General features: G+C 37.2%; 11 protein-coding genes and 1 pseudogene across 14 annotated transcripts in view; 4 read left to right on the forward strand and 8 right to left on the reverse strand.

Annotated features, from left to right (window-relative positions):
* Positions 1-1022: 1022 nt before the first annotated feature.
* LOC103411079 (receptor-like protein EIX1) lies at positions 1023-5238 on the forward strand. Of its 3 annotated transcripts, none has more exons than XM_070826167.1 (3): positions 1023-1336; positions 1475-3080; positions 4400-5238. In XM_070826167.1, exons 1-2 carry the CDS (start codon positions 1135-1137, stop codon positions 2575-2577), a joined length of 1305 nt encoding a protein of 434 aa, XP_070682268.1. In that variant the 5' UTR covers positions 1023-1134; the 3' UTR covers positions 2578-3080; positions 4400-5238. The 3 variants fall into 3 exon arrangements, with proteins under 3 accessions (XP_070682268.1, XP_070682269.1, XP_070682270.1); XM_070826168.1 differs by having other exon boundaries at positions 1032-1336; positions 1483-3066; XM_070826169.1 differs by having other exon boundaries at positions 1038-1336; positions 1483-3080.
* Positions 3039-5238, forward strand: LOC139198172 (receptor-like protein EIX2; annotated as a pseudogene).
* Positions 5136-9261, reverse strand: LOC103428952 (COBRA-like protein 6). The gene is made up of 6 exons (XM_008367087.4): positions 8643-9261; positions 8475-8554; positions 6739-7192; positions 6127-6280; positions 5637-5908; positions 5136-5534 (listed from the first exon to the last, which is right to left on the reverse strand). The coding sequence occupies exons 1-6, from the start codon at positions 8695-8697 to the stop codon at positions 5251-5253; spliced, it is 1299 nt and encodes a 432-aa protein (XP_008365309.3). The 5' UTR covers positions 8698-9261; the 3' UTR covers positions 5136-5250.
* Positions 9262-10400: 1139 nt separating this feature from the next.
* On the reverse strand, positions 10401-13439 carry LOC103428977 (ubiquitin-like domain-containing CTD phosphatase). The gene is made up of 8 exons (XM_070826441.1): positions 13267-13439; positions 13073-13175; positions 12927-12983; positions 12804-12813; positions 11337-11358; positions 11099-11233; positions 10718-10975; positions 10401-10602 (listed from the first exon to the last, which is right to left on the reverse strand). The coding sequence occupies exons 1-7, from the start codon at positions 13327-13329 to the stop codon at positions 10727-10729; spliced, it is 639 nt and encodes a 212-aa protein (XP_070682542.1). The 5' UTR covers positions 13330-13439; the 3' UTR covers positions 10401-10602; positions 10718-10726.
* A 1464-nt stretch (positions 13440-14903) lies between these two features.
* Positions 14904-19988, reverse strand: LOC103428953 (zinc finger transcription factor YY1). The gene is made up of 6 exons (XM_008367088.4): positions 19629-19988; positions 18760-18818; positions 17770-17969; positions 17270-17359; positions 16474-16617; positions 14904-15696 (listed from the first exon to the last, which is right to left on the reverse strand). Exons 1-6 carry the CDS (start codon positions 19712-19714, stop codon positions 15154-15156), a joined length of 1122 nt encoding a protein of 373 aa, XP_008365310.3. The 5' UTR covers positions 19715-19988; the 3' UTR covers positions 14904-15153.
* A 4489-nt stretch (positions 19989-24477) lies between these two features.
* Positions 24478-26361, reverse strand: LOC103441950 (serine/threonine-protein kinase-like protein At5g23170). Its single transcript, XM_008380666.4, has one exon. It carries the CDS (start codon positions 25855-25857, stop codon positions 24799-24801), a length of 1059 nt encoding a protein of 352 aa, XP_008378888.3. The 5' UTR covers positions 25858-26361; the 3' UTR covers positions 24478-24798.
* Positions 26362-28748: 2387 nt separating this feature from the next.
* LOC103442028 (uncharacterized) lies at positions 28749-29480 on the reverse strand (the record flags this gene model as incomplete). Its single annotated transcript, XM_008380769.4, has 1 exon — positions 28749-29480. A coding segment is annotated over one exon (528 nt), but the record flags the coding sequence as incomplete, so codon positions are not given.
* A 9289-nt stretch (positions 29481-38769) lies between these two features.
* Positions 38770-41468, forward strand: LOC103428954 (transcription factor TCP8). Its single transcript, XM_029107400.2, has 2 exons — positions 38770-40906; positions 41120-41468. Exon 1 carries the CDS (start codon positions 39080-39082, stop codon positions 40889-40891), a length of 1812 nt encoding a protein of 603 aa, XP_028963233.2. The 5' UTR covers positions 38770-39079; the 3' UTR covers positions 40892-40906; positions 41120-41468.
* Positions 41469-47724: 6256 nt separating this feature from the next.
* On the reverse strand, positions 47725-55158 carry LOC103428955 (protein EI24 homolog). The gene is given in 12 exon segments (XM_070826170.1): positions 47725-48206; positions 48576-48691; positions 48780-48856; positions 51926-52008; positions 52109-52194; positions 52385-52448; positions 52584-52718; positions 52992-53044; positions 53411-53561; positions 54635-54700; positions 54905-54935; positions 54938-55158. Coding segments are annotated over 12 exon segments (1008 nt in total). The 5' UTR covers positions 55017-55158; the 3' UTR covers positions 47725-48139.
* A 1080-nt stretch (positions 55159-56238) lies between these two features.
* LOC114826667 (uncharacterized) lies at positions 56239-59501 on the forward strand. The gene is made up of 2 exons (XM_029107405.2): positions 56239-56403; positions 58885-59501. The coding sequence occupies exons 1-2, from the start codon at positions 56315-56317 to the stop codon at positions 59009-59011; spliced, it is 216 nt and encodes a 71-aa protein (XP_028963238.1). The 5' UTR covers positions 56239-56314; the 3' UTR covers positions 59012-59501.
* An 835-nt stretch (positions 59502-60336) lies between these two features.
* On the reverse strand, positions 60337-65445 carry LOC103428956 (probable magnesium transporter NIPA4). The gene is made up of 9 exons (XM_008367092.4): positions 64841-65445; positions 64020-64076; positions 63146-63236; positions 62911-63071; positions 62642-62769; positions 62394-62531; positions 61355-61447; positions 60892-60997; positions 60337-60733 (listed from the first exon to the last, which is right to left on the reverse strand). Exons 1-9 carry the CDS (start codon positions 65013-65015, stop codon positions 60627-60629), a joined length of 1056 nt encoding a protein of 351 aa, XP_008365314.3. The 5' UTR covers positions 65016-65445; the 3' UTR covers positions 60337-60626.
* Positions 65446-67409: 1964 nt separating this feature from the next.
* LOC103421391 (nifU-like protein 2, chloroplastic) overlaps positions 67410-69665 on the reverse strand; it is a 2962-nt gene continuing 706 nt past the window's right edge. The window contains exons 3-5 of one of the 2 annotated variants that reach the window (XM_008359415.4): positions 68560-68870; positions 67799-68010; positions 67410-67709 (exon numbers count right to left, since the gene is read on the reverse strand). In XM_008359415.4, the coding sequence (XP_008357637.3) occupies positions 67822-68010; positions 68560-68870 (500 nt within the window). In that variant the 3' untranslated portion in view covers positions 67410-67709; positions 67799-67821. Of the gene's footprint in view, positions 68011-68559; positions 68871-69665 lie in introns of both variants that reach the window. The other variant, XM_008359414.4, reaches the window with a different exon arrangement.

The raw sequence follows: 69665 nt of genomic DNA on the forward strand, positions 1-69665 counted from the left end.
TCAGGGTGGTTTTGCAAATAATGCAAAACCATCAACCATGTGTTTTAATTATCATGCATGCATGGATAAAGCTTATGAAGAGATGGTGGGATAAGTAGCACCACCAAATTTACAAGATTGGATCCGGCAAATGGTGATGACGTAAAGGAAGGTCATGATAAAGATGGTGATGACGTAATCCCATTTTAAAAGAAGGGATTAAGCTTTGATTGATGTGATAAGGTCTAATGCGTGAATGTAGGTGCATAAAAGATAAAGTTTTCAGAGTTCCATTTATTGTGAATATGCATGAGATAAATGCGTGGTCAACAGCAACTGTTAAAGATTTGGAGTCAGAGTGCAATTGGGATTGTTTTCCACGACTTAGGCATGCAGGTCTCTATAAATACCAAGCGGCAGACAACATTATAGGGACCTCCAATTCAACACACAAACTGCCCTGCGCAAACCCTCGCTCTACGCGAAACCTCTCAACAACCTTAAGATTTTTATTTTCCTTTTTCGCCAACAGATCTTCAGTTTGGATAAACAGCATTGTGAAGGCAACCGACGAACATCTTCAGTTTCAATAAACAGCCATGTTGCCGTAGAATCAGCAGACCGTGAAGCATCTTCAGTTTGGATAAACAACACTGCGACAGGGCTGACTGGTTATCCATCCAAGTCTCGGTCGAGAAGGATTTTCAAATCTTTATTGGCAGAGGTCATCTCATTAGCCTTCTCGGCGAAGTGAGGTGTTACAAGTTACTACATTCGGCACATTGAAAGCCGAATTTGATATTGAACTTCGCAGAACTAGCAGCCTTGTCTTCAGGCTCTAGAACCCGAAGGCCGAGACGTGTTCCTTCCTCGGCCACAGTCGCGAGATTCAGAAGTTAGCAGCGCACCCAAAGCAACATCACCATATTTTACTCCTCGGCCGAGCTCGACCGTCGAGTTGGCACGCCCCGCATACAACCGAATGACGTAGTTAGCTCATTAGTTACTCGGCATGTGTGCCACATAGGCTTAGTAGTTTTTAGGGTCAACAATAACTTATTGCGCAAACAACCTCATCACTCATGGATAGGCCCTTGAAACTTGTTTTACTTGTGAGTTTCCTAAGCATTGCAGCCACTCCCCTTAGTTTGGGCAATGCAAATCTGGGACTTCGGGTTCCTTTCAAAGAAAATGAGAGGCAAGCCCGTTATGATGTTCAAGCAAGATCTTCTTGATTCTTCGAACAGGCTTTCATCCTGGATTGGCGAAGGAGATTGTTGCTTTTGGCCTGGAGTTGTCTGCGGTAACTTAACCGGCCATGTCCACGCGCTCCACCTTGGTGATTACTATTTGGGTGGTAAGCTGAATCCTTCTTTGCTCAATCTAAGCCATCTCACTTACTTGGACCTAAGCAGCAATGATTTTGAAGGAATGCAGATTCCCAACTTCTTCGGTTCTCTTACAAGTTTAAGACATCTTGACCTCTCACAATCAGATTTTCAGGGAATAATTCCTCATCAGCTGGGGAATATTTATAATCTACACTTTCTCGACCTCCATGGTAACTATTTTGAGGTTAAGAGCCTGCAATGGATTTCTGGTCTTTCTCAGCTGCAGCACCTGGACATGAGTGGTGTAGATCTCAGAGAAGCATCCGATTTGTTCCAGGTGACAAACATTTTCCCCTCTTTGCTAGAGTACTTGAATATGTCTGATTGCAGAATTTATCAAATACCATTTGGAATTGCAAATGCTTCTGCTCTTAAAGTTCTTAATCTCGAGGGAAATTCCATCAGTTCTACTATACCAAAATGGTTGTACAGCCTTAGCCATCTCGAGTCATTATTTCTTTCCTACAATCACTTGCATGGCCAAATCTCAAGCTCCATTGCAAACTTAACAGACATCGTCAATCTTGACTTATTTCATAATCAACTTGAAGGGGAACACCCAACCTCAATGGGAAATCTTTGCAAGTTGACGGTTTTTGATCTATCGAGGAACCGTGTCAATGGGAGGATATCCGAAATCTTTGAAAGTTTGTCTAGGTGCAATTCAAGTCAACTAGAGTCTTTGAGCTTATCCAATAATAATCTTTCTGGTCTTTTGACAGATGAGCTAGGAAATTTTGAAAAATTACGTTTCCTTGATCTTTCAAGCAATTCAATATCAGGTTCCATTCCAACGTCCTTAGGAAATCTGTCATCCTTAGAAGAATTACGCATTCATAATAATTCCCTCAAGGGTGTCGTCTCTAAAGTTCATTTTACCAATCTTAAAAAATTGGTGAAACTTTATACAAAGAATAATTTATTGACTCTGGAAACCAGTAGAGATTGGCATCCACCATTTCAACTCCGAGTGTTGTTCTTAGATTCTTGGTATCTAGGGCCAGAGTTACCTCTGTGGTTTCAGAGACAAACACAATTGCAGTATCTAAGCATGGTCAACACAAGAATTTCAGGTACCATCCCAACCTGGTTTTGGAACTTTTCTTCCCAACTAAGATTTGTCGATCTCTCTCACAATCAATTGTATGGGGAAGTTCCAAATATAGTTGGTGCTCCTTTAGACATAATTGACCTAAGTTCAAACTAGTTCAATGGTCCATTACCTCTCGTCTCCTCCACCGTTGATGTACTAGATCTTTCCAATTCAACATTTTCCGGATCCATCTTTCACTTCTTTTGTGATAGCATAGATGGGCCAAAACAACTCAGAATTCTTTATCTTGAGAACAACTTTCTTGATGGACCAATTCCTGATTGTTGGCAAATTTTGAAAAAGTTGATTGTCCTAAATTTAGAGAACAACAATTTGACAGGGAACATTCCAAGCTCCATAGGATACTTACTTTTCCTCGAATGGCTGCACTTGCGCAATAATCACGTGTTTGGAGAGTTGCCTATGTCCCTACAGAATTGTCACCTGTTAGTTGCTGACCTTGGCGAAAATAAGTTTGTTGGAAGCATACCAATGTGGATAGGAGAAAGTCTTTCAAATTTGATCGTTCTCATCCTTCGTTCCAATAAGCTTCAGAGTGACATTCCTAACGAAATATGCAGTCTTGTCAATCTCCAAATCTTGGTAGCTAATGATAAGTGAATTTTATATTATATAATTAACCCTATTCTTGGTATATTTTGGTTCATATTTTGGAAGAATTTTGATATTTTGAATTGTATTTTCAATATAGGACTTTCGACTTCCTCTGGAGCAAAGCGTGACCAAATGGACGCCTTTTGGAGTAATTCCAGTTGCAAGACCTTCGTGAGTCACTTAGCTTGATCTTATCAAAAATAGGGATTTTTCCATCAAGCGGTTATTTTCTGGCGATAAAATAAAGGAGTAATGCACGGTGCTGGAAAATGACGTTTCTAGGCTTAAATTGCGTTTTTAGAGCCCAAGATGACATCGGATGGTTTCGTGGCCTTCTGGAGATGTGTTCGGAACGTCTTTATCTTTAAAACAAGCTATCTTGGGCCGGATTTGGAGTAGATATGAGGCTAAAACGTGGCTGGACAAGTACTTGGCAGATTCTCCTAGTTTAATTAGGGTTTTATTTTCTAAGATATTTCATTATTTTTCTTAGCTTCCTAGTTGGAATAAGAAACCTAGGTCTTAGGGTTTGTAAGGGCTGAGCAAATATATTGCTTTGGCCGTCTATAGTTTTACACTACGCTTATTATTATTCAACTTCAGAGACAAAGAACTTTGCTAGGGTTCTTGGAGATTTACTACTTTAAAGTGTTTTCATTCATTTTCTTCTTAATAATATTTTCTATGATTTCAGTTATGAATATGCATAACTAATTCCTTTTTGCTAGGGCGAAGCTTTGAGCCTTAGCATGAATATGTAATTTTTATTTAATTGCTTATGATTGATTGCATGCACACTTTGAATTATTGATCACTGTTTTAAACTATCTAATTATCTTGATGATTGGCCACCATTAGGATGTTTAGACAAGTAATTGGATGCAATTCGGTCGGAATATCACCGGAGGATTGAGTATTGCTTCTTGTGATTAATAATTGTAATTTCATCTAAGGCGAACATCACGTTCTTAGGGGTTGCATGGTTCTTCAAAAGGTTTTCATAAAACTTAATGAGCCTTGCATGTTCATATTTGATCTGAATATCACAGATGGATTGCATGTTAGATATATGTTCTTGCTTGAATATCACGAGGAGAATATATATTAGGAAAACCTAACCTTCGAAGTGGCATGTGTAAATCCTAAGTAATTGATAGAAATTCATAGGATTGCTAGGTGATGGTGGAACCCTAGTGTCTTTATAAATTGGTATTTAAAACTCTTTTCTTTGATTATATTAGTTTTTGTTTAAAATTTGTTTTTAATATTACCCACTCTCAAACTCTCTTTTCTCAAGTTTTAATTCTAAGTATTTAATTAGGAATTGTTTCTACATAAATTATCCAAATAGTCCTTGAGGAAAACGACCTTGCATGAGCATCTATACTACAACATCCTTGTATTTTTGCAAGTATTTCATGTGATTTTGACCCTATTTGCATAGACGTTAAAAATCCTATCAGCTAACTTGGACCTTTCACACAACATGATATCTGGAGAGATTCCCGAGGAATTGACCAGCCTCATCAGCTTGCAATCATTGAACATATCGAAAAATCTATTGACTGGAAAAATCCCTTCAACGATTGGTGATATGGTAATGTTAGAGTCTCTTGATCTTTCCATGAACAAACTTTCTGGTGAAATTTCTCCAAACATGTCGAGGTTGACATATCTTGGTACCTTGAATTTGTCTTATAACAATTTGACCGGACAGATTCCCCAATGCACACAGCTCGGGGGCTTTGATCAGAACAGCTAATTGGCAATGAACTTTGTGGATTTCCACTCAACGTGAGCTGCAAGGAAAATCGGACAATGCAGCCAGTAGTTGTTCAAAAACACATGGGGAGCTATTTACTCGAAGATGGTTGGTTCTATCTGAGCTTGGGACTAGGCTCTCTGTTCGGTTTTTGGAGTGTTCTTGGTTCGTAGCTTCTCAACATGCCATGGAGCTTTCGCTTTTCTCAGTTCCAGAATAGCATTGTTCGTAGACTTTATGGTGTAATTGTGGAATATTGTTGTTGAGAGAGGTAGTTTGCTACATGTCAAAAGAATAAGGCTGAATGCTTTTGTCCAATCAAATAATATTGAGTTTAAATTAATTTAAGATTACAAATGCAGTCCATGAATAAAAAATCATCGATATTTCTTCCTTCAGACTTTTTGTCATCACGAAGCTGCAAGGATCAACAACGAGGAGAAAACTACGATCAATGGCCTTGATGCTGCTGCCCTATGAGCCCTATTGGGAAGTCTAGGGTACTCGTCCGGAGAGGGCATCACACATTCATCCCCGTTGAATGAAATTCTCCTGGGAAATGTCCATCCCTCTCTGAAAGTGAAAACCCCTTCATCTTTATGCAGTACCATCTCAGTTTGCACGTTCCCATTCTTTCCCGTACTGAGTAACATGTCGTTGTAATATTTGATCCCCCAAAACATTCCTGTATCATCTGCGGAAAGCAATATACATGCAATGCAGCTCAATGTTACTTGCAAATAATTTTCTACGTGAATAAGAAGAAAATATCGGGCTTTTGGTTTGTTTAACTTACTTATATTTCCATACTGACCGAGAGGGTGGTAGTTGAAGCTGAACAACTGCGTTAGACTTTGCAAATTCGGGTGTTGAACGACTAAGGTCCAGTCAGAATAGTTTTTAACAAAATTATAATTGGTGATTGTGATCTTAACCCTCCAGTACTCCTTGTAACTTTCCTTAACATGCCAATGTATTCCTATCGGGCACATATGTCGTGTACAAGTCACCAAAGGTGATGGTTCTTCAGTCTCGCGCTCACCAGGAAGTTGTAACTCATCACCTGGCCTGCAGATTTAGTATCACAAGAATTGGTTCTTAAAAACAGCAACTGCCAACAAATATAAATAAAAACTTAAATGACTCGAGCTAACATGTCCCAAGAAATTTGTGCAAATAACCAATGTTCATTGTAAAACTTGCAGAGATAAGTTGCTTCAATCATCAAAATGTGATGCTAATTTCAGACTTTTTCCGTTAGAAAATCGATAACCAAGAGATCTTACTTCACGCATTTTGCTCCGGGAAGTCCTTGGCAGCCGCAGCTGCACCGGGGGCACTTAGCAATGGTGCTATTGTAGAATGAAGACAAGGAAACACAGCACTTTGGAGAAGGTGATGCTCTGAACTGGGAGTACATACAAGTCACATTCCATGTCTCTACAAGAAAACCACAATAAACATGTTACATAGAAAACTAAACATTGTTTACCAAGCTAAACCCTAAAACCTTTCACTAAAAGCGAAGTGCTTCTAATATTTTTATTTTTATTTTTTTTTAAACTAGTGTATTCGAGTCTTTGACCCGACTAATCACCAAGCCCTTCACCTGACCCCACAACATTTGGGGACGAGAAACTCTAGCATTTGCTAGGTGGGTACCGTGGGAGAGAGTCAACCCCATACCACTTGGGAGCAAACCAAGGACCTAACTACTAGACCAACAACTCTTAGGTAAGTGCTTCTAATCTACTATTGACCAGAAAATGCATGCTTCTCCAAGAAGCGTTCAAAGTGATTCTGTAAAAAGCACTTTTGTCTAGTTTTTGCCTAAGTTTGTAAAACTTAGTTATATAAGATTCCGATGCTTAGTGAAGTTTTTTAGTTCTCACACTCACCGAGAGTTTCTGTCCATCGCCGGCCATCTTGGCTAGTCTTAGTCGGTTGGACTTGGACTGGCGCGCCGCAGGTGTAACCAGGGAGTCCAAGGGTGAAATTGTCGGGCATATTTATATTTGTACTATTGTTGGAAAATGCTCCAACATTCATCCGAAAGGCAGATAGAAACTTGGAAGAGTCTTGGACCATGGAAGAAAGCTCTCCTCCCTTGCAGCAATTGGAGAACTGTTTGTTAAAAGGGGTTCCGGGGAGGAGATCGATGATCACCGGCTCCTTTTCACAGCAATGAGGACGCTCTGGTGCGCCTTTGAACCGAGAGCAGTTTCCTTGATAAATGGCCTCAGCTCCCCACATGTTCCATATCACTTCATCACCTTGCCATCTCCAACCCAGCTTCCAACCGGGGCGATCCACATGCCGAAATTGCTGGAAGTTGTATATCGATACTTTTATCTGAAATCAAATCGTGTAGTAAACATCATGTAAGTTCAACACAACCACAACAAGTCTTATTCCATTAAATGAAGTCGGCTATATGAATTATAGACTGTTATTATATTCTGTTTTGCGTCAAGTGTTCCTTTAGCTCCAAACACTTCATGTCTTTTCTTAAAGTCTATTTTTAAGTCTTATAACCCTTTTGCCCTTAACCAATGTCTCACAATCGCATTATCAAATTCTTTAAAAATCTTTAGGGGAATTAGGTCGAAAATACCAGGGCCCTTAGAGGGGTATTTCGGTAACTTAGGCGACAAACCTAGTACTGGACCCAGAAGTCTGACAAATAAAAAGGAATATTGTGATCCTTTTTCTGTCCCATCACATACAATGTCTAAATTGGCCCAATGTAAGCTGATTGAATCTCTGAAGCAATCCTGATGAGCTCAGCGTGGGGATACTAAGATCTTGTGATCGTGATCGTTTATCGTACATCGTGCAGTTCTTTTTCGTTAGGTACTATTTATATTTAATTTTAAATTTGAAATTTTAAAATGATTTCTGACCGTACGATATTCGATGAACGGTCACGATCACAGGATCCTTAGGATAAAAAAAAAAAAGGATTCCAGCGTGAACCTCACCCACCAAATTTTTTTTTTGACTAAATCTAAGTTCAACCTCAAACAAAACCCAATAGGATCCTCTCCGGATCTTTTGGTGAGAACTCTGAGGATCCGTGAATCGTGTTTGTTCATTATATTTTGTGCGGTTAGTTTTTGTCAAGTACTGTTTATATTTATTTTTAAATAAAAATATTTAAAATCATTTATAACCGCATAATATACGATGAACAGATGCGATTCACGGATTCTGCAAGGATCCAGACTCAAACAAAACAAACATTCTGGAATGCAAAACGACATGTCACGCATCCCACGTGCCTAGCCCATGCATCTAAATTTGGTGCATCTCTCGCAACCATTTACAAATTAGATGAGTGGTCACTTTTTAAACGCATTGTAAGCCACGATAGGCCAAAAGACACTACTAAAAAATTGTGAAAGGACGCATTCCGACCTAGAAATCTATATGAACATCTAATTGAATGGTGCTGGCTTCGTTACTTTTTAAATGTCCGTTAGCATGTTTCGATTCTAATGTCAATTTAGATATTCGGGTCGGAATATATCATGAAAAAAGGATTTTCTTGCGATACAATAAGAATGTAAAGTTGATGCAAAACTAATAAAAAATGAAGGGGAGATGGGTAATTAACTAAGAAAAAGAGACTTACGTCAGATGTGCTTTCGCTTTGCTGCAAAAAATCCCAAGTGACGGTTATGTTGGCATATGGATCTAATGGATCGAACCCAACTGCAATTTTTTTCATCAAAAATCTCAAGAAATTAACTAAATAAAATCTTTTAGAGAGAGAGAGAGAGAGAGAGGTATGTATACTTACATGACAATGAGAAGGAGGTGATGAGAGAGAAGGTGAAAATCAAGAGCTTCTTCATAGCACTTGATGATCTTTGAACACCAATCTCCAGAAAGAGGGGTTTAATCTATCTCTCCAAATTAATTAACCCCGGCCAAACATTAGGAATATAAATATAATTCTTCTAATCAAACTGTTCAAATTGCACTATTGATGACATATATACATAATTCAACGCAGAAAAACATAATGTAATTATTCTATTGTTTGTCACAAACAAAAACTATATGTAGATCAAAGACTCGAAAACACGTATATATGTCTCTGTCTCTTTCTCTCTAAAGTTGAGAGAGACTCGAAAACAAAAACGAAGAACACAATAATTATTTCCAAAAAAAAAAAAGGAAGAAAGTATTATTTATGGAAAGAAAAAAAAAGAGAGGAATGAAGAATTAATTGCAATTAATGTAGTGTGAGAGGGTGGAGGAATTAGTGTTTTCCCAAATCTGGATGCAATTAAAAGGAGGAGGAGGTTAATTAGTACTAATTAAGATTAAGATGCGTCTAAGACTCTGTGAGTTGGTTTCTGAGAGTGTAAACATTCAAAGCTCACGCGTAATGACATCCGGGCCATTTGGCCTTCCGTTTGGGTTTACTCATTTTAATTACTATTTTTTTTTCTAATATAAAACAATTAGGAAAAAGGAATACTAGCTACCTTCTCTATTTGTCTTTCCCTACCTATATTTTGATCATTCTGTAAAATATTTCTATGAAATTGAAAAAGTCATCAGTGGAGGGGCTGATTTAACAAAGATACCCTCAATTTAACACCAAAATAATTAACAGTGAACAATCTCAATGACCACTTCTATTAGTTTTAAATCTCATGAACCAAAATGAAGAATTATACTAATCTCGAAGACCTTTTGGCAAAAAATCGTTTTATCTCAAACAATAATGTTTGAGTTTTGGGTTGAACTACGTAATGATTTACAGTGAAATTTCTAAAAGAAAACAATTGTTGCATCCGTACAACCTCATCCTTATATGCTAAGAAAACAAGTGTTGAACTATGAAATGACTTGCAGTGACATTGTTAGGGTTTTGGGTCCACGAACGTCGTCGTTTTGGGTTTAAAGACATGTAAGAATGGTGGTTGGTGATGTGGCCTAATCTTCACCTTTGAATTAGCTTGGAAATGTTTTGAATGGCTGTGAAAGAAAGGAGGGGATATGACGGGAAAAAATGGGACCCATAGTCGTAATTTTGTTTTCTAATACATGTTTTGTTACGCGTATAGTACACGTGTATTATACACAAAAAAGCAGTGCATGTATACAAAAATAAACAAACATATGTTGGAAATTTTAAGTAGAAATTTCATTGTCCCACATTGCGAACATGCATAGTCCCAATATACATTCATCAGCATGACATTTAGGACACAAAAAATCAACATTCTTCTTCTACAATCACAAATATCCTTTATGAGAAAACCACACAGATATTTGCCAGAAGTCAAGTTTTCCAATGCTAGAATTTTGATTTGATCGTTGAATCATGGTGAAGCAAACGTCTGTAGAACTACAAGCACTGAGTATGAACGAAATTTCTGTTTCAAGGACATTACGGTACGCAAGCCGCGATCTTCAATATTTCTGTTTAATATTATTTCATTGTTCATACACTGTTAATTAGTTGTTTACTTTTATTATTTATTAGCATTTAACATATCTCCAACCACATCTACAGTGCCCTGAGGTATAAGGTTATGCTAACGTCTTTATCGCTGCTTATAACAGATGTATAGGTTTATATAGTAAATTCCAACAGTGCCCAGGAAGCACAAAACTACTTGTGCTAAAGTTCAAGAAGAAATTCACACAGATATGGAAATGATGAGTCTCGGTTGCAGATGAATTCCCGTCACAGGCTTCAGGTTAGCTCAGTTCATCCCGTGATGGAGCGAATATCGGCAATCCTGGAAGTGAAAGAAGGTATTACATGGGACATTATATTGCTTGCAAACATGGATAAAATGGTAATCAACAAAGAAACAAGACAATAAAATTGCAAGAATGATAAAAAAATGACACCTTTAAAGATCATTGATGCCGACGGCGCCCTTTGACATTGTCCTCAGATAATGACTGCCAGTTGTTATGATCAAGGTTGCTCAAGTCATCAAGTTCCGCAATAGCAAGCAAGTAGGTTGTGAGTTTCAAAAGCTCATGATCACTGTCTCGGCTAGAATGGGCCTTCTTGAATGGCTTGATGATCAAACCATTTTGTGGGTTCATCGCAAAGTTTCTTCGTAGATCATCAAACATTATAGTGTTTTTGGAACTGTAGAACTGATTATAACTGATAGTTAGACAGCAAATGAAAACTGCGGTACTCACATACTAAAAATAAGATTTATAAACCGGCCCGCAGAGCTCACATACCACAAATAATTACATGATCGTAATACATACCTCAGGGAATTGAGTCCAAATTAAGCATAATGGCTTGCAATCAAAGATCCCGCGAGAATCAAATTGAACTGTGATCATTGCTAAATAGTCTAGAAGAGCTGTGATTTTGTAGTTGGGATTGCTGAGCACTCCCAGCTATTCACGTGCTGGCATGCGATGGCCGTACTTGCAGATCACCGGTAATCAGTTTCATTCACATTAGTCCCAGTCCCAGCGGTTGCCTTGCCACAATAATTACATTGGTAATTGCTGGCACCAACCTATAATTTCATTTTGCAATAACTATGAGTAAAAACTGCAGTTTTGTAAGCTCGCTCTTGTGATGAAGGGGACAAGTATTTAAACCAGCTGCAACATATCAGACTGAGCTTGGAGGCTTGGCGTGGAAGGACGGAGTTCACAGGGTAATTACTTTATGCTACAAGTTTAATCCTAATTCGCATTTTGCAGTAGTTTTTATCAGTGGAGCCCAGAAATGGTGGTCCACCTCCTTGCGTAACTTCTTTTTCCGTGATCACTAAAATTCCCCTTGTACTACCGGATTTAAAAAAAGTTGATCCACCCACTTATGCCTCCTTGAAATTCCTATGAATTATATTGGAACACCACTTAATAGCTCATACAGCGATCTGGTAGATCGTGGTCCTAAGTTCAAATTTTGTAAATGGTTGAATCATTTACCGCCGATCTTGATAACAGTTTTTAATTATCCTTTCACATTTGAGTTTTTCTCTATTAACTTTTTTTTATAAAGAGGTACAACTATTGGCGAACCACGGTTATCCACCCCTTCTGAGCTCAGAAAAGGCTAGTGGGGAATTGCACCTTACTCGTGCCACAGTCAAGCAGATTCACAAGCTTACAAAGTATTGCCATGCTACTTCGTAGATGCTTCCACATTTCAACCTAAAATAATGCATTATTGATAGTTGAATAGCTGTAATCACCGCCACAAAGTCATTTGTTATAATGTATTGGATAGTCTTTGTCTCTTATGTAAAACTTCGGTTGAATGACAATGAGTTCTTCATTTCAACCCATTTCTTGCTGCAGAAATGAAACATATATAAATTACTACACAGGTGGCAAGAAATTTGAAGCTCTTGACTTGCTATTCTACTTAAGCTTCCATTTATGCCATCACACAAGACTGAGATGGGAAGAAGAAAAAAAGATTGATGCAAATTCATACTCTTTTCGACATATATAGCTTCTCTAAAATTTACACACACCCATATTAGCAAAACTTAGTCTAAATGTGCAGTCCTAACTCAAGGTCTAGCAACATGAAACTTTACGATAACAGATTATCTTTCTTCCACTTTGATGCTAACACATTATTGGTTCTACATATGCAGTTTCTTTTACTCGTGATTCAAACAATTCATCCGACAAGAGATAATAAAGGTCGTACCCAGTGCACAAGGCTCCCGCTTTACGCAGGGTCTGGGAGAGGTGAATGTCGACTAGCCTTACCCCCATTTATGGAGAGGCTGCTCCCAAGTCTCGAACCCGAGACCTACCGCTCATGGGCGAAGGCACTTGCCATCGCACCAAGTGCGACCCGACAAGAGATAATAGAAAGAAAAAAAAAATAGAGGTATAATACTTAATAACATCCAAACAATGCACTTCCAACGTTATACGACAGTCTCCTAGGCAGGTTTAGAAAATGAGCATGATACTTAATAACGCGGAAACAAACGAGGAAATACCTGTATCACAAATGCTTAAACTATATAAAGAACACAGAAGTTTTAATCAATCCATCCGATCTTTCTGTCTTTATATAGAATTGGTATAGCATTTCGTTTTCAAATGAACTAACCTGGTTGCAGACCGATATCATATTCCGCGTAAGCAGCTGTAAGAAAATCGTGAAGAACTACAAAAGACAATGTGTGTAAAGGCAAATGAAAGACACATGGAAGCTCTGAAAAAGTAGAAATATCGTATGAAGAAAGAACAACTCACAAGGCCGCATAAGTTGAAGCAGGTACCGGTGATCAAACAGAGTGTAGTCGATATCCAGCACAAGCAGTTTCTTTCCTTGCCGGCATGGATTTCGAAGTTCAATCTACAACCCAAAGGCACATAAATAAACAAAAATACATAAAAAATAATGCACATTTATCTGCAATCATAAGTGTAAAATAGAAACAGCTAACCTTGTATTGATCAACACGCCTTCTGCTTATTGGCATACTTATCTTTAATCGCAACAGCTTCATCTTGGGCAATCTCAAAGCCTGAGCCTTCTCCTGCTGCTCCTGCCATTGCCCCCAACAATTTGCTCTCTCTCTCCTCAGGTTTTAGTCTAGAGAGAGAGAGAGAGAGAGAGAGAGAGGTATCACTATCAACAGAAGCTACTTTTCTTCGTTTACAAATATACTAGCAGAGAGCACAGCGTCCGAACAAAATAGGTATATAATTATCATTTTATAAAAAAATGAGGGTAAAATAAGAAAAATAGGGATATAATTGTCATTTTGTCAAAAAGTACAAAATTAAAGCCTCTTCAACCGCCCACCTCCTCTCATATTCTCCTCAATCACAACCACTTCAGTTTATTCAAATTATCCAAAAAACATCATGATTTCACTTACGTGTATGAAAAAATGATGGTAGGACAATTTCTATTAATAAGTGCATATTTTTTATCTTATGTAAATATTTCCCATTTTCATTCTCTTCACTTTAATCAAATCTCCTAGGCCGTTGTGTTTTATTCAAATTGCTCTCTCAATTTAATATTCTATTTCTCTTAGTCATATATATAAAATTGTATAACATAAATTGTTGATTTCATATATATATAATTGTATAACATAAATTGTTGATTTAGTCATTAAATTGAGTTAATAATATATTACACTTTTCGGATATGAAGTGATTATTAAAATGAGTCACGAGATTTCAATTTGGTCATATTATATCTAACGGTAATGAAATTGTATCAATTTGCGTCGTTAATTTGATTGTATGATAAATCATTAAATAGCAAACGTGATGAGTTTGAGACCATTATATGGACTAATGTGTAAGCCAAATTTGCACTATATTAACGAAAAAAAGACTCAACAATTTAATGGATAATTTAGACATTCAAAGAGACAATGTGTAGCTAAAACAATTTCAAAACCTTACTGTTCAATGTGAGAAAATTAGAACTTCATGGTCCATTTTTAAATTCATCTTAAACTTGAAGAGTGTAAAATGTAGTGAGCCCTTGAATTATTATATAAATGAAAATTTCATCTCTAAATTACTTTTTCTAAAAAATAAATCTTTAATTATTAAAATTTGTCTATTTCCTCCCTTTTGTAAGTATTATATCTAAACCCTTGTCATTTTAAATCCCTTGACTTGAACTCAACACAATTTAGAGTGTACTACCATCATTTCTCACCTATGAACTCTTAACATTATAAACTTTAAATCTATTAATTAACCCTCTAAAATTAACTCCTTAGACTATTTTTTTGGAAAAGCAAGTTCATAAATTCAAATTTCTGTATAAAATATCAATCCACCCTTCAACATGTTTCTCACTCAAATCACGTGGCTCAAATTCTTAGAAAATTTACTAAATAACTTCAAATTAACAATTTTTAACGAATTTAAGAACATAATGACTACGCATCCTAGTGCGGTTTCGATCCCAACTAATTCCCTTCTTCCTAACATTTAACAATTTAATCCAATAACGTTATCGTTCATAAAGGAAAAGTATTTATAGACTTAATTTTTACCCATATAATAATTCACGGACCGAATTGGCAAATTACTTAAATAAAGGATCAGATTATTCAATTATTCATTCATAGATAACCCGACAACTTAACATATCAAATATGAATCAGAGCAGATCCAATCCGATTGGACTCTCCAAAGGCTTTAGTCAGTGTCCCTTCCAAAGGAACATAACACAGAACCTAAATAAAAATGGCAGTAGGTGGGTTTTACATACAAAGTGCCTCCAACTCCATTTTTTTAAGAAGAAAATTGACAAAAAAAGTAATAAATGAAAATGAGCCTCCACGAATATCTACTATCTAGTCTTCATCCTCCGTTTCCTCATCATCGTCGTCATTGTTTTCACCGTACCTCCAACCATCTTCGACATTGTCACGGTCCTCCTCTGTTTCTTCACTGTCTTCTTCGTCGTAAACATCTTCTTTGATCGGCCAGGGTTTCTTCATTGTGTTCATAGGTGCAGGAGATGGAGTTGAGCCTTTACGCTGAGCAATTTTGGCAGGCGGGTACTTCAAGTTAGGTTTGGGCCTGTTTTGTTTCTGGCTCTTGCCATTCATACGTTTTCCAGCATAGGCATCTTGATCACTGGCTTCATCCATCTCGTTATGAGCATTATTAGCAGGATTCTCTGCATTCTCATCAGACACATGGCCAGGATGCTCTCTCCTGAGATGCAGCTTAAGCTTGTATTCATGGATGTACGCCTTACTACACCCGTCATATGGGCAAGCATAAGGGCGATCCAATGATGCATTGCTATAAGGAGGCTTCGGAGTTCTGATTTGCTTCTCTGCAGGTGGGGTGGCATATTTTGGCACAGAAACTGGCTCGTCGATGGGCATCTGCAAAATCAGTGTTAATATTGCGAATCAAGCCATACTTCCTATGTTAAGAAAATCCAGAAAAATAGATGTATGACACTAATATCAGCGATTATAAGAATGTCCAAACTGAAGGGAGATATTTTGGCCTTATTTTTCAGATATTTTTGTTGGTAAGAACTAAGGAGGACCTTAATGTGCCTGTGAATTCATAAAGGACTTTTATATTTTGCACAAAAGTAACACAAGCTTTAGATTTGTACAGAAAACGGGCCTTTACCTGCACCTTGTTTGTTCTCTGTCATTTACATCAAGATGATTTGCTACCCACTAATTAAAGGTGACTTACCTGTACCTTTTTTTCGATACTCACTGATTTTGTCTTTGGACTGGTGAATCCAGAAGAACAGAATTGGATTTGAATGCTTATGTAAATTGCTAAACAAGACTTTTGAAGCTCTAGTTTCTTACATTAGTGAAATCCACATGTCAACTTATAAAATAGGATAAATCATAAATCTCAACTATTTAAGAAGAATATTTTACTTCAATTTCACTCTGACAATCATTTGCATGTAGAGTATTATTCTCCCATTGAAACTCTATTTTTATTCTTTCAATGCAAATTTAATGAAAAAAAATCATATTGCCTTCATACTAAATGCACTCATACTTCAATCAATAATAGTTCGAGATGCAGCTATGAAACATTCACACAATATTTTGTAACAAAAACAAATGAAGACAATTGCATCAAAATATTTCATAAATAATAAAAGTGAGGCAGGATTAGCAAACCTTTTCATGGTGAGCTACAATGTGGTTTTTAAGCTTGTACTCATGTGCATATCTCTTTCCACAGTCTGGGTATGGACAGATATGATAGTTCTCTTGCGAATGTGTTTTCATGTGCGATCTAAGGTTGAAATCCAGGGAGAAGGCCTGCAAAAGTCATATTCGAAATTAATTACAACAAAACAAAATCAGTTATGCATATTAAACACCCACAAATAAAAGGAATTTATGAAGCCGAAAATAGACATCAAATTTATGAAAAGCACAAAATGGTTCAAGTAAACAGCTACTGTGATACTACCCTGATAGTGACAGTTTTTTTTTCTTGATTGGAAGTGTAAAATTAAATACTTGCATGACGATAATCATTATCTTAAGAAGCCTTTGTTAAGGATGCCCAGAACTGCAATTAATTACCAGATTCTATTTTCCACATGTAGGGTGTAGTCTAGCTTATATTAGACATGCAACTCTGGTTCATTCTAAAACAGAATGTGAGCTACAAAAATCGAACTAACAAAAAATAAACAAAGATTTCACCACATATCAATGATACATTGAGAATATGTTATAAACTCCTCGCTAGAACTGTAATGTGCAGCAGCTAATTACCTTGTCAATGTGCACAGGAAACTAACTTAAGATAACATAGCAGGGAAGATAATATAATGCGTCCTTCAGACAGATAATCTAATCGTATAGTTTGTCGGAGGGAAAGTACAACTAAACCATCAAAACTTCAACATTAGATGCCAAGATAACTTGAAACAAAACAGTTTAGTAATGGATAAGATAATACCTTACCACAGCCTTCATGAGGGCATACATAATCCCTTTCTCCAGTATGAATAAGAAAGTGTCTTTTCAACTTTGAACTATCCAAAAATTTCTGCAGCATTCAAAATATTATTTTTCAAATTCAATAAGATGTAAGAAACTCTAATGGAATATCAGTATCAATCCATTGATTTTCGTTTTCCCTTTACCCTTTTTTCCCAGAGTTCCATAGCGTACGTACCAATATATCCTTGCTTTAAAGTACCCACACTAGTGCAACAAGAAACTATAGGAATTGCACATTTGGGACCGAACAAGAATTTACAAGTGCTGGGAAAAAATATTAGACCAACTACATAAACAAATACCTTCTTCTTGTATTTTGCTTTTGGGTACCAAATTAAGAAACTGACAACTCTTCTCCATTTGTTTGACATGACAGTAACCCATAGCTTTACTCCATCCATGTAAAACAGACACTACAACACTACAAGGAAAAGACCATACAGACGGAAACAATACCTTTCCACAACCCTCATAGTGACAAACATATTGTTTCTCCCCATGGACGTGAGAATGCTTCCTCAAGGCACCAGCATCAATAAAGGTCTTCCCACAGCCATCATAGCTGCAAAGAAAAAGCACTTCGGTTGTTGGTTCTGGCTCTGGCTCTGGAGCCACCGTTTTCTTTGATTTCTCATTCAAAGCCTTTAATGTATCCGCTATTGAAAACAGAAAAATGAGAAATTAGTCCAAACTCATATCATAGGAACAAAGACAAACAACAGAACATGCTCACCCATCATGTCAATCCAAGATGGCCTTCTTAAGCCTATTTGTGATTCATTAAGCCTCAGGCCAAAAGTAAAACTAATGCTTTTTAATAAACCCAATGCATCACTTAAATGACATATCAAGAACTTAATAACTATTTTATCAGATGTTATAGACACATGACAGCACAAACTCAAGAAAGTACAACCTAGAAAACACTTTAGAAGTCAAACCATAGGCTTACAAAAGCAGAAAGATCTCAGTTAAGACACTAATCCCTATTGATTTTTAATAAATATCAACTTGGGAAAGTATAGTGAGTGAAGTGCTTAACGTATGTATTCACACTAACTGAATAAGAGCGTTCGTGCATACAATGATGCACATAAATGGCCTTGATGTACATTTTAATGTCATATTTCATCACAATAATAATATTATATACAAATCAAAGAAAATAAAGGAAAATTTAGTAGATAAGACTTCTATGACGAATTAGATCAGTCATAGCTCGAATAGCATGTAGACTTCATACATCATACCTAAGGCAATACTAATTCCATATCTCTTTTTTCCTTTTTATGATAAGAAATTTCTTTTTCTGTTTCTTTATATTCATACACACTTAATAATTTATATTATCCTTCTCATTTCTACAAAACTCGTACTACAAAGTAAAGTGGTTTAGAAGTATTTTCAGGAATCACCGTACAGGACATGGTGGGGAAGAAGAAGTACCTGTGACCCATTTCATTAGAGAGCACTTTCCACCTGTTGCTACAACATCTTGTGGAACCCTAACAACAATTTTGTAGCAACCATTAACCAAGGTAGGTTAAGTACTTCAAATTATCCAAGTAAATGCTTCATCCATAAGGTTCTACAAGCCCCCGCCACAGAAGCCGGCAGCTCGCTTCTAGACATATTGTTCGTGAATCTTAATCACGATTTATAAGAGAAAAACTAGAGATTCAGAAAACTATTGTTTTTTCTTCACTTTTGTGGTCCTAAACATTAAAACGATATAAATGAACATAAAATTAGGCCGTTTAACTCAACTTTCCAGTAACCAAATCTTCAACTGACATTTTATGTTTCTTTCGAATTGAATTTGCTAAACAAAACTTTTCTTTCAATTTATGATTTATCAGAGCCACTTAGTCCTAAAATCTAGTGGTATTCCTTTTCACTTGTAAGTGAGAAGTCTTAGGTTCAGCTCTCGCCAAAGGCGAATTTGTACCACATTATTACTAGCCCATTGTGAAGCTAAGCATACCCCTCCTCCCCCTAAGTATAGATAATATCGTTTGTTCAAAAAAAAAATATTATGATTTATCAGATAACCCAATGCACCCTTCTCACTTCTTACCAACAATCAACACCTACAATTGAGTCCATAAAAGTACCTTACTTTATTTCAAATATAATCTGGAACCACAAAACCCAAGAATCGAAGGGACTTTTCAGAGACGATGAAAACTGAATTTTCACTAATATTCAAAACCCAGTAAGTTGAAAAGCTTGTACTTGCTCGTCTTCATCTAAATTTAATCGGAGACCAAATCAAATCATCAAATTAAAAATCAAAGAAAAAGGAAAATAGATACCATTCTTTGAACCATTTGACAGCGGGAGTCTTGGATCGGAAGATTGGGCGCCTCTCGAAGTAATTGTGATGGAATTGGGAGTCCATCTCTTTCTTCTTCTTCTATTCGACGTCTTTATTAGAAATTCACGGTTGGGAATTGGGGGTTAGGGTTAGGGCATGAATTAGGGTTTTCGTAATAAGGAGAGACCGCGAAGGAGAAAAAGCTTTAAGCTTTAGCAGCTCCGGTTCTGTCGGTTCATCACTTGATTTCTGTTTGGCGGGTCGGCTGAAAGGCCAGAGCCGAACCCAAATGGGTAAAATTCAAAATTTCCTTTTCAATTTGGTAATCAAAAGAGAAATGTTTTTAAATTAAATAAATATGAATAAATACGTACATGTATTATTCGAATACTATTTTATATTAGTTTCACACCTGGCTTACATTTATTATTGCTGAAATATCATGACATGACATACTTTCGCTACTCTTGTGCATTGGTTTTCATACCTACGTAGTAGTATTTTCTAGAAACTATACGGATTTTACGGAGAGGGGTTATTATGTTTATAAAGATAAATACGTTTTCAAACGCTTTGTTTTTGCCTACTCACCCTTCTGTTTTGCGCCCCTCCAGATTCTAGGTAGTTGCTCATCTTTGGTGGCTCACGAGGACTACACCGCAGTTCTGACGTTTCCATAAATAAATGTAGGGATCTTCTTCCTGTTTGTATAATTAGTACTTAGTTAGTTCGACTGCACTTTCGTTTTACCTATGCTTTGATATGCGTGTATCTTATACTTGATCACTTTCACACACTTACATATTATCTCTAGTTAAATAAGTTTAGTTTTGGTTTTTATTTATTTGCATTTTCTTATTATTATCACTTTTGTTGCGCACTTAGTTACGTCACATTCACGTGACGGCCAACACATCTCTCGTTCGGTAGGGGTGTGTCATCACCTACATGTAATCCTAACATATCTCTAAATAAAATAAAATAAAATAAAACTTCACTCCCACATTCTCTATCACTCTCTTTGTCACATCCCGGCCCGGGCCCCCACCATATCCCGAGCTCGACTCCGCCGTAGCACGATATTATCCGCTTTGGGCCATGACCACGCTTTCACAGTTTTGTTTCTAGGAACTCACACGAAAACTTCCCAGTGGGTCACCCATCATGGGATTGCTCTCATGCGAACTCGCTTAACTTCGAAGTTTCGAGGGAACCTAAAACCAGTGAGCTCCCAAAACGCCTTATGATAGGTAGAGATGAGAATATACATATAAAGCTTACATGATCCACTCTCCTGGGCGATGTGAGATATTACAATCCACCCTCCTTAAGGGCCCAACATCATCGTCGACACACTTCCGCCCAGGAATTGGCTCTGATACCAAATTGTCACATCACGGCCTTGGCCCCCACCACATTATGGGTTAGGATGTGTCACTCTTCCTCTCTCCTTCTATTTCATAAACAAAAATAATAAAAAATTCGCACATACTTTGTGTGTGCCCATATACTAGTCTTGATTAAAAAATGGGTTGTGCTATTCACACATCGTCTTTTACTTCTAACACACTCCTTTTAATTTTCGGTTGTCGAATCGAATGAATTGAAGAAGTAATAGACAAAAATTAACAAGGGTGTGTGGGAGGTAAAAGTACGTATGTGAATAGAACTACCCTTAAAACCCACCTACACTGAGAGTCAAATCCTGTGAAATCCCCAATTAATTTCTCTTTATTTTGGCGATTTCGATTTGCGGTGTTTACTTTAATTTTTAATTGGTAATGTTAGGAAGATCATCTATTTAAATAATATTTTTTAAATTAGTTGACGTGGTTATTAATGATTAAATTATTAATAAAGTATTAATTAACATTACCTTATTTGCATGTCTATTGGTGATGGAACTTACATTATGCGGAGGATAATAAACTTTTTTAAGTTAGCCAGTTGTAAAATAGAAGTTACTTTTTTTGGTCAGAGAAAATAGAAGCTACTTGATAAGGTCGGAACTAAAATTGGGATTTGAAGGGGGTTCAAAAGTATGGTTAGTTTCTCCACTCATAAAAGATAAAAGTTTAGACTTAAAAGAAGAATATTTTGTACGTTCTAGATCCAATTGATACGTCATTAAAATAGTATTATGTATTAGAATTGAATGTAAGACAACGTATGTGTACATCTCTACATCTCTTTGTCGACATAGACCATATAGTATGCGAAGTATAAGAAAAATGTACTATTAATAAATCATAGAGCATTATACCTTTTGAACTTCCACCTTGCTAAATGCATCCATAACTAGGGGTGGAAAAAAAAAAACCTAAAATTCCAAACCGAACAGTAAAAATCCCGAAACCAAACCAAAAAAATCCCGAACCGAAAATCCTGAAAATTTCGGTACCTAATCCCGAACCGATCCTTAAATTTTGATATGGGAATCAGTCTCACATTTTCATTCGTTCAGTAATCCCGAACCGAACCGAAATATAAAAAATATATATATATATATATATATATATATATTATTTCATTCTAAACATATATTTGGAATTATAACAGCCGTTGGATTTGGTTGAGATTTAATCTTAACCATTGAATCCAAATAAAACCCTCACTCAGTCACTCTCTCTTGACCTCACCTCACCCTACTCTCTCAGCCTCGCCGATTTCTCGCGATCTCTCTCATCCTCCTTATTTACCGTCTTCGAATCCAGCCACATCACACAAATGACTCACCTTTCTCTCTCGACCGACCTCCCTGATCTCTCTCTCTCTCTCTCTCTCGACTTCTCATCCCTCACTGAAAAACATGTTGCATGAATGGCAGCAACTCAAGTGATAGCATCGTCGATCCTTACCAAGAGTTCGGGTTTGTTTGAAGGACTCATACCTTTAAGCCTTAAGTTCACTCAGTTTTAGACTCTCTCTGTCTTTCTGTCTCCCTTCTCGAATTTGAAGCTCAGCATCCACCTACCCTCTCACAATCTAACTTCGATGAACTCTCTCCACTCCGACCACCACCACACCTCACGGCTTCATCCCCCACCACCGATTCTTTCCAGTCTCTGTGTGTGTGGGGTTTCGAATTAAGGTTGGGGTTTTGAATTGGGGCTTAGGGTTTCAAATTGGGGGCTCGGGTCAAGAGGATGATATGGGTCTGTTTGACCATCTCTTCACTCTGTCCCTCTCTCTCGACCACTGATTCACTGTCACTCTCTCTTATTTCAATTTGGGTTTTTAACGTAGGTTCATATGATTTCAATTTCAATCTAGATTATTAGGATTTTGATGCACGTTCGGTTTCAGGAAATCCTGAAATACCAAAAATATTTTGAGAATCCCGAAATTTTGGTTTGGGATCGGTCGTCGGATTCTTGTCTTGAAAATTTTCGATTCAGGATTTGGTATGCTATTTTTGGTTCGGTATCTCATACCAAACCAACCCTATCCATAACCCATTGGGTTCTTATAGAGATTTTTTTAATATGTCCAGAGAACCGGCACATGTAATTAGACAAGTAGAGGAGATTTTTATTTCAAGTGTCCCTTCACTTATATGATGACATATAACACATGTAACCGTGTTTCAAACATACTTAAAAATCTCTCGTATTCTTAATTTTGTGTTTCTTCTTGTTCCCTGTGTTAAACAAAAGTGTCTTTTTTGTTACAATGACTTATTGGTTTTGACAAATTTCTTTTTGGGTTTGAACTTTCCAGAATCCCCATTGATTCCGTTTTGGAAGCTTCACGTCCTAAATATTAGGAATTACATTGCGTGTCCTTCCCAATCAAATTGGTAACAGTTTGCAATCTTACAAACAATGGGTCACCTTTTTTTTTAGTTGTCGAAAAGGACACAACATTTGCTAAAGGGTGGTACCACACATACATTTTTATTTTTCACACTTTTTATTTTTTTACTTTTTCGCTTATGAATAGAAGGAATTGAACAGGATCTATGAACAAAAATTAATAAGAGCGCGTGGAAAGTAAAAAGGCGTGTGTCATTTTTACCTCTCACAAACTCCTCTCAATTTTCAACGTCTGATTGAATGAGTTGAAGTAGATCGATGAACAAAAATTAATAAAAGTACGTAGAACTGTATAAGGTAAAAACGGATATGTAAATAGTACTACCCTTGTGAAATTGTAAGTGGGGGTTGGATTTGGTTCGGGAACTGAACTGAATCATGAAACCGAAAACCAAACCAATTTTTTCGGTATGGGAAAAATATTGGATACCGAAACCGAACCAATTGTACCGGGATCCAGATTTTCGGAAATCACAAAATAATTTTTGGTTTCAGGCCACTTCAGTATTGGGCCAAACCCAATTTCACAGAAGCCCAAATTTTACGGAAACCCAATTTCACCCCGACGAATTTCCGAAAACTTCGATGGAAGAACTATTTGTGCACGGTGAGAGGTAGTGTACTTGGAACCACTGATTATTGGTACATAATTTTGTTGTGTTTCTTGCTCTGTAATTCAATTTGATTTATGTTACTCTAGCTAGTATAGGTTTTCCACTGGTCAAGCATAGGTCTAGTGTATGTATACATACACGGAGATACATACATGAATACATGCATGCAAACGAGGGTTGATTCAGTTGATAAGGTCTCTGCCTTGTGTGTCACCCCTACTAAGATTTCAGTTCCACTGCCACCCATTCTCGTTGGGTGTGCGAGAATAAACCAATCTCTCCCTAAACTTTTCATCATCATACATACATACATACATACATACATACATACATACACAACGCCATGTATAATTATCAACATATATATTAGTTTGTACTCATTATTTTGAAAAGAATGGATAAAACACAACCATGTATAAATTATCAACATATATATTAGTTTGTACTCATTATTTTGAAAAGAATGGATAACAATAAATTAAGAGCTAGCAGTGCCATCAGCATGGTATGACACGCACATAGACACGAACGTCGTGATATTCTCTGCCCACCTAATATTTGGGAATCTTCTATTTGGACTGCATGCCCGGTAGGTTTTTCTAAAACATCAAATATATATATATACTTACATGGAAAGGCAAAGGCTGCTTCCCACTGACCCACCCGAGTTGCTTACTCAACCGAGTCGTGGCGAGTCGACTCATCCATTATACCATAACAAGCTTTCGGATCTTTCCTCCTATTCCTTTCCAGCATCAGCCAAAACCTGCCACAGCAACAGCTTCCCACTTGAGACATGATCACCAAGAACACCATCATCACTTTGTTCTAGTACTGTTGCACATTTTTCCTGCTGCCATTTTTTAGCTATATCTTTTTTCTTCCTCCTCACCAAGTTCCTCCACATACTAATCCAAATCGGTAGCCTAACTCGCTTGATAACACAGTTTTCCATCTCCGTAACAATCCCTCCGATCGTCGGACGATTTTCTACGTTGGACGATACACAACTCGCTGCAACATATAAAATGTGCCTTATTGTGCTTGACATGTCCATCGGAAGCCCTATCCTTGCATCACAAATCTCGTCAATTCGTTCTTCTTCGATCAATGCTACTGCCCAATCCACTATCGAAGCTGGTGACTTAGAAACATCGATGACTTTCCTGCAGCTAATAATCTCAAGCAACACAACACCAAAACTAAACACATCGTTCTTGGTACTTAGTTTGCTAGGAGTGGTGTAACAAGGGTCCAAGTATCCAATAGTACCTGCAGCGGGTGGACTCACCTGACTCGGCGAGTCAAAGAGCACGGCAAGTCCAAAATCCGCCAACTTGGCATTCCAATCTGAATCGAACAAAATATTTTCAGACTTGATGTCCCTGTGGATCACCGTAGGCTTCCCTTCATGAAGAAATTGGACCGCGCGGGCGACTTGGATGAAGATTTCTATACGTTTAGGCCACGGTGGCGGTGTAGGTGCAAGATGAAGTAGGTCATGGAGAGAGCCATTGGGCATGAACTCCATGACAATGAGCTTGTTGTTGTTCGAGTGATCTTGGCTCGTTCCAAGAAGGCTTATAACATGCTGGTTTTTGGGTAGAGACGATAACACACATATTTCATTTTCGAGCTTGTAGTGGTTGTCACGATGTTGCAATGGCTTCTTTAGGGCAACCATTTTGTTGAGTAGCATGGCTTTGTAGACCATTCCATGGCTACCTTTACCGACGAGCCGAGTCGGAGAGAAGCTTCCTGTTGCGTTTACAAGATCATCATAATCAAAGCCCACCATTTAACCAAGAAGTAATTAAACTTTGGTACCCTGAAAAATGTACGGTTTTAGTGTTTGATTGTTATGAAGTTTGATGGATTGGATGTGTATGTAGGTGAGAGTTGGCAGGAGAAAAAGCTGGAAGTACTTTTGGAGATGCCAGCGAATAAAGCGGCTGTGGGGAGACGTCAAAAGAAGAATGAGTAGACAGAAAAGGAATTTGAATCTTCTTTCGACTCTGTTGTCTAGAACTTAAGGACTCAAAAATTTGAGTCATTTATTTATGTGGGATGATTCAATAAAATGAGTTAATGAAGATCATTAGATTCAATTTGAATGATTCAGATTGTCTGATTGTTTGATTTCGAACAATGAGATGCATAGACTATCCCTATCCATAAAAAAGAAAGAAAAAAAGAAAGAGTTATTGAGAAAAGGAAAAGGTTGTGAGTAGTGCTGCTGAGAAAAAGCAAAGGAACCCTGACGAGGGATGAGATTACGATGCTCCAAAAGAAAAGGGATTCTGACGAGGGATGAGATTTCGATGCTCATTAGAAATTTTTAGAATTTTAGATGCTGGTTGGCTTTGCCTGGTTGTTTTCGGGCCACTAGTCCTTGAGCCTTTAATACCCTTTTGATATTCTAAGTTGAATTTAAATCTAATTTTTAAGGGAATAATACATTATATAAATTTTATAATTGAAATCGTTTTATTTTTTTAATTTATAATTGAATTTAAAAAAAAAAATTATATATTGTTTATGCATCAAAATGTATGAAACAAATCTATAGTTTGAATACTAAATAATCTCTTTGATTTGAATATTTCCGATTATAGACTTTATATGAAGATATGATATTTGCACATAGTGGAATTTATTTTGATACCAATCTAATGCTTGACTTGGAGTTTTTTTCTTTTTCTACGATGTGATAATTTTTATTTTTATATAAACAATATTTTACACTAAATTTATTGAAATTATAGGGAGGGAAATCGAATTGAGTATAGAAGGAAAACACACTGTTCTAGTCAACTTGACTAAGCCCAAATTTACTTACCACGTGATTTTTGAAGATAATCTTTAACTATGCGAAAGAAAAACTTTGGTGGAACGTGAAGGACACAATACGCTAACTAAACATTTCTGACTCATATTTGCACATTAACTTGGAGTTACTGAGATTATGCTAAGTGAGGTTTAGATCATAAATATATACTTTTTCTATAAAAAAATTTTAAAAATTCGAACTTATAATTTCTAACCGTAAAAATATAAACACTGCTAAACGAAGAACTAGTTTATTTAAAACCTTACTTTTAATCAATTTGCTTTTGTGTGATTGATTGCTTTAGCGTGAAAAAATATTGTTTAGAGCTTAGATTTAAAGTTTCTACTTGCTACTCGGTTAATCAATAAAAGCCAAAATTCGAAGCTTCAAACCCCCCTTCTATATACTGAAAAATTAACATTGTCAACAATTTTCTCGATGTGTTATCCATGGTCCAGACCATTGATCGATTTGGTAATATAGCTCAACTACTGAACCCCAAAGTCGTGGTGGTGGTAAAAACAAGTATTGCTTTGAGAAATTTGACAAACCAATGTGGCATGAACATTACTTCCACAAGTGACCAAACAACCAAAAGCTTTGCAACAATCGGTTCAGAAATCCAACCATTTCCTGAAGTAGACATAGTTTGATGGGGAAATAATGCAATTACCTTTCCAAAATGTTTTGCAAAACCGGGAAGAGATCTGTTCCACCAAGTCCTAGGGATCCGAACCCTTGAAATTTGATCAAACGGCTATAATTATTATAACTTTTAGAGAGGTTCTCTGTTTGTTACCGTTAGATCAAATTTCAAGGGCCCGGATCTCCGGATCCCTAAGACTTGGTGGGAGAGATCCGGATAGGATCTCTCTCGGCAAAACCAATGGTTTCAAGGATTCACACGAAATAAAAACATATGATAACATCATCCTTCGAGCGGATTGAGCACGTGACCAATTAACTGAACTGTTTCAGTCATTTCCTCTCTGGTGAAAAACAGGACTAGGTGATCAACCACATGGCATCTTTTGTCAGTTAAATAAGGACACGCGGATACAAATTTACACGTCTCTGTTGTTTGCACGGAATGTCAATGTGGCGATGTACCCGTGACATGTGAGTCTTTCTCCTTGAAATCTCACATCACATAGGTCATTTTTTCGGGTGTGGCTATGATGCCTAGTGGTACTGGATACTCTAGATTTGTAGCCGTATAATTAAGAAAAGAATTGATATGTTTATAAGTAATTAAATTATCACTTGATTTTATAAAGGAACCTCAACTTCTTCATGAATTTTTAAATATGACCGTTCATTTTTCGACGTACTCAATGCTCTGTTGCATTGTAGAACAACTGCATTGTTTTCTCTGATCTTTACTCCAAAGATGCTTAGGAGATGAACCTTAAGCTGTACAACTTAGCTGCACCTTATGACTAAAATGAACATAGCTCAACTACTGAGCCCGAAAGTCGTGGTAGTAAAAACTAGAATTGCTTCGACAAAATTGACAAACATAACGTATCATGACTTCCGCAAGTAACCAAACAACCAAACGAGACTTGGCGCAAAAACCGAGTGCAGCGCTCTAAGATTCTTACAGCCAACCAAAATTAGTGGGACCAAGGGCGGAGCTACCTAAGGCCCAAAGAAGGCATCCGTCCTCACTTAGATTTTTGGACGATGAAAAAAATTGTCATGACAATTAAAACAATAATTAAATTTTTGATTTTGGTTTCGAATATTCCACGTTTTCTAACCTAAATCAAACTCAATTGAACTGGGGGTTTTATAAATAGATTGGATTCAACCGATGAAGTATCATAACTTGATATACAAATTTAGTCTGCAAAGTATTTTATATGAATTTACTTCATCCATTCGTTTGTGGCATTACAATTTAAAATTTAACTTTTTAATTTAGAGATTTTTCATTGTACTTGACCCTCAACAACTTAACACCCATTATTTTACTTGGTTGTTTTAGGACGTCCCCAGTCAAAAACATTTCTAGCTCCGTCCTTGAGTGGGACAAGCTTTGTTGTTGTTATACAAGCAGTTCAGAAATCCAACCATTTTGCGAAGTAGACGCAGGTCGATGGGGAAATAATGCCATCCGGTGTACATTGACTTATCCGCGGACAAACTCCACACGGAATGGAAGCCATTGCGCCTACTTTGGTTTCCCCTCGGGTACCTCCCTTGCTTTTGCATTTATAGCAAACTTTTCCGATTTGAATAGAAGCAAACTCCCCCATCCCAGTGCTCTTCACCTCCACGACTCGATTGTCCAGAACCAAATCCCTCACAATCTCCTCCGTTTGCTGTTTCGTAAACTCAGTCTTGAATATTTTGGTCTTTCTGATCGCGTCTGCAATTCCCTCCAACGTAGCGACCTTGTGCTGATATATCATCTTCGCAAACTGGTCTTTCACAAGGTTTATATAATCTTTGTCGAGTTTCCCCTCCGAGTACCAAGCCCCACCGGTTAGCTCCTTGGAAGGCTCGAATTCTGTAGCAATGTAATGCTTTCTCCCCTTGCTTTGGACGTTTACGACTTCTTGTATCAGTTTATTGGCTTGAAGTGACGTTTACGACTTCTTGTATCAGTTTCTTGGCTTGAAGTGTTTTCAACGTTGCGTTAGACACCTTGTCAGGGGAACGGAAAAGGATACCTTGATTTAATTCGCGTTCGTCCTCCTTACGCGGGAGAAGAGGCGTGGGAGGGGAGGGATTTGGGCGTTTGGTCGACGGGATTGCCGGATTGGGAGTCGTGATAAAATTGAAGTTTCATCATAAAATCAATTGAAAATATAGTCTAAAACTATATAAGCACATAGCAAATCTTGTCCCTCACCGATTTCAATATATCCCGCACATGTGGTAAATTTTCAAGTCTACATTGATCTCAACACTCCCTGTCAAATTTTCAAGCCTACACGTGGACAACAACTGAGTGACGTAGAACGTGTGTGGTCGTTTGGTTTCACACGAGAATAACCCGCTCTGATACCTCAACACGCCCCGCACGTGTGGCGAATTTTCAAGCCTACACCGATCTCAACATGTTCACACATGTGTTGAATTTTCAAGCCTACACGTGGACTACAACTAAGTGACGTGAAACGCGTGTGGCCGTTTGACTTCACACGAGAATAACTCGCTTTGATATGAAATTGAGGTTCAACCATAAAACCAATTTGCTCATATAAGCATATAATAACCCTTGTCTCTCACCGATGTGAGACAAGCTCAACATTCTGGACTCTCAAATCAGGACGGGAGGAGAGGAATTTTGCAGATGCAGAGTTACAGTCGCCACTGGGCGATGGTGGTCCGATGAAAGATGGTGGTCAGGTGGTGGTGTGACTGTGCTGTCGCCGCTGTCGCGATTCGCCGAGGCCGGCCCAAAACTACTACTATCGCAATAAACTCGAAAACACTGGAAATTCCCAATTTACCTGGGACGGTAAACAGATCTTGCCGTTTGTGGGCTTTATTATTATTAACAAAATATGGGCCGGCTCGTTTGAACTCGCAGCCCAAACAAAAGCAAGAAAAAACAACATTAACGCGACCTGCACGTGGCATACAATTCTTCTCTGATATTTATTTATTAATAATATTAACGGCTCGTTTGGAAATGTTTTTAAAATGACTGAAAGCGTTTTTGATTAAATGTTTTTAAACTAATCCTTAATAAAAAGTCAAGTAAATTCTGGAAAAACGCTTAAACTAATCCTTAGTAAAATGTTTTTGATTAAATGTTTTTAAACTAACCCTTAGTAAAATGTTTTTAAACACATATGTGGTGCTTCTTTCAAAAAACGCTTAAACTGCGTTTAAAATCCAAAATCAGTTTCACCAAAAGTGTTTTCAATCATTTTCAAACCACTTCCAAACGAGCCTTCAAACCCTTAAGTACCATCCACCTCCATCCAAAACCTCTTGCAATTCTTCTGGGTGTCAGACTCTGTGCAACGAGAGAGATAGAGGAGGAAGGAGAGAGAGGTTGGAATCAAAAGTGGTTGCATATGTTTAATGTTATGGAGAGAAGGAAGGAGAGAGAGATTGGAATCGAAAATGGTTACATATATCTTAGTGTTTTAATCCAGCGGTCATATGTAACCACTTTCGAATTATGAGTTTGAGTGGTGGAGTTTTGAGTTGGACAAAGTTCTTCCCAAGGGTTTCAATACTCTTGAAACCAAAGGATGTAAGTGATTATATTCGAAAGATTTTGTTAATACGACATCAATACATGGTAGATGTGTTTGATATGATATCAATATTTGATATTAATACATGAATATAACATTGTTAATATGACGTTGATATTCAGTTGTTATATTATTGTTAATATGGGTGTAGCCCTCTTGATCCAGTGGTGGTATTTGGACGTTCATTCACTTATGAGTTTGCCTTGGTCTCTATATGCAATGCGGAGATTACACGGTGCTAGGTCAAATCATGTTTAGTTACAAGAACCGTCGAGACCTCTGCTTAATTTTCTAGGCACTAGGCTCTTATCAGCGGTCCAACTAGTGTCTAATACCTTTTAGAATGTTGAATGGCATAATTTTGACAAAGTAATTCGTTGTCACATATTTGGGACAACTTCTGAGAGAGATGAATTTTACACTTGAAGTAGGACATCCTTGAATGATTGAGGGAGAATATATATTGGTATTGGCACACACACGCCAAACTATATATATTATTGAAAGATGCTCTTCCAAATATGGTAAAATTCGAAATTAAAAAGGCCTCAAAAATTGATGTTTCTGAAATCAATTATGTGAAATAAGCTTATTTGAGGAATATGTTGGAACGTACTTTACAATATATTTTTTGAATCCAACTGTTTATTTTTTAAATCTTTTCTTAAAAACCACGTCTACTAAAAAGCACCTAAAACCAAATGTCACATCTTGGCTCGTGCCCCCATCACATCCCGCGCTCGACTTTACCGTAACATGATATTGTCCGCTTTGGGCTCCGGCCACGCCCTCACGGTTTTGTTTTTGGGAACTCACACGAGAACTTCCATGTAGGTCAACCATCCTGGGATTTCTCTCGTGCGAACTCACTTAACTTCGGAGTTCTGATGGACTCTGAAGTCAGTGAGTTCCCAAAAAGTCTCGTGCTAGGTAGAGATGAGAATATACATATAAGGCTTACATGATCCACTCTCCTGGACGATGTGGGATGTTACACCAAAATCATATGATCGCTGGATTAAATAATAGTTATTTTAGTGTTTCTTTGAAGAACATAGTCGTCAATTTTTTCATAATAATTGAACTTCTTAATGATTTTGGTTTTCTTTAATTTTTTGTAAAAACAATCTATCACTGATGAATTAAAATTTAGACGGCCCAGACTATGAGAAAATGTTATAAAAGTGACCCCACAATTGATTCTTCAATAAAAGAGGATTGTGTGTATATATGCATATTATAAAATTCTGATTGAGGGGGAGGAAATAAAAATGCTTGAAAAGTCACTTAGTATTATGGTTTAATATTTTTTTTTCACTTGTAAGTGAGATGTCTTAAGTTTGATTATCATCAAAAGCAAATATAAACTATATTATTGCTAGCTCATTTTTAAGTTTAGCCCACTACCTCGCCCTTTTACGCCCTTTTAGTGTAGAGAGTAGAGTCTACACACAACGTACCAGATATTTAGCTGTTATGCATGTGGAGCCCCTTCATTGCCGATTGGACGCATGAAAGTTTCTAGCTATGGTAGTACAGGGTACAAAACTTTCTTTAATTGAACGTCTTAATGATTTTGGTTTTCTTTAATTTTTTGTAAAAATGATCTATCATTGGTGAATTAAATTTTAGACGCTCAGACTATGAGAAAATGTTATAAAAGTGACTCCACAATGGATTCTTCAGTAAAAGATGATTGTGTGTATATATGTACATTACAAAATTTTGATTGAGGGGGGGGGGGGAATAAAAATGCTCGAAAAGTCACTTAGTATTACGGTTTAGTAGTATTTATCTTCGCTTGTAAGTAAGAGGTCTTAAATTTGATTCTCGCCAAAAGTAAATTTGAACCACATTATTGCTAGCTCATTGTGAGGCTTAGTCTACTTCCCCACCTCTCAGTGTAGACAATATAATTTGTTAAAAAAAAAAAACTTAAAAATGTAAGAACATAGGTCCTACAAACTAGAGAGTATGAAAGATTTTTCAATGTTATCAGAATACGGGGTGATACACCACGTATCATTATACAAATAGTGAGATATGTGTCATAAAAAATTAAATTTCTCACCACTTATATAATGACACGTAATGTACTATATACAGTGTACCAGATATTTATTTGTTATGCATGTGGAGCCCCGTCAATGCCGACAGGGACGCATGAAAGTTTCTAGCTATGGTAGTACATGGTACAGAACGTACCTATAATTATAGGGATTGACATGGATTCACCTATAAATAAACAAGCAATTAATGCAAGTGAATAAAATGTCTATTATATATATATATATAATTGTTATTAGCACTTCAAAATTTTTCATTTTAGATTTCAAACTTTCTATATTAGGAAAGAAAAATGCACTTGTGAGGAGTGTAGAATGAGATTTTTGAAGTGTCAGTAACATTTTTCTATATATAATCTATGAGAAATTATTTCGGCACTCCCAGTTTTTATAGACCTACGTAAGTTTTTCGTACTTTTAACTTTTTCAGTATTCTCTATGAAATCATGTCTGGGATGCATGTAAGCTTAGTAGGTGTAGAGTTTAAAGAAATATAAATGACGTGGATTGAGAGATATTTCATTATTTGGCACAATCTGAGCGTTACTTAAAATTTATACTAAAACTTTCTCAAATATCAGTTTGCCAATAATATGGTTGTACAAAACAATGGGCATCCAATGCACTTTGATTTTCTAAGAAATTTTTGGACCTCAACACTTGGCTCTACCACAATCCACATTGTTGAAGCTGTTATTGTTCGAGATGTTTCAATTTTGCACGCCAATGAAGCATCAAGCATATCTCATGTTCAATGGGAAGGAGACACGAAACTTATCAATGATGCGATCCATGGTTGATTCTTGACCACTAAAAACCGCGTACTGTTACTAAGGATACTTGCTTCTTAGTTTGGCATTTTAATTCTACATCATGGAGTCATATGTTTAGGGAGGTTATTTTCTAAGAAGATCAATAAATTTAGGATGCTCAAATATTAGCGCGTCCATAATTGAGACAAAACTATCACCTTAGTTTCTTATCAACACGATGTTAGAGAATAGGCTTTCACATCAAACATATGACAAAAAAGTACTAACTAATATATGATAGAATTCACCTGTAATATTAATATATTATCAAAGTCTTTAGCAATAAAACTCAACTCTAGTTATATGTGATTAAGTTAAGACAATATCAATAACGTTATTGGTGGACCACGTTAAACGTAAAAAGTTACCAACTTGACTTGGATTTTGAGTGAAAATTTTATTCGAATTTAAGTGGAAATAGGCATAGCCAGCCTTTTACCTTGTTTTTTAACCTCTTACTTTATTTGGAAAGGGGAAAAAGTAAATGAGTGGAGGAGTAAAAGGTTAAAAGGGGAAAGTTAATGGGAACAGAAAGAAATGTAGATCAGCGCTGAAAAATTTAATGATGGGATATTACGGTAAATTTAGGCTGACAGAGGTGCACAAAATCTGAAAAAAAAACAGACCAATAATTCAACGGCCTTAATTGGGAAGTTGTACCCTCCCAAGTGGGGTCGTCTGACTTCCGCCTGTGAGCTTTGACAACTACATTTTTGGAATTTGATGTAATTAATCTGGAAATTTAATTAATTTTGGAGAAAAAGGAAAGAAAAGAGTTCGATGAGTCTCCATCGAGAAATACGGGGAACCAAACAAAGGAGTATGATGCATGAACAGTAATTCCCCACTGTGGCCACTGCCCTTTCCCCCACAAGCGCTACAGTGAAAGTAATATACTCATTTAGGACTTGTTCTGAAATGTTTTAAAATAACCGAAAGCGTTTTAGAGAATATATTTTTAAATTCTAAAAACACTTGAAATTATGCTTTTTGTAAGAAACACTTCAAATGTTTTTTTTAATATTCACTGTATTTTTGTTAAGTATTGGTTCCAAAATATTTTCACAAAAAATGTTTTTTGGCTGAGGGGCAGTTTGGTCCAATTATTTTTTCCAAAGCCAGTGACACCAAACGAGCCTCCGGCTTTATATATAGACAGTTGTCCATCAACCATCCACAAAAACCCTTTTTCCCTTCCACACACACCCCCGTTAATTTATATTATTTGATCTTCTTTAATTCATTATCTGAAAATCGAAAATTGAGAGACGTGTGTGAAAAGTAAAAAAAGAAATGTATAGATAACTCATCATTTTAAAATTTAGAGGATCGAACTTTGATCGCTAATCACTACTCCAAGAGAAAATCTTGGTTACGTATGTCTCGTGCCACAACACTTTCTAAATCGGATGAGATTCTCATGAAGTGAGTCCCACCCCTTCTAAATGTGTTGTCGAATAAAACAACTTTGCTCAAGATCTACTCTTACTTATCTTTTCTCCCAACCTGAGCTAATCCTGATTAGTTTGTATTAACTCAACTAATATAATAACTTCATTAACTCTCTGACAACAAATAACTTGAGCAAGTGATGATCAAGTTTTACCAAAACTCGAACTACACACTCAAATTTTAGCTCACACATACTCTCACTTTCATAGTAATTCTGAAAAGATTACGAATTGTCTATCTTGATACAGCTGATTGACTAAATGATCTCATATTTTAATGATTTTTCTTACAGATATAATATTTACATGGTAATATTTATAATATTATCCATTTCACATAATTTTGTTTTTATGATTGAATCTTTATATAAAAGAAATCAATTAAAACAATGATTATTTAGTCAATCAATTGTAGCAAATAGATAGACGGTTTGTAATATATTTATCCATTTCGACCATACATTTTCATACAATTGAATGTCTAAATGATCTCATATTTTATTAATTTAATTTAGTTTCCATTTTCTTCCTTTTTTTTTCTTCTTCCTCTTCTTCTATATAGATATCATATTTCTGTTCTAAATTTCATAAATTATTTTATTCAATTTTAACTTTAGTGATATTCATTTAAGGCACGAGGACCATGCATTAGGGGTATCGATTCTTCGACCTGGGATCAGTCTCGTTTGATCGGAAGAGAGTTGTGGTGTCACTAGTATTACAATTTAGTAGTTTGAAGTTCGACTTTCATAAAAAACGAGTTCGATAAATTTATAATTATAGTAGCTCTATTTATGATTGTTTCCAAATTCCCCCCCCCCCCCAATATCGTTATATAAAAGTTGCAATATATGTATCGAGCTAAAATTATATATGTATCAAACTAAAAGTTGTGTGAGTTCTCTTTTTATTACATTACAGATTAGTAAACGAGTCATACATATATCCAGCTAAGTTTGGTGAGGGTTCACTTTTCGCCATTGCATGGATATATATAATAGCATTGAGTTTCTGTAACATTTATGCTAATTTTCTTGCGTAACTTTTGAATTAGTGCCTAACATAAAATACCCAAGTAAAAAAAGTCCGCGGAAATTCTCTATTTTCCTACTCATCTAACAGATTAATACCACTTAGCTTGAATCACCATTGCTCGAGAGATTTAGTGTGCCTGAAATCTGAGATGGAACACCGCATGTGTTTATACAATTAGAGGAAAAAAAATTCAATTGTCCTCCAATTGTATTATGACATGCGATATTTCGCTTTGTGTTTCGGACACATTGAAAAATCTCTCACATTACACATGTATTGACTGGATGCTTAAATTTTGAGGTGGTTGTCTCATTCATTTGTTATTTAATTCCAATTAATTAGTAAAGCAGTGCGATTATCCCTAACTAACGTTATAAATTTGACTATTAAGGTTTTTTACAAGGTTATGATGATAAAGCATCATTACCAACAGTATTGATGATATGGATGCAAGTTTTTTAAATACACCAAGTAACCTCTATATTATATGCTCAAATGATTAACGTACAAAGTAATATAATTTATTTTTCTCTAATTTTTTTTTGTTTATTTTTATTGTAATTCTTAATTCAGTAATACTTCTCTTCTCAATATTTTTTTTTCTTTGCACGAGCGATATTATCTATCACTAGGGGAGAGAGTGGACTAAACCTCACAATGGGCGAGTCATCTTAATATAGTTCAAATTTGCCTTTTGCGAGAATCGAACCTAGACCGCTCCGATGCTAAAACTTCAGACTTTGTTGGGGTGCCCAGATCATTTTTCAACTTTCTCAATATATTACAATTAGATAAAGGGATAATTTTTGCCACTAATCAGCCAGGCAATCCAACTTGGACCCTTTCGCTTTGATTAACTATTTTAATTTGAACAGATAATCATCTAGCTTAATTAATTCCTTAATAGCCACACAAATCCAACCCACATCTCTATCTTTATCAACTTAATCATTTTTAATTCAACAAGAAATATATAAAAAAATATCAGACAATATATAACAAATATAAACTTAAACCCTTAGAACAATTTTTAATTTTCCATGAATTGCGGTGCCAGTTTTTTTCATTTGGGTAAGAGATTTCGAAATTCCAAAGGATTGAGACAAGTTATCTAGAAATGGAGTATAAAATGTTAGGTAGATGAGATGAGGAATGTTATTCTAGTTATCATGTTGATCAAAGGCATATGAGAGAGATTTGCAAATAATTCACTCCACAAAATTATGAACAAATTCCTCGTCAAAATACTCTGTGGCCAGTTCACAGAATTTTGTACGTATAACCAAAACCATTAATCATATTATAAATATTATCCATTTCCTCCAACCCTCCACGGATATATATATATATACTAGAAATCAATGGCATGCTCACTGCACCAATTGAGAAAGAAAATGTAATATAAATAATTAAACAAAAAGGGAGAAAAGAAGAAAGGGAAAAACAGTGTGGAGGGATGTTTGGGTTGGGGATGAGCTGTCCTGGTAGTGCATTAGATGCTTTTATCTGATGCTTACCTGCGCTGTCTCACTGCTCCCTGCCCTGCCCTCCACTGGGACAAACTGGACTCACCCTCCCACTCCCTCTCCCTCCGATATATGGAATTTACCATTCGCACCAGAAGGTAAATCGGGAGAGTTTTTTTTTGTTTACGAATGCGGGAAACTCTTTTATTGCTGAAAGGGCCACTTGAGGATCAGTGAAAAGACCATGCTGCACCTAAAACAGTGTTGGCTGCGTGATTTTTGAGAGATTTTTCATTGTGCCGGGAGCACTACATATCATTATACAACTAGTGTGACAATTGAAGAAAAAAAAATTTCGTTTAATTGTATAAGGATATGTTGTGTTCCGTCCTGTGTTATAAAGACACCAAAAAAATCTACCGTGACTGTTTCGGAAGCACAGAGAAAAAAGGAAGATGGAAAATAAAAGAATGTTTATAGGGAGAGAGAGATGTTGGATAAATAATTACTGGGGACGGGATGGGGCGGGGCAGGCATAAATGTGAGTGTAAAAAAGGCGGATTCTTATCATTCATTTCACCAGACCCCACGACTGGAGGGCGGAGGGCGGAGGGCGGAGGACGGAGGACGGAGGACGGAGAGGTCTCGTCCTTCTCTTGTTTTACTTCCTAGCTAGTAGCTCCACCACAGAAGGTCCCCCACCTGCTAAATTGACCTACTATCTATCTCTCTCTTTCTCTCTCTAAATTAAGAGTAAGTGCTAGTTCTGGTGGTGCTCAGGGTCAGGGGAAGGACAAGAACCCCACAAGCACTTTACTCTTAGTCTTAGCTTGGTCCAAACCCAATCCAATCCCTGCAACATTTTTAAAGAGATTCTCACTCCACCCCCACCTCTCTCTCTCTCTCTCTCTCTTCAGAGTCCAACCCAACCCTAGAGAGAGAAAGACACAGAAGAATGAAAAGTACTATTGTGGATGACTGATGAGTTAGAGAGAGAAAGAGAGAGAAAGGGGTGATGAAGATCAATCAGCCAACAGCAACTTAAAACCCAAGAAAAAAAAACACACAAAAATAAAGATATCATCTCTCTCTCTCTTCCTCCCTCCCTCCCTCCAAGTTCAAACCCTTCCCTACCAAATGGACTTATCAAATTTCCAACCCAACAACAACAAGAAGCAGCAGCAGCAGCAAACCAACAACAACACTTCCACTTCCACTTCTAACAACAGCAACAACAACACAAGTCTCCAACACCACCATCTTCTTCCTCACCTTCAACAAAAATTCCAACACCACCACTCTTCCTCCTCTTCTTCTTCTTCTTCCCACTTTGTGGGCCCCTTTGATGGCATCAGATCTTCCTCAGGAGGAAGAGGGGGAGGAGGAGGACCCCCTTTCGTGGGCTCCATCTCAATTCAAGCTGGCCTCACCACCACTTCCCATTCTACCCCACCACCACCACCAACTTCTGCTCCTTCCTCCTCATCTTTCTCATCTTCCTCCTCCACCTCCTCCCCCTCCTCCACTTCCACCTCCGCCGCCCCTCCCCCTCACTTAGTCGACGCCTCCCTCGCCATCGCCACCAGATCCGATCCTCACCCACCCACCAGACCCGCCTCCCTCCTCGACTCCGCCAAAAATAACCAAACTCAACAGCAGTTGACCATTTCACCCGCCACCACTTCTCCTCCTTCAGCAACGGCAGCACCAGCGACCCAAGTGGCCAAACGATCCACCAAGGACCGACACACAAAAGTCGAAGGCAGAGGCCGCCGCATACGAATGCCGGCAACCTGCGCCGCCAGGGTCTTTCAGTTGACCAGAGAATTGGGCCACAAGTCCGACGGCGAGACCATTGAATGGCTCCTCCAGCAAGCCGAGCATGCCATCATCGCCACCACGGGAACCGGTACCATCCCCGCCAATTTCTCCACCTTGAACATCTCCCTGCGCAGCAGCGGATCAACGCTTTCTGCTCCGCCTTCCAAGTCCGCCCCTCACTCCTTTCCCGGCGCCTTGGCCCTCGCCCACCATCCTCGCTACGACGAGGGTTTTGCCCATTCGGGTTTGTTGGGGTTTCATCAACAGCATCAACAACAGCAACATCAACAGCATCATCATCAGCCGCATCAGTCTCCTCTCATGACAGCAGATCAAATTGCAGAAGCGCTTCCAAGCGGCGGCGGAGACAGTGCTGGAGGCGGCGGTGGAGAGTCGACTGAGAATTATATGAGAAAACGCTTTAGAGAAGATTTGTTCAAGGATGATAATCAAGGGCAAGGCGAAAGCGGCAGCGGTGACGGCGGAGGGTCGCCGTCCAGGAATAAGGCATTTAAGGGCGCGAGTAGCGGCGGGTTACAATTGCCGAAACAGCAGCAGCAAGGAGCGGAAGTAGGATCTTCGGGGGTTTTGAGGCCTTCGAGCATCCTACCAGCCACTGCGATGTGGGCAGTGGCACCTGCCCCAACGAGCGGTGCTGGCAACACATTCTGGATGCTGCCAGTAACCGCTGGTCCCGGTGTACCCTCTATGGCATCCGCAACATTTGGGGCTGGTCCTTCAGAAGCTGCCCAAATGTGGACATTCCCGTCCTCAACCGCGAGTCACGGGAGCACATTGCAAGCGCCAATGCATTTCATGCCGAGGTTCAATCTTCCAAGCAGTCTTGAATTCCAGCAAGCAGCAGCCGGCGGCCGAGGGAGTCCCCTCCAATTGGGTTCCATGCTAATGCAGCAACCACCGTCGCAGCATCTCGGCCTCGGAGTTTCGGATTCGAATTTAGGCATGCTGGCGGCTCTTAATGCATACTCTAGAGGTGGTTTGAATATGAATTCCGATCAACACCAGCAGAATCATCATCATCCGTTGGATCATCATCATCAAGAACAACAACAACATCAGCCTCAAACTACTGATAGTGGAGATGAAGCCCCAAACAGTTCTCAATGATATGAATAATATTTGGTTAGTTTATTTATTTATTTTTATTTAAATTAAATTTGGTAATGCACATGATTGTATTGACATGCAGCTTAATTAGATAAAATTTTCAGTGTGCCGGAAACACGAAAAACCTCTCGCTTGATCATTGAAGTCCTCCTTCCAATTTTTCATTTAATTAATTAATTAGAGGATGAGTAGGAACACTAAAGATTTGTTGGGTTTGTGTTTTTGCAGATTTGGAAGTTGAATTCGTGATGAGATGAGTGCATGGATGGTATCGCGTTGCATCTGTCTGATAAAAAGATAGGTTTCCTAGCTAGCTACCATTTGTTTGTTAATTTTTGGTCATTTTTTTATTTCCTTTTTTTGAAATCAATTTCTAGATTGGTTTGGAGGAAATTCAAGATTAATATGTAATTTGTTAGTTTGGTCCAAAGGGGCTTAAAAGGGAACAAGAAGAGTGAGTGAGATTGTATAGGAGGAAGTATTTATTTATGTATCTATTTGTGTTGAGTGTTTTTTAAATGCTTTATTTGTATGACAAGAGAAAATAGAAAACAAGCAAAAAGATTAAACGAGAGAATCAACCATGACTCTTTTTTACTTTATTTTTTTGGTAACGTAAGGGGGTGGGTCACCTAAAAAAACTAGCTCAAAGAGTTATTGCAGATAGTTCGAGTCCTACGTACTTCCATCATAACATCAAATAACTAAGTTCAATTTTAATAAGGAGGATTCTCAAAATAATGGTACCCAAGATCCATATTATAGTTTCAATTGGCAAATTCATGTACCACCATGTTCTTCTTCTGCTAGACAAGCACTAACTTGCATTCGCGTGTCATAAGTTGTTTGCACTAATCAATGATGCTGACAAGAAGATGAAAGCTGGTTTAAGTCATATTATTAATTAAATTAACCACCAAAACTAAATTCATCTCCACTCATAATCTTGAAATACTCTTGTCAGCTACAAGTTTTAGCATCAACCACCCGCCATTTGCTCAAGTTGACAGAGAACCGCCAATCCAATCACCGATATTATCTCTAAGAACTCCTCCTGCACCTATATTTCCAATGGTAGTGATCCGAGAACCGTCCACATTAGGTGGATCCCAAGCGAGAGACACTTGCATCCTTGGAACACTAGAGCATACACAATAAAACATAACTCTAATTCTGATTGCATCGATGTCTTTTATAATAAAATTGCATTTGCTAGGTTAGCTTAAATTCGGTACAATATCGGTACTTGACTCATTAGTAGTAACCGTTGGACTCCCTCTGAAATCTTGATAATCTTTTTTCTTTCGAACTTTGACACACACACATTGTATAAAGCATCTCTTTTTAAGTTTTACCTCTGAAATGGCAAAAGGCTAAGGGGTATTTTGATATGGATCCAAAATAACTAAAAATTGGACCTATTTCAAAAGTAAAAAATCACTAAAAATTGAACCTATTTCAAAAGTAAAAAATCATAAAAAATTGGACCTATTTCAAATTTTCTCAAAAGCTAAAGCCAACAAAAATGGTGAGCTGCTGCTGGTTCTTCACTTTATGAGATGGAAAGGAATGTGGTTGCCAGATGCATATAGATAGAGCAGCTCAACGCCCGAGTTAACCTTTTTCTTAGGGAAATAATAAGAAGAGAATTACAAAACATATAGGACAAGGAGATGAAACCAGCAGCCAACTAAGTTGATGTGTATGTGTGTGTGTGTGTGTGTGTGTAGAGAGAGAGAGAGAGAGCATATAAAATGTAATCAATCCAAGACAGAAGTTACAAGACAGAAGAACACAAGAGAGCGATTAAATAAACAAACAAGCCTGAGAAGGCAAGTCAATTGGCTTTTACCTCCCACCAAATTGTAATCGCTACTACCATCAGCACATCTCTAATCGAAGGGTCCAGATGGTCAGAGAGCCGAAAATAATCCGAAAATCATTTCCAATCGAGAGCCAGACCAAAGGGCTCGTGGGCCCCACTGGATAAAAAAGGGCCAACCGACCTGTCCAAAGGAGCCAACCGAGCCAGAATTTGAAAACCAACGGTAACTAGCTGAAGTCAGCTAGCCGTTATTTTTGAATTTTTTTTATTTTTTTTTATTTTACAAAATTTGTTTTAAAAATTGTAAATTTTTTTTTCCCTGTAACTTACTAAACCATTAAACATTACATAACATTAAGTAACATGAAACAACATTAAACAATATTAAATAAAATTAAATAACATTAAACAATTTGGAATTGGATGAGGACCCCAGTTGGAATCCGAAGATGATCAAAAGTTGGAATTCATTGTAAACTTGAATTGAAAGAGATTGAATTGAAATAGATTGAATTCAAAGGTGTGTGAATTATAGCCAAATATCCACCCTATTTATAGTCCAAAAAAATTCAAATCCAACAGCTAGTTAGTGTCAGTGTGCAACGGCTAGCTAACGTTACTTAGCCGTTGGATTTGAATTTAAGTTGTAGTTTTTAAATAATAAATTATGTTTGGCCATTTGGCCCTCTGTTGGAGATGATTTTTTGTGACAGGGCTAAAATGAGCCCTATGGCCCTCAGTTGGAGATGGTAAGAAATATGACCATGTACTGTTCATTAAAATATTAATTTTTTGGAGGGCCAGAGGGCTAAAACGAATCAACGGGTCAGCTTTCGGTTGGAGATGGCCTTAGCCACCACCCCCTATTCCCCCCCCTCCCCCCCCCCCCCCCCCCCCACACACACCACATTGTCACCACTCATACCCAACCACCGTGGTCACTACCATGTCATCACTAATGCCACTATCACCACCTTCGTTGCAACCACCATTCTCATCACAATCACTGATATCATCTTAAAATTTATATTACAAAAGCATTATTACTAAATATGATTTTGTTTACTTTCTCAATCTAGTATATTAAACCAAACACGTTTCCAGTGCCTTTTTTCTCAAATCAAACTACCGTACATACCTTTTTCCGATCATAAAAATACACAATTTTATTAGTCGTTTTCATTTTGCAAAACAATTCCTTAAATATTTGCGACATAGACCATCTTAATATGTACACCATAATTAATCACATTTTACAAGCTTCTAGAAGAAAACAAATGCTGTAAGTAATCTTTTGAGGGGTATCCGGAAAAGAAAAGAAAAAGGCACTTGAGAAAAAGAAAGAACAACAAAAAAGGAGAAATAAAAAACGTTGTGGTTGAAGCCAGCCACCAGACAGATCAGTGACAGACATTTTTGAATTTTAAGGGTGACTTTTATGTTGACTTGTACAGTTCCCTCTTTTTCATTGCTTAATCATTTTCTACCATAATCTTATATATACGATGGAGCATACGACGGTTTATCGTAAAATAATTATGTTTATACACTTTAAGGTGGTTAGAATTTTACATTTTGGGGTCTCGTAGATATTTTACTATTTATATCTGTCCCCACTAAATTCTGGTGTATTTCTAGTTGGCCCCTACTTGATCTGCCTACTTTTTATTTAGTGGGCAAGAAGTAGACAGCATATTATCCCTAAAAAAGCACGAGGGTTGCATCGGCATTGCATCAACCATCAACTAGGAAAAGAAAAGAAAAGATGAAGCACGTGTTAGAGATCTTAATCAAGTTTAGGCACATTGTTATGAACTTACGAGATTTTCTTAATTGAAAACATGAGAAAATTAACCACCAAAGTGTACACAAAGCAAAATGATGAATAATGTTAATCGAACTCGACCTAAATTCAGTATGTGTATTGTTTAAGAAAAGATTGAAAAGGATAGAGAATTATGATCAAATTTGGAGGCTCCCACAACTAGCTTGGAGGAGAGATGGAAACAATAAGGCTAAGGATAAATTTTTATGTGTACTGAAAACGCTTGTCATTTTTCGAAAAGACCAACAGAAGCGCACGCCACGCTTGGGCATGTACCACATCACACCAAACCTCAAATAAGGAGCAAGAAAGCTAAATACAAAAGAAAGTGTCATATTATAACGCTGGAGACACAATTGGATAGAACAAATATCGGAAGTCATAGTAGTTAATATTACAGTATAATAGTATTCATCTTCACTTGTAGGTGAGAGATTTTGGGTTTGAGTCTTGTGGATGACGTGTTTGAAACCAAGTTGTTCCCCACCTTTAATGTTAATATATCGTTGTATAAAAAAATGTGAAAAATCAAGAATATGAGAGAATGAGAGATAAAGAATGAGTATGAGACCAACTACTTTCTCTTGATCAGTTTACTCCTTGATTTTTAAGTATTGAATTACAAAATATAATGTAGGAGACACAATTAGGCATGCCCGTAAAAAAGAATTAAATTGGAAAATTTATTTATTTTATCTCGTCGGTGTTAGTAAATGTGGATGAAGGGAAAAGATACTTCTTCATGTAAGTAAGTGCTATTAATATTCACCAAAGAAAAATGCTAAGGAAATCACATATTTGTACCATGTACAATCTCATGCGTGAACTAACGCATACAATCAATATACAATATCATAAATTCATCAATTAACGTAACATGTACGCCTCACTTGTCACATAAGATGGTACGCATGTAGTCTCCCTAACATTTTTCTTCGTTAAAATACTACTGCAATTTCCTGAAACATTAAACATAGTTCTTAGTAATTTGAAAAATAATGAACATCAAGTGTAATCTCAACTCTAGCAACCAACTTTTAGCGGTGCACTCTTCCATTCGAGTGCACTACTAAAAGTTGGCTGCCAAAATTGAGAGGATCGGGAGAGAATTGATCCAAAGATGATCCAATACCCACTTGGTGAAGCCCTAGGGTTTGCAATTGGCTTAGGAGACAAAACTCAACTTTCACCTAATTCATAATAGAAAGTTAAAAATACTTATGCTGAGCATATCCACTTAATAATAATTTACACGCAATTAGCATCGTTGAGCGTTACACTAATCCCGCAATTTACGCAGGAAAAGGTTAAGAAACTGGGATTGATTAATTTAACACCGACGCTGTAAGGCTTAAGCATAATACAGTGATTTAAGTTATTGGATATTAGTTTGACTTGTATGCTCACAAAAAGTTGGAAAAAATGATTAACTTAATCCCAACACGCTTAAGTTTATCAATTCGCAAGATGGCTGTTTGCATGAAGTGGATGGACGGTCAGGATGGGTCTTGTTTGGTCTGCTCGATCATCATCAACGGTCACGGAGCCACCAGCGGCACACTACTTTATCTATTTGTCGGGGGAATAAGATCGTATTTCAATTATGCTTCCACGCGCTTTCTCGTGCTCCAATCATATGCGTCGAAAGTGCTGCTTTGGTAAGATTGGGTACTTATACGGCGCGTGGCTGAAGAAAGAGCGTGTACTGATGGATGCGTTTGAAAGTACTTTTAAATAGCTGAATAAAAAGTGTTTTTGAACTAAAAGTACAGTACATTTTGAAAGAAGTATCAGTTATGTGCTTCTTGCATAAATGAAACACTTCAAGTGTTTTTTCATAATTCATTTTCATTTTTACTCTAAATTGGTTCCAAAAACACTTTCAGTTATATTAAAAGTATTTCCAAACATGTTTTCAATCATTTTAAAAGTACTTTCAAACACACCCTATATATTAGCATAATTGCATCATGCTTACAAAAATTCTATGGTGGGTAGGGTTCAAACATTTTAACTGTTATACCTTAAATTGTAAGGAAAATTAATGAAAAAGGCTTGAAAACTTTGAGTTTTAATGATAAGGACAAAATAAAGGGTAAAGTGAATAGTACCAGGATTGACTTTTTAGTGTAAAAATGTGGTTTTTCGTTAAAGTGAACAGTACCAAGTTCTTTTCGTTAAAGTTCCCTAAATTGTATGCTTTTAACCAAAGATATAATAGTTAAAAAATCCTGAGTATCCGTACTTCATAACATCATATAAATCCTTGTATATATGGAAGGAAACTAATATTTCGAATTAATATCGAGTCTCGGGTGGATAAGATCTTTCATTTCAACCCACTCTCTTGAGTACTGATCAGAGTAGTAATATCGCTTATAACAAAGAAAAATATTCCAAATTAATACAAAAAAAAAAGGAAACTTAAACGGAAAGCTCCTGGTATTGTTCATTTTAACGAAAAACCATATTTTTACACTAAAAAGTCAATCCTGATACTATTCATTTTACCCTTTATTTTGTCCTTATCGTTAAAACTCAAAGTTTTCAAACTCTTTTAATTAGTTTTCCTAAAAAAAATGACATTGGTAGTCTAGTTGCTCTCGTATGTGCACTCAAGTTCGACTCATCATCTCAACAATTTAGGCTATACTAACTAAAGCAAGAGGCTTGTAGTTTAAGTCGATTTTATGATGCATCCGAGGTTCCGAGTTTGGTTCTTTCCCTCCCCACTATAGCTGGTATGAAACCCAACTATAATATGAAAGCAAAATGTGATACAGCAACAACAACAACAACAAAGCATTTTCCCACTAAGTGGGGTCGGCTATGTGAATCCTAGAACGCCATTGCGCTCGGTTTTGTGTCATGTCCTCCGTTAGATCCAAGTACTCTAAGTCTTTTCTTAGGGTCTCTGAAAGCAAAATGTGATAGAATTATAAAAATTTGTTCATCAATTTATGTGGAGGTTTTGAGATTTAAAGCATCCAAACTCAAATCCTCTACCATCTGGACAGTGTTAGTAAAAAAGTTAGCTCCAACATCCAAGATTTAACAGATGCTCCTTAGCTGAAATCTTGAGCAAGCTACACAACTTCAATTTCGAAAACCTAAGCCACGAGTCCACAAGTGAAAATTGCACGAAACCACATGGACAACATAGATGTAATGTAGGTTGCTATCTGAGGAACCGAAAAACGAACATGGCATTGCATATGAAAGTTCCATAACAACGGGTGAAATCACGATAACCGAATTGCAAACGAACATGGCGTTGCAACACGATATGCTCATGAAATTTGACCCATGAAATCGGTCTTTGATGAAATACTATTTCTATACATTTGATAAAGTTTGATCAACACCTAGTTTCTATGTACAATATACAGAATGGAACCATGAAACCCTTCCGATGACGCCCTATCTTGAACCATTGCATTTAAATTAAGAAATTATTATCATATCAATCAGAAGACTGCAACGCAACGCAACACATCTACAACTTTGTTGATTGAATGGGAGCACAATAGAAACCTTACGGCCAAAGAGAAAAAAATTGACTTACTTTTTTACAATTGCGTAAACACTAAGCCAAACTTTAGCGATCTTTCTTTTTCTGAAGTAACTCCTGGGATTCCAGGGGAAACAGAGACAAAACCCGCATACTGTACAAGATCAATCGAGCGTCAAAACAGATAGAAATGTCACTTTCCGTAACCCTATTAGAACTCAAATAATGCTACTTCCTCAATTTCAGGACCAACCATATAATACTGAACATATTGTCAATAATTTCATTAATATAGCAGTTTTAAATTTGAGAACCTACACCCTCCTTTCGCGCTTAAGCATAAAGTTATTACATATAAATACTAGAGCTCTATAATTCAAGAACAAACAAGAGATGAGGGCGGATGAGGGGCTTACGATATTTCTTTTAGAATTATCCACAAAAAAAGAACCCAAAAATCAAGTATGAATTAACATATTTGAAACACAGAGATCATATATTCATTAAGTAATGAGGGGCTTACGATAGGTTATCTGCAGCATTAAATATTGGAAGCTTTCCCAACCCAGCACCTTCCCATTTTGTCCTTTGAGAAGAAATAACTTGCTCAGCCTCTGAGCCCGTTGCTGTCAAAACAAAACATCTATGGTTACCACATGTGAATAGCAAGATCATAGTCAAGTTTTATGCAGAGTCAATAGCTAATAAAGTAAAAAGAAAAATATACCAATGGAAAGAGAATTGCCATAAATCCGTAGCTCACAAGAGGTGAGAAAAAGAGTATAGGCAGAACGCAAGGGCTCCCTGCAGAACCATAGAGGACGTTAATAACCTCCAAATATGTAGACGAATGTTAAATATAGGTTATACAGAAATGTTTACGTGCCTAAAATATCTAGAACATAGTCCCATATGACACGCTCTTGAAGTCAAAATATTGAAGTATTCAAAATATTGCATTTCAAGAGGGTTTATTTTTAACTGTCTCGGCTTTTATTTATATTATTGTCATAATTATTATATTATTTTGCTTTTTGGCTTGCTCACAACCTAATAAACATCATATACTTTAAACACCTTGATTTCAGCCCCACAACAGCGATTCAATACCATAAAATAAGACGCAATGAGTACTTTAAATATTATCTCTTCGTTTTTTCCTTTCAAACCAAACAAAATCAACCATCAAATATAGTTGATCACATGTTGATTCCAAATAAGTGAAAAAAGAACTGACCGAAAATAAAAAGTGAAATTCTACAAGCATGTGTCATGAGGAAGCTATCTTGGATGGGAAGAGAAACGAGGATGGGGAAGCTATCTTGGATTTTGCAATGGCATATGATCTCTTCTTAGCCAACACTTTCTTTAAGAAGAGAGAAGAACATGTGATCACCTACAAGAGTGGGTCGTCAAAAACACAAATAGATTTTCTTCTAATGAGGAAAGGGGATCGTATAACTTGTAAGGATTGCAAAGTTATACCGGGAGAGAGCTTGGCTAATCAACATCGCTTGTTGGTGATGGATGTACATATCAAAAGAGAGAGAAAAAAGAACAAGACTTGGAAGTGCTCAAGGACTAGATGGTGGAATCTAAAAGGAGAAAAACAAGCCATTTTCAAAGAGAAAGTAATCACCTAGTGCGTGTGGGATAGAGAGGGGGAAGCTAGCCAAAGGTGGGATTCCATGGCTAGTTGTATCCGAAAAGTAGCAAAAGAAGTATTAGGAGAGTCCAAGGGCTTTGCTCCACACCAAAAGGAATCTTGGTGGTGGAATGAGGAGGTACAAACAAAGGTGAAGGCTAAGAAGGAATGTTGTAAAGCCTTATACAAGGATAGGACCGATGAAAATTGTGAAAGGTATAGAAGAGTGAAACAAGAGGCGAAGAAAGCTGTGAGAGAAGCTAAGTTAGCGGCTTATGACGATATGTATAAGCGACTAGATACCAAAGAAGGAGAGTTGGATATCTATAAACTAGCTAGAGCAAGGGAAAAGAAGACAAGGGACCTACACCAAGTAAGATGCATCAAGGATGAGGATGGAAAGGTTCTTGCTACAGAGAACGCGGTCAAAGACAGATGGAGAGGTTATTTTCATAATCTTTTCAATGAAGGACATGAAAGGAGTACTTCTTTAGTGGAGTTGAGTAACTCAGAAGAGTGTAGAAACTACTCATTTTACCGTCGAATCAGAAAGGAAGAAGTGGTTGAAGCTTTGAAAAAGATGAAGCATAGAAAAGCAGTTGGCCCAGATGATATACCAATCGAAGTGTGGAAAGTCTTGGGAGAGATAGGTATAGCATGGTTCATTGACCTTTTCAATAGGATTTTGAAAACGAAAAAGATGCCAAATGAGTGGCGAAAGAGTACTTTGGTGCCTATCTACAGGAATAAGGACGATGTACAAAATTGCATGAACTATAGGGGTATTAAGCTAATGAGTCATACAATGAAGCTCTGAGAGAGAGTCATTGAGCATAGATTGAGGCAAGAGACATGGGTTTCGGACAACCAATTCGGGTTCATGCCAGGACGCTCAACCATGGAGGCAATCTATCTCTTATGAAGATTGATGGAAAGATATAGAGATGGGAAAAAAGATTTACACATGGTCTTTATAGATTTGGAGAAAGCGTATGATAGGGTCCCAAGAGACATTCTTTGGAGAATTTTAGAGAAGAAAGGAGTACGAGTAGCATATATCCAAGTTATAAAGGATATGTATGATGGAGCAAAGACTGCTGTAAGAACTCATGAAGGACAAACCGAAAGCTTCCCCATAATTGTAGGATTACATCAAGACTCATCCTTAAGTCCTTACCTTTTTGCGTTGGTAATGGATGAGTTAACAAGATATATTCAAGATGATATTCCTTGGTGTATGCTTTTCGCAGATGATATAGTGTTGATAGATGAAACTCAGGAAGGGGTAAATGCGAAGCTTAACCTTTGGAGAGAAGTGTTGGAATCTAAAAGTCTTTGCCTAAGCCGATCAAAGACAGAATATATGGAGTGCAAGTTCAGTGCAAATGGAGGCCAAAATGAGTTAGGGGTGAGGATCGGAGATCAGAAAATACCAAAGAACGACTGCTTTCGCTACCTAAGATCTATCTTGCAAAATAACAGAGAATTAGATGGAGATCTCAACCATAGAATACAAGCTGGATGGATGAAGTGGAAGAGTGCATCCGGCGTGTTGTGTGACCGCCGTATGCCACTGAAGCTTAAGGGAAAATTTTATAGGACGGCAATAAGGCCGGCGATGCTGTATGGCACAGAATGTTGGACGGTGAAGCATCAACACATACATAAAATGGGTGTAGCGGAGATGAGGATGCTTCGTTGGATGTGTGGGCACACAAGAAAGGATAAGATTAGGAATGAGGATATTCGAGGTAAAGTAGGAGTAGCCGAAATTGAAGGAAAGCTGAGAGAAAATCGGTTACGGTGGTTTGGACATGTGCAAAGAAGGCCTACTGATGCTCCGGTTAGAAGATGCGACTACGGGACAGAGGTTTAGGGCCGAAGGGGTAGAGGAAGACCTAGGAAAACTTTGGAAAAGACTCTAAGAAAAGACTTAGAGTACTTGGATTTAACAGAGGACATGATACAGGACCGAGCACAATGGCGTTCTAGGATTCATATAGCCGACCCCACTTAGTGGGAAAAGGCTTTGTTGTTGTTGTTGTATGTGTCATGAGGAAGCTGCAAAAGTAAAATTCTAAGTGAAGATCTATATTAGCATAATTTTCAACGTGGAAATAAACACCGGATAATGTGGCCCAGGAAACTGTATACAAGAAATAATAGTTCACTAGAAGGGAAAAAATGCATATGAACTGAAAATCATACCAGAATGGAAATATATTTACCAAAACCAGCAAAAAAAGCCCAGTTAGATTCAAAGAAATCCAGCCGTTTTTCAAGACGAACTTCAGAAAAATTCCATTTGTACCTGAGTTCAAAAAAAAAAAAAAAAAAAGGTGCATTAGCACACTTATCTAGGCAATTAGTGAGTGCAATATATTAATCCGAAGGGTATATGCACCACGTACTCGAAACAGTAATAAGCATACATCCAGGACAGAAGCAGAAAATTTAGTGCCATCCCAACATACGGTATAAATCCTGTCACATATACCTACAGAAGCCATCAAGCCTGTCATTCATAAAGTGACACATAAACCATGGAGCATATTGCAATTTGAAAATAAGCTCCTCTCTCTTTTTCTCTATCGTTCTCTAAGTCCAACAAGTATGAAATCTAATTCCTGTTCCTCCCTCTATAATTCCATAAACCCAAATAAATACAGAATAAAAGATATATATACCTCTAGGAAGAAACAACTCAAAAGAAGTACTGAATACACCTGCTCTCCTATGCCAATCATGACCCTGCAGATTAAACAGATGCATACACAACTCGAGAGATATAAATATCTATCCAACAAGAAATGTCAGAAATAATAAATATAAAAACTAATAACAATAATAAAAAACGTAAGCTCTATTTAAGAATAAGTTAATTACCCTCCCAGGCCAGCAGGTCTTTCCGGACCAACAATATTTTGTAAGACCAATGCCTCATTTTGTCTGACAGGATCCAATGTGGTTGGCGCGGACCTCCCCATTGAAGAAAATCCATACTTAGCAATGTCGTTGTACCTTCTGTTAAAATAAAATTGTAGATTTGGATAATCACATGGTAGAAATTGGAAAAAGAAAAGGCATATCAAGACATGCAGAACTTTAAACAAATTATCATATATTAACAACTAAAGGATCATAGTGACCTCCAGAACTTTTAACATTCAGCACTGCAAGATATAGATGTGAACCTTACCAGGGCTCAGTTCATTCCAATGGTAGTTAAAACAGAATCAAGTAAATAATGTAGGGGTACAACAATGAAGCATAAGGGGGTAATTTGTTGAGTACCAGATGTTGCTCAGGATAATGCTGAATACGTATAGCGGGTAGAACCAAGTTACCTGCAAAGCAAAAATAAATAATAAATGAAATAAACAAAAATTATATGTTCTGTGAGTTGAGAAAGGGATTAAATCCCTTCAGTAATTCGGGCATCTATAATGATAAAGAAATATTTATAAGATAACAAACTAACCGAGATTACATACCAGTACAAAATATAATCAGAAACAAAGAATTTAAACATCCAGATATTACATGATGCATACCCTAAACACTTTCTTTAGCCACATCGCGAAAGATTACAAAACTTAATTTTAGGCAAAACATTACACAAAATCCATATTCATCCATTTTCCTACTAAGAAATATTCAATAGAATGCCATCTATGCACTAAATGAGGACCTTAAATTGGCTGCATACTCACATAAAAGAGTTGTACAAGTCCCTGCCGCAAGAAGGAATAAAATTTCAATATACCACCAAATGAGCAGAGTTCTTGAGAACTATATTCTAGGCATCTATCAGGTAATATCCAGTGTAGAGTTGGGATGATGACTGAGTTAAGGATAATTATACTGCGAAGAGACAGATTAGGGAATTGAATTTCATTACTAACACATGCAGATTTAGGATGCACTTTGTCCAGCAAAACACTGGAAGCACTTTTATAAGTAGCTTTTACTTTACATGATGTCTATGTAGAGGTAATACTGGGAAATGAAAACTAAGGCAACCATATAAGCATCAAAAAGCTTGACAGCATTGACATTTACCTTCAGCAGGAACAAAAAAACTAGGCCATTTATATAGATAGAAAAGTTGAGCCAAATTGTGACATAAAAATCGTTAATTTAACTGATTCATTTAAACCTCGATAATATCAGGCAAAAGAATCGCCTATATCATCACATTAAAGTTCCTTCATTCAGTCTATTTCACTTTGATGTCAAAGACTCAAAAGTATTCTCTTCACCAATTAGATAAAGTGCACCTTCTTCTATCATTCTTATCCCTCTGCTTTGATCAACATCATTCATAGCTTCTACATGTGTTACAATATTTCCCCTTGACCGAAGTCCATCTTAATTTAGTACAGCAAACCTCGATTTGCTTTCCTTTGTCCTTCCTAAATTGACATTTTTCATCCTAACCAGATGAAATAGAAAGAACGCAAGATCAAAATTTGGACACCAGTCGCTCATCTTTGTAAATACTTTGAGGAGTAGTAGATTGCCACAATCACTCTCAATCGTAGTATAATCATTAAAAAGTGGTTATCAAGTAGTTCTTCATATTCGCAGAAAGATTAACAAAACCTGATAAAATGCATCTTATATTGAGCACCCTACAGCTTTGGCAAAATAATCAACTCGCTCGCATCTCTAAGAAGATACAACTTCTAGGAAATTTTACGGCCTAAAACTACTCAGTTTAATCAAACCATACCAATAACACAGAAAAATCAGAAGATGGACTAAATGACTAGTCTAAAACATCACAATCAAGGGAAATTTTTGTAACTGTCGAAAAATACGAGCAAAGCACACGAAATTTCACGGATTTATAAAACTACAATTCAAAGCCATTCCTTGAAGCATTAAACTGTTTTCACTTTCATGACTCATGAGAAAAACAGAGAGAATTTTACCTTCCTAAGAAAATGAAGCCGTTTAATAGAAAACACTGTCCTGTTCGAATCATAAGCTTTCTCGACCTGCCATAACAAATTAAAGATGATAAATAAAATATTAACTAATTAAAACATAAGCAAAAGAAAGCAAATTTTCTTCTCTTGCTTGCTCCGCTTTCTCGGCAACCAAACAAGAAGTAAAGGCAGTTAAACCGAAATTAATCAAACAATTAAAGCGTGCGATTGAAGTAAATATTTCTAGAGAGAGGAGAGAGGAGAGAGAGAGACCGGTGGCAGAGGACGAGAACGCGGTGAAGGCTCGGAAGCCCTCGAGCCAAAGCAGCGTGGCTTGCTTTGATTTTGCTCTGAAAGCGTTTATCCATGGCTTCTTAGCTTCCATTTTTTGCTGTGTCTGTGTCTGTGATTGTGAGAGAGACGGAGGACGGAGGACGGAGGTCGAAGGACGGAGGACGGAGGAGCTTCTGTTTTTAGGAGAACCGGGAGGAGAAGGTATCTTATATACTGCGCGTCACGTCAGCAATCATTATTTGGTTCTACAAACAATTGGAAAACGTTTAATTACATCTTGCACCCTCTTTACTCTTTAGTTTTAACTTTGGATGATCTACAAAATTATAATATCAAATAACCCCTAAAGTTCGAAATTTGTACACTATTGGTCCCTTCAGCGGTCTAACCATCAAAAGAACAGTTCTTGTTTTTGACGTAGCACTTAGTTTTACGACATGTAAGTAATGAATAAATACCTTGTAAATTCCATGTAGAGATGAAAAATACCTCACATTACAACGATTGGTGTCCATGTAAGAAATAAATAAATTCAATGTGTCCAATTAAAATAGGTCCTTACTTCTACCCCAAATTGAAATTGAACCAATTAAAAATAGGAAACTTTAACGAAAAGTTCCCATTACTGTTCACTTTAACGAAAAACCACATTTTTACAATAAAAAGTCAATACTGATATTATTCACTTTACCCTTTATTTTGTCTTTATCGTTAAAACTTAAAGTTTTCAAACCATTTTTATTAGTTTTCCTTTAAAAATATAGTATAAGATAGAAATGGTGAGAATAGTGGGTGGGTCGTGAGTTGTGACGACAGAGAAAAAGGAGGTGGGGTTGATTGAAGAGGAGAGAGTGAAAGACAGTGGATGAGGGAGGATGGGAATGTAGGAATTTAAATTCTAACGGAGATTTAATGAGAATCTCATTTTTGAATTAAATTTCTTAGTAGTTTGCACTACGAGAGTTTAAAATTTAGTTTGTTTTTACCATGAAGTTACCTTCTGAATGTTCTATCACTACAAGAATTATTTATCCAATTTGGCCAAAATATTATCGTGTCAAAAAGATCAAAAGTTCTCGAAACTAATATATTTCTCAATTCACTTAACGGGGACATAGATGATACAAAATCTAAAGTAAAGAGGTAAAGTTAAAATTTTGTGGAAGTAGAGGATAAAAAAATTTCCAAAATTCGAACTGGTTCGAGTCCGAGTGTTCCCAAGAAAACGAATAAGCCGGTCCATGACAGAAGCGGCACACGTGGTAAGACCGGTCGGTCGGTCGGTGAGACCAATAAATATAAGAAAAAGAAACCGGGCGCAGGAGCGGACATTTCCGACGGTCGAATGTTATAGAGAGAGAGAGAGAGAGAGAGAGAGAGAGAGAAGAGATGGTGCAGCAAGAAAGCAAGGAGCCGTGCAAGAAAGAAGCCTGCTACATTCAAGCATGCCTCTCCAAGAACAACTTCCTCCCGGAAAAGTACGTCCATCCTCTTTTTCCTCCTCCTCTTTATTATCTGTATCTCTTGTTTGGTTACCGAGAAAATATTCTTTGCTTGCCGAGAAATAGTGGGACATTTCTAACACCGCCACTTTCTTATGGCTTTTTAGTCAAAATAGTGAATTGGCATCACTTCTCATTTTCATCCCTGACAATGAAAATCGACAAAGTGGTGGCTGAGTTTTTTCTACCGTAAATTTTGAGGTTCTTTCGTAAAAAAATATGTCAATATCCCAGTCAAATGAAGTGAAGGGTTTAGTTTGACAAAAATACACTTCTTAAAAAGTTGGTCACCGATAATTTAACGTGGACATCGATAAATTTTTTACTTTGTGATTTGTAGCTGGTTAGGGGTTTACCAGTGTGTGTGTCTGCTTGCTTCACAACTCCCGTTCGTTCTTCTCTTCCAGTTTGTTATTTATACAATAAGACAGTAAAAGGGCGTGTTTGTTAGGGATGATTGGGCTGGATAGGATAATTGCTAGATCAAAGGCATATTGGATAGGACCTTGACACGCTCCAAAAATTTAGTCCAAGTTGAGGGTAGAAAATGGGTTGCTCATGAAGGAATACTGTCGATTAAAAGGGATAACTTTCCTTCCTCATTGTTCCATCTTCTACATTCAACTTGGACTGAAAGGGATTCGTCGCAGGTTAAAGAACCACATCCAGATCCAGCCACAAATTCCCAACTTTTTGGCTGACGTCGACCTACCACAGGCGCATCCGCTGGACTCAACCGAGACTCTGCGATTAAAGGCGGAGTCGTATTTCAAGGATTCCCTTACTCGTGACCGATACACCTGGTTGGACATAGCACAAAGCCTTGCTCAAAGGGTTAGCTCCGGGGATATAGTAACTTGAGATGATTTCAGTATGCTGCTAGACCCGTTGCCGAATCCGGGGTGTTAAAGAATCAGAAAGGGTGCATTTTTTAGGAGGACTATAGTAAGGAGGACGATGATCCCCTCACGATCTACTAAAAGGCAAGTAGCTTGATATTGGTTCAAATCCAATTCGTGAGAAGAAGCGTCATATGATTTGGACAGTTGTTGCGCTGGCGGAGCGGGGAGCCTACAGGGAAGATTGGGGCAATGAGGAGCTCGACGAGTATCTGCAGACCCTCAGAAGTTGTAGTCCGGTTTTTCATTCAATATGCCTTGATTCCAGTGAGTTATGCTATCCGAGCAAATCCTTCCTAACAAACGCGCCCTAAGGGTCTCCTGCTAAAGTGATTAGGATTTGTTTCCCTATCTTATGCATATGAGATTTATCAAACAAGAAAACATGACCGAGTAGAGAAATTGCCGTCTCTTTCTTCAACATAGTAATGAAAGGAACTTCTAACACTCCCGTTATCTTAGGTGGTCTTTAGAAACAGTTGCTTAGGAGTGTCTGGTACGTGGATAGTACGAGGTCACATTCACTAGCTATGACCTTACTGAGAGAATTCTCTTCCAGCTTGTCTTTTTGATTCTTCATACATGTTTCCTCTTATATGTTTTATTCATAGAAGCAAACCTCTGGTCGTTGATAGCCAAAAGTTCTGTGATTGATGCACCTTTCACTATTTCAGTGTCAAACCGATGCATAAAAGTACATGGTCTGAATATGGTCGGAATCTCACAACATTTCTCGTTATTCTATATGTAAGGCGTTCTCCTAGTTATCAAACTAGAACCTTTATGATCCGGTCCATCAAGTATTTGTTTTTAATATGTTGGATCATGGTTAGGGTTGGTTCAAAACCGATCTCGGTTGCATTCTAGGATTCATACAGCCGATCCCACTTAGTGAGATAAAGCTTTGTTGTTGTTGTTGTTGTTGTTTGATGTCGGATCTTGATTATGTGCGAACTTGATCATCATTTATACAAATATTTAGCTACCTATTTAAGTTTTGGCATCTGAGTCCCACAACATTGAGTGATGTTACCTTCTACTGCCATTTAAAAGAGTGACTTAAATGCATTCAAAACCGAACTGGTACTTCCATGTTTATAGTGTGTAAGCTGTCATTTTCATAACAGTTGATTCTGGTGTTGCGCCCCCTTGGCTAAAAGTTTGCTACTGCATGCGGCCTACTTCTGCTTTAACTTGGTAGTAAGAGTGACTTATCTATCAACTTTTCCACTATCACCTCCAAAAAATCAAACTCAGCCTTACATAAAGTTGCCAGAGTACGCTTAACCTCTGGATTTGAAATCACTTGTTATATACCTAGTATTGGCCATAATTTTCAAGAACATTCTGTAGTCTTAGTAAGAGGGGGAAGGGTTAAGGATTTACCCGGTGTGAGATATCACATTGTTCGAGGAACCCTAGATGCTTACGGAGTAAAGGATCGTTGTTGGCATAAATTGTCCACGTCAAACGTCATGCGTTCATGATGATTCTTATGCATTATGTTCTTTTAGTTTCTTTTGACTATTGACTTGTAACCAGTGCTTATACTTTGCAGGTGCCTGAAATTCATTGAACAGCTGCAGGCGTGCTGCGAGAAATGCAATTACAACTCAAAACACTGTGCTTCTGTCTCTAGTCTTTTGAAGCAAAAGCACCGTCAGATTCACACCCAAGATGATTAAGTGTAGCTCTCTCCCTGTATCTTCATCTTCCCGGAAGACACCACCGAGGCCAAACGCTTGGTGCGGTTACGACTTACCGCAAGGTGCTAAAGCTTATGGCACATTACATGCAATAAAATGTGGGAAAGGAAAATGATTTACACAATTTTGTTGCCCGATGAACGATGCTAGAAACGTTTTATGTTTATGTGTTGATATAGAAATATTAATGTGCGTATGGTTCAATATGCGTGTATGTGGTCTGGAATTAAAAGGCCTTGACATAGGAATACACGCATATTGAACAAGTGCATATGTTTATGTGTTGATATAGAAATATTAATGTGCGTATGGTTCAATATGCGTGTATGTGGTCTGAAATTAAAAGGCATTGACATAGGAATACACGCATATTGAACAAGTGCATATAGTCTGTACATGGTACCTTTAACATCACGAAGTTTATTCAAATTTCTGCGGTTTCATGTGACTGCACAAGTTTGTCGTGCAAGCTCGGATTACCGGATGAATCGTCATAGATAGGAACTTTTTACATCTGTCAAAATGTGGATTGTTTTTAGGCTTATTTTTACCATGCATTTTAGAATTTGATTTTGATTTCACTTTGTTAGTAACTCAAAAGTATCACTTTACTCGTTGAAACTCACAATTTGTTCCACTTTGACTTGTAACTCTCTCGTCTCGTCTCTTTGAAACTTAGAAGTCTCTATCTAGAACATTTGTGGGACCCACCACCCAATAAGATATACCACATGTGCCCATAAATTTGATTATAAATCTCTACTATGTGTTAACATTTAACAATAAAAAAATATTAAGCTTAAGAGAAAGAAATTAAGAATGGAATTTTCTTGGGTTGACGAGTTGTAGAGATGAGAAAAATAATAAAGAAATTGATTAGCTTGGTGCACCCAAATCTAACTTACATAACAAAATTAACATAATTAAGGTAACGTAGACCGATTTTTGAGTTTTAGAAAGTAAAATAACAAGGCAAGATGTACTTGGGAAGTAAAATCAAACTCACGAAACGCAAAATGATTCCGTATTTATAGTTCACGTGATAGGGAAAATTTACAATGCGATGTAATCAATGCAGCGTGAAATGAACGAGGCAAGATGTATTTAGAGGCTTCCCTCCCTTCAAAACAAAGGGAAACAAGATCACACGGTTTCAAGTTTCAACCCAAGAAAAACAAGGAATTTCATGCGGTAGCCTCTGCACCAAGAAAGGCGCCATACAACCGTGAACACCGTCATTATCCAAGGTATCCAACGTTCATTGGGACCACAATAACAAGTAGTACAGAGACAATAAACACAAGTTCAGGGTGGAAAGGGGGTATGATTTTCTTCGAAATTCATTGAATGGCAAATGTTAGCCAAGATACACCGCAAAACCAATTCGCGCAAAATTACAATCCCAGCGAATGTCTTGCTCAAGAAGTGGGCTGTAACTGTAACAAAAAGGAGGAAACTCTTACCAATCTCTGAAAGTATCGAAAAACATATGATTCGGTAGGTGGGCTAGATACGATGCTCCATAGAATACAGATTCGCTTAGCAAGGTCCTCAAGAAAGAAGCAACCAAGCTTGTGGGGAAGGCAGATGTCAGCTATAAGGAATTATTCTGCCGTCTAAGAGGGATGCCTTCAGAACCATCGATTCCATCTTCGTCTGCATGCTTAGATAGTCGCACGGAGGACATTGATGTTGGCAAACCTACACAATTTGATAAAATAACCAATCCAAGGTTCAGAATCCATAAAAAAAAATTAATTGTTCTCGTGAAATACCACACACCCAACCACAGGTCCGTTTGTTAACAATCTAAGATTGATGATAAACCATCAGTGACAAAAATATTTAAGGAAGCATACCATCAACCATATCCTTCGTTCTGTGAAGAAGAAAAGTTCCTCCAAGGATGGTTACAAACCCACACATTTCGGTGACAACCTGAGTTGGACTCTGTCTGTCCCAATCCTGAAAGTACAGAATGCCACATGATAAGTTGCAAATGGATATCTATTCATGTGAAATATTGTAACCCGGGTAGAAGAAAAGGAAATCTGGATTATTCAAAACAAAAACACAGAAACTACGTGGGCTAGAGAGAGAGAGAGAGAGAGAGAGAGATGTAATGAACAACTTTTTTCTTCAAAAAATACATAGAAAGATTAGGAGGACTAGCTTATAATTTCAATTTATACCCCACTATGAGATATGTATTTCATGACAGATGAGTTCTAACTCTAAATAATGAGAGAAACTATATTAACAAACCAAAAAGAAACAGAGAAATAGAAAGGGTACCAATACAATCTGCGAAAAAGAATATACCTTGAACATGATAACACTAGCCAGAATAGTTAGTGATGTGAACATAACATAGTATATAGGAGATACCACAGCTGTGTTGAAAGTATCAAGTGCCTGCGACGGAATGGAAAACACCTATCAAAATATATAGGAGGTGAAAACCCAACTCCTCATAAATGAGTTAAGGGCATCTTAAACAGAGATGTCAAATGATCAAAACCAAACCCTCAATGGCCTATATGGCAAGTTAAAGTCCAACGTCCAGTTTCTAGTCCAACATTCGAATTATTATTCTCTTACTAAACCTAAGTTCTTGTATACTTACTTAGGACTGGGCTACCTCGCCATCTATGATAGTTATTTAGATTGCTGGTCATTTAACCAATTCACTATGTTTGTAATGTTGGATTGAAACATGAGTTTCCTATCCAAAAGAAACAGAACAGTTATCAGGGAGTAATACTTGTTGAGTATGAAATTACAAAAACACTTGCTTACAAAGAAGCCAATAACCACAATCACACAATGTGATCTATTGCAGTTTTGCCACAATAAAGCATATCTGCATATCGTTGATGAAAATCTGTGACATACTGCATTGTTCCGCTAGCTGTGGACAAAAACAAATGCAATTGTGGAAGAACCAAGAAAGTAACAACTTCATGATTAGACTTTTTCCAATTTCAGGCCTTCCTCAATAATCCTTAGATCATTTTCTGATTGTTGGCATTATCATTAAGTTTTTTTCTCTTCCATTTTTTTCTCTCCGTCCGAAATTTTTTATTGGGAGAGAGGACAAAGTGTCAACTAAAAGCATTTTTGAAAGACTAAGACTTGCGTTTGGCCAAAGAAGTAATCCTTATGATAACTAATTTATTTGGGTAAGCACAAAATTTATGATAGCTGAAATGTATACCAGAGTGTAGGAATAAACTAGTTGATTCATGCTCGACAATAACAACTTCAAGCATGTCCAAGTGCTTATTTGGAAGATCAAAATAATAACAAATATAAATATAATAAATATTAACACAAGGACAGAAAAATGACTAATACTTACCTTATTCAAATAATTCATTTGGGTAAGCACACAAGAAATGACAACTAAAGTGAAGACCCAAGTTTGGGGGTAAACTAGCTGATTCATGCCCGATAATGTCAACTTCAAAGCAATTCCAAGTGCTTTAACACTCATGACCTGTCAAAGGACACCTTTAGAGTTTGAAAAAACACATTTGAGAAGAGGACGACATGACACAGATAAAGCACGAGTACTTGAAATTAATATAAGTATACAGCAATGCATACCGATAAGGAACCAACAAGGGAACAAACTCCAATGTAGACCATTATGTGTGTCTGGCCATATTGCGGGATAAAGTGGAATATAAGTATAAACACAGCAGTTATGACCAAAGCTGCATACAAGAGAAAACCTACAACAAACAAGTATGATTATCGGAAATTATCCCTTTTCCTTTTAATGTAGCCAAAAGAGCAACAACAATACATTAAAACATGAATTAAGAATAAAATACAATAAAAGAACAATTAGATGCAGAAAATGACCCAATTACCTGGTTCCATGGCAAGATCCCAAACTTCTGTAACAGATTCAATCATACGTTCTTGAGGAGCATGTAAAACAATCGTTGTAGAACCCACAACACACAAAGCGCAACCAAGAACACCAAAAATATGAAGCCTCTCACGTAAAATAATATGTGCAAGCACAGCACTGCAAGATAATATTACGATCAGCACTAAACACTAAAAGAAGCAACAATATGGATGAATGAATTTTTATCATGCCTGATAATTATGCTGAGAGCACCAAGAGGAGTTACTAGTATAGCTGGTGCAAAAGCATAAGCCGCAAAATTAGCAATTTCCCCAACAATCACTGTCAAAATGGCAATTGTCAGTCAGAATCTTCCTTTTCAAAAATAAGTTCATGACTATAAGACACATAAATACCCATTTGGTTCCTTGGACTATAAAATGCTTGTTTCTGTGGCCAGCTATAAATTTGCATGTAGATACTTGAGAACAATCTGTCATTCCTATTTATTTTTCTGAGAAAGAAACTACTTTATTGCAACAATAATCTAGAAAACCATGCTAAGCCACCCCGAAGTTTTGATCGGATTCTAGTCACACTGAGGTTAATGAGTAAACTGCAGACATTGGTCTACATATTGCCTCCGTTGGTCTATTGTTTCCGGCGGGAAGGAATGATTTTACTGTCAAGGCTCTCTGAAAATGCTTGAATTTCCCTCACCAAGGTTAGCCAAAACTAGAAGTATACCCTTAAAGACTTAAATTTATAGATCATGAAGTAATTTTCAATGACAGGTGTGCCCACTTATTGTCTAATGGTGTAAAAGGCTTTCCCTGAATTACGATCTTGTAAAATAAATTTCCCCAACGCCCTTTCTTTCCCTGATTTTGAAGCTTGTCTAGAAGTGTACCAGTTTTACTGCATCAAACATTTGTCCACTATGATCCACATGTTTGTATGTTCAGTGTTCTACATACATGATAGAAAACATCATTTGTTTTTATATACTATTCAAAACAACTTTAGTACCTTTCGGTAACATAAATAGAAATAATAGTCCGACAGAGAAACAAATAATTGGTTTTCATTGATCACGTAACTGAAAAAGAAAAATATTCAACTCACTCGTTATCATGCCCACCCACCAAAGTGGCTCGTATAGGTAAGAATATCCTCCGACTCCTGCCAAACATGTAAATGATTCATACATATTATCCACTGTCAAACATGAACGGAATACGAAAACGCATAAAGCACAAAGAATAGACAAGAACCAAAGGCATGAAAGAAAAGCTGCAATTATCTAGAGCATACAAAAACCAATTGCTGTCTATATGTTGTTCGGATACTGGGATTTTTTTTATAACAACAGCTAAGGTGATGCATTAAATTACCACAGAAGTAAACAGGAGAAATATGACATGATCAGTAACATGCCATATATAAAGAAGAAAACACCCATAAACTAATACTCAATGGACTTGAATCATAAGTGTCAATATCCTGAAAATGTTCTATCAAAACATTCTTCTACACAAGATCAGCAGCTAACAATCACTTAGAGACCATATTGCAATACTTGATTTGATAAATGATTTCGGGATGAAAGATATATAAAATTTTCAATTCGAATCAACTGAGTCATAGATTTGTAGTGTAACACAAAAATGTAAAGCCAAGTGATTGTAATTTCAAGTGATACTTCAATCAACTTATAAACTTCAATCTACTAAATAGAACAGCCTTGCCCACCAATCAGGACTGGTTTACATTCTAACCCATATTCCATTTTTCACTCGATTCGCCGTAAATTTTGAACCTTACAACAATTCGAGCACAAACTCAAACACCCAATTGCTCCATTGACAATCCCACATCAGAATAATAAAAAAGTTGAGAAATTGAACTTTATAAGTGACCCAGACAAGCATATTTGAATTACGAACCTGCTCTGATGCCAGAAGCCCCGGCCTTTTTCAATCCCTTCTTCTTCACAATGAAACTAGCACCGATAAACAAACTTGAAGACAAAGCAAGAATCAAACCGTTGATGTTGTCAGAGGACATCCCCTTGTACGTGTCTCTCCAGCTCATCGGGGGGCTCTGACCCTCGGTCGCCATGGCCGAGAAAAACCCCAAATTCAAAAACCCTAAAAACTTCCTCTTTCTTCTTCTTATCTGCTCACACGCTTCGAGTGTATCATTACTTTCGCAAGAGTGCAAAATACGCCCGAAATGAGAGGCCGATTTTCTTATCGGCCGGGACTCGGGGTGAGTTGGGAAAGCACGCTCGCTCGCTGGATCGTCGTTTTACAGCATACAGAGATGTAGATGGAGAAGCGGTTGAAGATAATGTCGGCGCTGGGAGTTGGCGGTGAGTACTGAAATTATATACAGCTGTAGTAGATCGGGAGGCGAAGGAGATAACGAGAGAGAGAGAGAGGTGGTGCGTCGTGTGTGCTAATTGGGAATCGAATATATTTGGATTTTTATTAGGTAGTTCTGTTAACACCCCATAAAATTATGAAGACACCATACTTCCATTTTTACACTTTAACTACCTCTTTTACCCCTATTTGACTTGAGTTCGCAATAAACAGAAGATGGTACTATTTACACATTTATTTTTATCTTTCACATCTCTCTTAATTTTTATCTTGTGATTCAAATGAACTGAAGAAGATCGATATATAAAAATTAACAGAAGTGGGCGAGAGGTAATAGTAGTGTGTGAATAGCACTATCCTAAATAAAAATGGAACTTTAACAAAAAACTTCTGATACGGTTCACTTTAACGAAAAATCATATTTTTATACTAAAAAGTCAATCATGTATTATTCACTTTACCCTTTATTTTATCCTTATCGTTAAAACTTAAAATTTTCAAACTTTTTTCATTAATCTTCTTAAATAAATAAAGGATAGGGCTATGGGAGTTGTCAGCATGCCGATGTCGAGGGAGGTAATCCGAGATGGGTGCTCTTCCTTCAGTTGGTGGTGGTGGTAGTGGTGGGTGGCTAAACAAGAATGAGGGACAAACCTGGCATTTTAGAAGGATTATTTTAATGTGGAATGTTTTTTTATTATTTTTTAACCCGGTTGTTCCCATAATAACGACTTCACTCCGACCAAAGGTTGATGAGTGCAGTTTCCAAATAAAAAAAATAAAAATAAATAAAGGTTGATGAGTGCAATACTCTATCTTTTGATCCTTTTCCTTAGGTACAGTTTGGTATATGAGACGAGATAGAACGAAGTGGGACGAGGTGTTTCGTCTCACGTTTGATGTGTCTAAAAATGGTGGAACGTGCTGTTTCACGAAACAAATTTTGGGTGAATTTTCGTTCTGCCTCATCCCCTGCAACGACTCGTTCCACATCCGTGGAACACAAAATTATAACATCTCCGTCTCCTTCTTCTTCCTCATTGTTTCCATCCGAGGGCATCTTTGCTCTCTCTCCGTTCTGTCCCATCCTATCCCGTCCCATTCGTTCTGTCCGGTATGAATACCAAACGATACCTTGCTTCCTAATTGTGTCAATTTTCAACCCAAACAAATCATGTAAATTTTTAGGGTAAGCTCAAATTTTACCTTTACCCTAAACCTTTTGGGTTCATGTGAAGTTGACATATATGGACCTTTCTAACCATTTGAAAGATTCTCATGCTTCGAAAGTTCGAATGTTTTGGACATGTGACAAGAGCATGTACCTTTAGGGTTGCAAGAATACAAAGTTCATCCGTTACTCTCGAATGTATCGAAGATATGTTAATCCCTTATTATTTGAAAATTTTAACGAGAAGCTCCCGGTACGGTTCATTTTAACGAAAAATCACATTTTAATCATAAAAAATCAATCTTGATACTATTCACTTTACCATTTATTTTGTCATTATCATTAAAACTCAAAATTTTCAAGTCATTTTCATTAGTTTTCATTTTTTATTTTAAATGGAAGCAGAATGATTAGAGTTTTTCAATTGAATCACATAATTTATCAACCACAAGGTTACTACCTTCTGTGTAGGTGTGTAGCTACCTTTCTCATGCGTTGTACCAAATATAGAGTGAAGTAAAACCTCAACCCAGACCTATTCAACTAATGACAGGATGCCAATGTGACTGGACAGTGATTCACACATTCATTTTTATCTCACACACCCCATGTTGATTTTTATCTTTTGATCTTCTTCAATTCATTTGACCCGCATACCGAAAACTAGCGGGGGTAAAAAAAAGTGTGTGGTAAGCACCACCCATGTCAGTATTACTGAGTTTGTAGATACATTGTTTGACTGTTAATTCGCCTTCGATATATTCATTTGTTCATCAAATTGTGTACTTTCTTCCAAAATCCAGAAAACCCTTTTTCATGTAACATTTTACTTTCAATTTGGATCAACTTTTTTCGTATATTCCTTCAACACGCATTAAATCTCGCGAGTTATCCAATTCTAGATACGAAACAAGCCCTTAGTAATCGGTGCTCATATCAAATTTTGAGAAGTGTATATCTTTTGAAGCTCATTTCGAGGTTATATTCCAAATTAAATGGAAATCTGCAGACCAACATTTTCCATTTGACACCCGAAAACCAGCCCGTGACTAATACTAGAGCTGGTTGAATTCATTATCAGAAAACAAGTAACTGGAACCATACAGCCATGAATCAATACGAATATCGGGAGTTCGACAGCGGCCCCCGGAAACATCTCAACGAACACGGAAAGAACACAAGGAGCTCTCAACGATTACATATAATTCAGGTATTGCTCCACTATTGCATCACAGTAATTAACTGTGCATGTTTATCCTATTTGTAAAGATTTGCAGAATACATCATCTCTATTGCACAAGATGCGAGTTTTTGGAAGAAAAATGCAGCAATATCATCTGGCGTACCTCTTTGCTTCGGCTCAAAAATGTCACAGTAGTTGAACTGCTGCAATGGACGGGATTTTCTCCCTCAACTTCTGCGTGACCGCCACCCTGACAGTCATTACCCCAGCAGCTGGACCTGTGATACGCACCTTCACTATAGGATCCTCGATTGTCACAAGTTCAAGAGAGCCACCTGCTGCCCCTACTAAGTAGGGTCTAATTTCTTCAAGTACCTGAAACAAAATTGTACATATAAATACATAAGATGGAAACCTTAAATCAAGAACCAAACTTCCTCAACTTTTCGGTAACTTGGGTCGGTATTATACTTGGAACTCAGTCTCAACGTGAAATTCGTAGTAGCCTTCATCAAATATACAATGGACCTTGGGAAAGACTACAAATCAAAGTTATTGGCAAAGATGAGCTCCCCCAGCAGTGTAATAAATCAACTAAGCAAACAATGCAAGGTTTGTTTATTGATAGATAGTGATAAACGGAAAAGGATTCAGAATCCCCAGAAATTATGAGACAAATGAAACAAACACCGCTAAACAATTTTCTTATATATTGTACTGGTTCAATTTTCTATGTCAAATTCAAATAAACTCAGAAATACTTTTTTCTTAAACCTAAACCCCTAAGTCGGAGTAGTGCAAACTACCTACATGGACCATCTAATGGAAAGCCCTTCTACTTTATGCGTGAAGCAGAAAACATGAAAAAGTATATCCAATTTTATTACTAAATGGGTGTGATTACGACTTCAAAAGAAATATTACCTTCTCTATATTTTCTTCATTCAGCTCAAGCCCTGTTTCTTCGTCAGCTATTGCTTCCACTGCAACTATTTCAGGGATCTTTTCCATTAAACGACGCTCAATACCCATTTTCATTGTCACAACAGAGCTTGGACAGGAGCCACATGCTCCCTCTAGCTTCAACTGCACTACATTTCCGTCAATCTCATGTAACGACACATTTCCTCCGTCAGAAATGAGATATGGCCGGATTTCATCCAATACACTTTCAACATTCTCTGCAGTCAGTGGCAATTCGACCACTGAATTCGGAGTAGCAACCGCCTTAACAACTGTACAACAATAAAATATAGATGACCATCAAACATCCAACTAGGGAAATTATGAACAGTGAATCTGGCAAAGGTGGAGTTCATGTCCTTATTTAACATACATATTGGATATGACTATTTTTTTTTATCCGGAAGAATAAGTTGTCGACGTTGCAAATTAAAGAGCAACTGTGGACGTCCCATGATGTCTTCTTACTCGTAAGACTTCACAAGGGTTCCATACCCTAAAATTTCTAACAAAACAACTCCATCTTTGGGTTATCGTACTAACTAATCATCAGATTTATCAGTCGTTACTTTCAACCTAACACTCAATTTGGGAATATTCATGCAACGTCACTGGATTAACTCACACCAGCATCCACAAAGCAAGAAAAGCATGGCAACCATTGACAACAAAGTTCATGTTGCAAGTTGCACAAGGTACACAGAATTACAAAATCATAATATATTTTCATCAAAAAGTGCGTAGTATATCAATGTTGAATTCTACAGTTGATTCAGTCCGACGTGTGTGGTTAATTGAGTTCAATCAAACATTATAGCAAAATAGAACAGCCGAGAAAAGCTACAAAAGAAATCATTAAAGGTTCATTTGGAAGTGCTTTAAAAAATGACTGAAAGCATTTTTGGTGAAATTGTTTTTTGGGATCCAAAAGCAATTGAAGTATTTTCTGCAAGAAACACTATTTATACACTTTTTCCAAGAAGCACTCTAAGTATTTTCAGAATTCTTGCATTTTTACTAAAAATTGATTCTAAAAGCAGAAGCCCTCATATTCGTATATTACCATC

The sequence above is a fragment of the Malus domestica genome, chromosome 08 (genome assembly GCF_042453785.1).
Source record: "Malus domestica chromosome 08, GDT2T_hap1".
In the NCBI taxonomy this organism is placed as follows: domain Eukaryota; kingdom Viridiplantae; phylum Streptophyta; class Magnoliopsida; order Rosales; family Rosaceae; genus Malus; species Malus domestica.

Excerpts from the sequence above, each read along its gene's own strand:
- LOC103428956 (XM_008367092.4), bottom strand. The coding sequence starts at position 65,015 with ATGGCGACCGAGGGTCAGAGCCCCCCGATGAGCTGGAGAGACACGTAC. Across the intron at positions 62,770-62,910 it reads GGATCTTGCCATGGAACCAG|GTTTTCTCTTGTATGCAGCT; the intron begins GTAATTGGGTCA and ends TGTTTGTTGTAG. Across the intron at positions 60,734-60,891 it reads AACGAAGGATATGGTTGATG|GTTTGCCAACATCAATGTCC; the intron begins GTATGCTTCCTT and ends CAAATTGTGTAG.
- LOC103428952 (XM_008367087.4), bottom strand. The coding sequence starts at position 8,697 with ATGAAGAAGCTCTTGATTTTCACCTTCTCTCTCATCACCTCCTTCTCA. Across the intron at positions 8,555-8,642 it reads CACCTCCTTCTCATTGTCAT|TTGGGTTCGATCCATTAGAT; the intron begins GTAAGTATACAT and ends AAAAAATTGCAG. Across the intron at positions 6,281-6,738 it reads GCGATGGACAGAAACTCTCG|AGACATGGAATGTGACTTGT; the intron begins GTGAGTGTGAGA and ends GTTTTCTTGTAG.
- LOC103428977 (XM_070826441.1), bottom strand. The coding sequence starts at position 13,329 with ATGAAGCTGTTGCGATTAAAGATAAGTATGCCAATAAGCAGAAGGCGT. Across the intron at positions 12,984-13,072 it reads GCTTCAACTTATGCGGCCTT|TTCTTCACGATTTTCTTACA; the intron begins GTGAGTTGTTCT and ends TGTCTTTTGTAG. Across the intron at positions 11,234-11,336 it reads TGGTGCCAGCAATTACCAAT|CTGGGAGTGCTCAGCAATCC; the intron begins GTAATTATTGTG and ends GCACGTGAATAG.
- LOC103441950 (XM_008380666.4), bottom strand. The coding sequence starts at position 25,857 with ATGGTGGGCTTTGATTATGATGATCTTGTAAACGCAACAGGAAGCTTC.
- LOC103428954 (XM_029107400.2), top strand. The coding sequence starts at position 39,080 with ATGGACTTATCAAATTTCCAACCCAACAACAACAAGAAGCAGCAGCAG.
- LOC103428953 (XM_008367088.4), bottom strand. The coding sequence starts at position 19,714 with ATGGACTCCCAATTCCATCACAATTACTTCGAGAGGCGCCCAATCTTC. Across the intron at positions 17,970-18,759 it reads TCTAATGAAATGGGTCACAG|CGGATACATTAAAGGCTTTG; the intron begins GTACTTCTTCTT and ends TGTTTTCAATAG. Across the intron at positions 16,618-17,269 it reads CTCATGAAGGCTGTGGTAAG|GCCTTCTCCCTGGATTTCAA; the intron begins GTATTATCTTAT and ends TGACTTTTGCAG.
- LOC103411079 (XM_070826167.1), top strand. The coding sequence starts at position 1,135 with ATGCAAATCTGGGACTTCGGGTTCCTTTCAAAGAAAATGAGAGGCAAG. Across the intron at positions 1,337-1,474 it reads TGGTGATTACTATTTGGGTG|ATTTTCAGGGAATAATTCCT; the intron begins GTAAGCTGAATC and ends TCTCACAATCAG.
- LOC114826667 (XM_029107405.2), top strand. The coding sequence starts at position 56,315 with ATGGTGCAGCAAGAAAGCAAGGAGCCGTGCAAGAAAGAAGCCTGCTAC. Across the intron at positions 56,404-58,884 it reads AACAACTTCCTCCCGGAAAA|GTGCCTGAAATTCATTGAAC; the intron begins GTACGTCCATCC and ends TATACTTTGCAG.